The sequence below is a fragment of the Aegilops tauschii genome, chromosome 1 (assembly GCF_002575655.3).
Source record: "Aegilops tauschii subsp. strangulata cultivar AL8/78 chromosome 1, Aet v6.0, whole genome shotgun sequence".
In the NCBI taxonomy this organism is placed as follows: Eukaryota; Viridiplantae; Streptophyta; class Magnoliopsida; order Poales; family Poaceae; genus Aegilops; species Aegilops tauschii.
In genome coordinates, this window is record NC_053035.3 from 43,724,451 (window position 1) to 43,796,342 (window position 71,892).

Genomic DNA, 71,892 nt, shown 5'->3' on the forward strand with positions numbered 1-71,892 from the left:
TCTGCAGTGGTCGGGCATTGAGTCTGACTCAACTTCACACCTAGTAACACAGGCAAGAATCCTTTCTTTGCTTGATCCATTTTGAACTTCTTCAAAACTTTATCAAGGTATGTGCTTTGTGAAAGTCCAATTAAGCGTCTTGATCTATCTCTATAGATCTTGATGCCCAATATATAAGCAGTTTCACCGAGGTCTTTCATTGAAAAACTCTTATTCAAGTATCCTTTTATGCTATCCAGAAATTCTATATCATTTCCAATCAGCAATATGTCATCCACATATAATATTAGAAATGCTACAGAGCTCCCACTCACTTTCTTGTAAATACAGGCTTCTTCAAAAGTCTATATAAAACCATATGCTTTGATCACACTATCAAAACGTTTATTCCAACTCCGAGAGGCTTGCACCAGTCCATAAATGGATCGCTGGAGCTTGCACACTTTGTTAGCTCCCTTTGGATCGACAAAACCTTCCGGTTGAGTTTTGACATCCATTTGCCAAATTTCATAATCATAAAATGCGGCAATTGCTAACATGATTCGGACAGGCTTAAGCATCGCTACGGGTGAGAAAGTCTCATCGTAGTCAACTCCTTGAACTTGTCGAAAACCTTTCGCAACAAGTCGAGCTTTGTAGACAGCAACATTACCATCAGCGTCAGTCTTCTTCTTGAAGATCCATTTATTCTGTATGGCTTGCCGATCATCGGGCAAGTCAACCAAAGTCCACACTTTGTTCTCATACATGGATCCCATCTCAGATTTCATGGCCTCAAGCCATTTTGCGGAATCTGGGCTCACCATCGCATCTTCATAGTTCGTAGGTTCGTCATGGTCTAGTAACATAACCTCCAGAACAGGATTACCGTACCACTCTGGTGCGGATCTTACTCTGGTTGACCTACGAGGCTCGGTAGTAACTTGATCTGAAGATTCATGATCAACATCATTAGCTTCCTCACTAATTGGTGTAGGTGTCACAGAAACCAGTTTCTGTGATGAACTACTTTCCAACAAGGGAGCAGGTACGGTTACCTCATCAAGTTCTACTTTCCTCCCACTCACTTCTTTCGAGAGAAACTCCTTATCTATAAAGGATCCATTTTTAGCAACAAATGTCTTGCCTTCGGATCTGTGATAGAAGGTGTACCCAACAGTTTCCTTTGGGTATCCTATGAAGACACATTTCTCCGATTTGGGTTCGAGCTTATCAGGTTGAAGCTTTTTCACATAAGCATCGCAACCCCAAACTTTAAGAAACGACAACTTTGGTTTCTTGCCAAACCATAGTTCATAAGGCGTCGTCTCAACGGATTTTGATGGTGCCCTATTTAACGTGAATGCAGCCGTCTCTAAAGCATAACCCCAAAACGATAGTGATAAATCAGTAAGAGACATCATAGATCGCACCATATCTAGTAAAGTACGATTATGACGTTCGGGCACACCATTACGTTGTGGTGTTCCGGGTGGCGTGAGTTGCGAAACTATTCCACATTGTTTCAAATGTAGACCAAACTCATAACTCAAATATTCTCCTCCACGATTAGATCGTAGAAACTTTATTTTCTTGCTACGATCATTTTCCACTTCACTCTGAAATTCTTTGAACTTTTCAAATGTTTCAGACTTATGTTTCATTAAGTAGATATACCCATATCTGCTCAAATCATCTGTGAAGGTGAGAAAATAACAATACCCGCCTAGAGCCTCAATATTCATCGGACCACATACATCAGTATGTATGATTTCCAACAAATCTGTTGCTCGCTCCATTGTTCTGGAGAACGGCGTTTTAGTCATCTTACCCATGAGGCATGGTTCGCAAGTACCAAGTGATTCCAAAAGTCCATCAGTATGGAGTTTCTTCATGCGCTTTACACCAATATGACCCAAACGGTAGTGCCACAAATAAGTTGCACTATCATTATCAACTCTGCATCTTTTGTGTTCAACATTATGAATATGTGTATCACTACTATCGAGATTCAACACAAATAGACCACTCTTCAAGGGTGCATGACCATAAAAGATATTACTCATATAAATAGAACAACCATTATTCTTAGATTTAAATGAATAACCGTCTCGCATCAAACAAGATCCAGGTATAATGTTCATGCTTAACGCTGGCACCAAATAACAATTATTAAGGTCTAAAACTAATCCCGAAGGTAGATGTAGACGTAGCGTGCCGACGGCGATCACATCGACTTTGGAACCATTTCCCACGCGCGCATCGTCACCTCGTCCTTAGCCAGTCTTCACTTAATCCGTAGTCCCTGTTTCAAGTTGCAAATATTAGCAACAGAACCAGTATCAAATACCCAGGTGCTACTGCGAGCTCTAGTAAGGTACACATCAATAACATGTATATCACATATACCTTTGTTCACCTTGCCATCCTTCTTATCCGCCAAATACTTGGGGCAGTTCCGCTTCCAGTGACCAGTCTGTTTGTAGTAGAAGCACTCAGTCTCAGGTTTAGGTCCAGCTTGGGTTTCTTCTCCTGAGCAGCAACTTGTTTGCTGTTCTTCTTGAAGTTCCCCTTCTTCTTCCCTTTACCCTTTTTCTTGAAACTGGTGGTCTTGTTGACCATCAACACTTGATGCTCCTTCTTGATTTCTACCTCCGCAACCTTTAGCATTGCGAAGAGCTCGGGAATTGTCTTATCCATCCCTTGCATATTATAGTTCATCACGAAGCTCTTGTAGCTTGGTGGCAGTGATTGAAGAATTCTGTCAATGACACTATCATCCGGAAGATTAACTCCCAGTTGAATCAAGTGATTGTTATACCCAGAAATTTTGAGTATATGTTCACTGACAGAACTATTCTCCTCCATCTTGCAGCTGTAGAACTTATTGGAGACTTCATATCTATCAATCCGGGAATTTGCTTGAAATATTAACTTCAATTCCTGGAACATTTCATATGCTCCATGATGTTCAAAACGTCGTTGAAGTCCCGGTTCTAAGCCGTAAAGCATGGCACACTGAACTATCGAGTAGTCATCAGCTCTGCTCTGCCAGACGTTCTTAACATTGTCAGTTGCATCTGCAGCAGGCCTGGCACCCAACGGTGCTTCCATGACATAATTCTTCTGTGCAGCAATGAGGATAATCCTCAAGTTACAGACCCAGTCCATGTAATTGCTACCATCATCTTTCAACTTTGCTTTTTCAAGGAACGCATTAAAATTCAACGGAACAACAGCACGGGCCATCTATCTACAACATAATAGACAAGCAAGATACTATCAGGTACTAAGTTCATGATAAATTTAAGCTCAATTAATCATATTACTTAAAAACTCCCACTTTGATAGACATCCCTCTAATCATCTAAGTGATCACGTGATCCATATCAACTAAACCATAACCAATCATCACGTGAAATGGAGTAGTTTTCAATGGTGAACATCACTATGTTCATCATATCTACTATATGATTCACGCTCGACCTTTCGGTCTCAGTGTACCGAGGCCATATGTGCATATGCTAGGCTCGTCAAGTTTAACCCGAGTATTCTACGTATGCAAAACTGTCTTACACCCGTTGTAGATGAACGTTGAGCTTATCACACCCGATCGTCACGTGGTGTCTCGGCACGACGAACTTTGGCAACGGTGCATACTCAGGGAGAACACTTTTACCTTGAAATTTAGTGAGAGATCATCTTATAATGCTACCGTTAAACAAAGCAGAATAAGATGCATAAAGGATAAACATCACATGCAATCAATATAAGTGATATGATATGGCCATCATCATCTTATGCCTTTGATCTCCATCTTCAAAGCACCGTCATGATCAACATCGTCCCCGGCGCGACACCTTGATCTCCACCGTAGCATCGTTGTCGTCTCGCCAACTGTTGCTTCTACGACTATCGCTACCGCTTAGTGATAAAGTAAAGCAATTATAGAGCAAGAACCGTTCTTACCTACGCATCAAAACCACAACGATAGTTTGTCAAGTTAGTTCTGTTTTAACCTTCTCAAGGACCGGGCGTAGCCACACTCGGTTCAACTAAAGTTGGATAAACTGATACGCGCCAGCCACCTGTGTGCAAAGCACGTCGGTAATACCAGTCTCGCATAAGCGTACGCGTAATGTCGGTCCGGGCCGCTTCATCCAACAATACCGTCGAACCAAAGTATGACATGCTGGTAAGCAGTATGACTTGTATCGCCCACAATTCACTTGTGTTCTACTCGTGCATATAACATCTACGCATAAAACCAGGCTCTGATGCCACTTTTGGGGAACATAGTAATTTCAAAAAAATTCCTACGCACATGCAAGATCATGGTGATGCATAGCAACGAGTGGAGAGTGTCGTCCACGTACCCTCGTAGATCGTTAAGCGGAAGCGTTATGACAACGCGGTTGATGTAGTCGTACGTCTTCACGATCGACCGATCCTCAGTACCGAACGTACGCACCTCCGCGTTCAGCACACGTTCAACTCGGTGACGTCCCGCGATCTCACGATCCAGTAGAGCTCGAGGGAGAGTTTCGTCGGCACGACGGCGTGGTGATGATTTTGATGAAGCTACCGATGCAGGGCTTCGCCTAAGCACCGCTACGATATGACCGAGGTGGATTATGGTGGAGGGGGGCACCGCACACGGCTAAAAGATCAATGATCAATTGTTGTGTCTCTGGGGTGCCCCCCTGCCCCCGTATATAAAGGAGCTAGAGGGGAGGCGGCCGGTCAAGGAGGAGGACGAGCCAAGGGGGGAGTCCTACTCCCACCGGGAGTAGGACTCCTCCTTTCCTAGTAGGAGTAGGAGAAGGAGGAAGGAGGAGAGAGAGGGGAAGGAAAGGGGGGCGCCCCCCCCCCTCCTTGTCCAATTCGGACTAGAGGGGGAGGGGGCGTGTGGCCAGCCCTGGCCGCCCTCCTCTTCTCCACTAAGGCCCATTAGGCCCAATATACTCCCCGGGGGGTTCCGGTAACCCCCCGATACTCCAGTATATGTCAGAAACCTCCCGAAACACTTCCGGTGTCCGAACATAGTCATCCAATATATCGATCTTTACGTCTCGACCATTTCAAGACTCCTCGTCATGTCCGTGATCATATCCGGGACTCCGAACTACCTTCGGTACATCAAAGCATACAAACTCATAATATCGATCGTCACAGAACTTTAAGCTTGCGGACCGTATGGGTTCGAGAACTATGTAGACATGACCGAGACATATCTCCGGTCAATAACCAATAGCGGAACCTGGATGCTCATATTGGTTCCTACATATTCTACGAAGATCTTTATCGGTTAAACCGCATAACAACATACGTTGTTCCCTTTGTCATCGGTATGTTACTTGCCCGAGATTCAATCGTCGGTATCTCAATACCTAGCTCAATCTCGTTACCGGCAAGTCTCTTTACTCGTTCTGTAATGCATCGTCCCGCAACTAACTCATTAGTCACATTGCTTGCAAGGCTTATAGTGATGTGCATTACCGAGAGGGCCCAGAGATACCTCTCCGACAATCGGAGTGACAAATCCTAATCTCGACCTATGTCAACTCAACAAGTACCATCGGAGACACCTGTAGAGCACCTTTATAATCACCCAGTTACGTTGTGACGTTTGGTATCACACAAAGTGTTCCTCCAGTAATCGGGAGTTGCATAATCTCATAGTCATAGGAACATGTATAAGTCATGAAGAAAGCAATAGCAGTAAACTAAACGATCAAGTGCTAAGCTAACGGAATGGGTCAAGTCAATCACATCATTCTCCTAATGATGTGATCCCATTAATCAAATGACAACTCATGTCTATGGCTAGGAAACTCAACCATCTTTGATCAATGAGCTAGTCAAATAGAGGCATACTAGTGACACTGTGTTTGTCTATGTATTCAGACATGTATTGTGTTTCCGGTTAATACAATTCTAGCATGAATAATAAACATTTATCATGATATGAGGAAATAAATAATAACTTTATTATTGCCTCTAGGGCATATTTCCTTCACCCCCTGCCCCCGTATATAAAGGAGCAAGGGGGGAGGCCGGCCGACCTTGGGGCGCGCCAAGGAGAGGGGGGAGTCCTCCTCCTAGTGCGAGTAGGACTCCCCTTTCCTAGTCCAACTAGGAAGGAGGAAGGGGGAAGGAAGGAGAGGGAGAGAGGGAGGAAAGAGGGGGCGCCGCCCCCCCTCCTTGTCCATATCGGACTCCCAAGGGGGGGCGCGGCCAGCCCTAGGCCCTCTCCTCTCTCTCTCTCTCCCACAAGGCCCATGTTGGCCCATTAGATCCCCCGGGGGTTCCGATAACCCTCCGGCACTCCGATAAATATCTGGTGACCCCCGGAACTCATCCGGTGTACGAATATAGTCGTCCAATATATCAATCTTTATGTCTCGACCATTTCGAGACTCCTCGTCATGTCCGTGATCACATCCGGGACTCCGAACTACCTTCGGTACATCAAAACACATAAACTCATAATACCGATCGTCACCGAACGTTAAGCGTGCGGACCCTACGGGTTCGAGAACTATGTAGACATGACCGAGACACATCTTCGGTCAATAACCAATAGCGGAACCTGGATGCTCATATTGGCTCCTACATATTCTACGAAGATCTTTATGGGTCAAACCGCATAACAACATACGTTGTTCCCTTTGTCAACGGTATGTTACTTGCCCGAGATTCGATCGTCGGTATCTCAATACCTAGTTCAATCTCGTTACCGGCAAGTCTCTTTACTCGTTCCGTAATGCATCATCCCGCAACTAACTCATTAGTTACATTACTGGCAAGGCTTATAGTGATGTGTATTATCGAGAGGGCCTAGAGATACCTCTCCGACAATCAGAGTGACAAATCCTAATCTTGATCTATGCCAACTCAACAAGTACCATCGGAGACACCTGTAGAGCACCTTTATAATCACCCAGTTACGTTGTGACGTTTGGTAGCACACAAAGTGTTCCGCTGGTATTCGGGAGTTGCATAATCTCATAGTCATAGGAACATGTATAAGTCATGAAGAAAGCAATAGCAATATACTAAACGATCAAGTGCTAAGCTAACAGAATGGGTCAAGTCAATCACATCATTCTCTAATTATGTGATCCCGTTAATCAAATGACAACTCATGTCCATGGCTAGGAAACATAACCATCTTTGATTCAACGAGCTAGTCAAGTAGAGGCAAACTAGTGACACTCTGTTTGTCTATGTATTCACACATGTACTAAGTTTCCGGTTAATACAATTCTAGCATGACTAATAAACATTTATCATGATATAAGGAAATATAAATAACAATTTTATTATTGCCTCTAGGGCATATTTCCTTCAATAAGCTCAGCCCATGGATGGTGGACCAACTAGGTTGGTACCCCTTAGTTCAGGACACCGTTAGTAGCCCCTGAACTTGTCTTCGGAGCCGAGGACAACAATCTTCCTTGGACTAATGTCTTCGGCTTGACAGGCGAGTTTCTCCTTCCGAGTAGTTCTTTACAAAAACCGAGATCCTCTTTATCCAAAGGAATTGTCAAGCTCCCCTTTAAGGGAGCCACCTGCCGACCACATTTTTTGAGGGTTCCACTTTGGCACCCGAAGTCTTGAGATAACTTAGCCTCGAAGACCTGCTGCATAGGTGTGAACAGTGTTCTGACAACTTCTAACGAACCGTCACCATCGATAGGGCTTGAGCGAGTTATTGCAGCTCAAATCATGACCCAAGGCGGCACTTTCATTGGCACGTCTCATCAAAGCACAGATCGTGCTCCGTATTTCGGGGGATATCATCAAGGATGCATAACGACACCAGAGATTGGAATGTGACGATTTTTTTGGTGTAGTAAAAGGGACATTTGGCCTTTCACTGACCTAAAAAGGCAAGGAGTCACGACAGGAACGCATTCATAGCTGGCCGCGCCAACTCCGCTCTTTCAGATCCAGAAGTGTAATAGAGTACGACGGCATGATCTCATCTCCTTGGTGCAAACACCCCACCCAGTATCCTCTCATGCGTGTTGAGTATCATGGTTATTTAGGAAATATAGGATAGCGTAGGATTTATTCTATCTCGTCTTGTACTCCAAGAAGGTCAAACACTCTATATACTCCCACAAGGCTCAGCAATAAACAACGATTCCACCAATTTTTTTCTCTAATCTTCTTACATGGTATCATCCTTACCCTGATCCTAAACCCTAGTCGCCGCACTTCCGCACCGGCCGCCCCCGGGGAGATCGATCCCCATGATCTCCACCTGGGGTCGCGCAACCCGTAGCTAGGGTTCGTCCGTCGATCACGTTGATCGGTTGCCCTAGAGAGTCTTTTTCCCAATCCATTAATCATTTTTTTCTCTTGCGATGGCTGATGACCAGCAAGCCACCGAAAGTGGTGTAGCACTTTCGTGTAAGTATCCCAAATAGTTATCACCCAATAAAGAGCAGAGGAGAGTATTTATGAGCAAGGTTTCAGTCACACACAAGTTGTCATAGTTCTTATGTGAAATAACTGCTTGTGATTCGGTAGAAGCAATTAGTGTTCCATGAGTCAAATAAACCAGAGTAGTGGATATGATGAGATGGTTGCAGCGGGAGTAATATTGACTTGGAAGTAAAAAGCATAAAATAAAGACTAAAAATAGAAGTGTTTTTCTGCAGTAAAGTGATTCGGCGCGGAGAAACTTCGGATCATGCTATACCTCAAGTGTGTCAGTTCAGTGGTAATCCCAGTTCCCTGCAAAAAACGGTGACCCCAATTACCTTGTATCGTGAGTTTAGTATTTGATTTGCCTGTTCTGTAGGCGGATCACCCTAGAGTTACGGAACTCCTCCTCGCGGGTATGTTCCACACTATGGTCCCGCTTCAACGTTGCCATAGCATGGGCGTTTCCACAATTGAAGTAATTAAACCGGAACCATGCATTAAGATTATTGGATCACCGTTATCTCATAATATCTTCGGTACTCATAGACGTCTCCACCTATGATGTCAGAGGTAACAGATTCCCTAAAAAAATATGTGTTACCTATGTAGGTCTTTAGATCATGTTGCCTAGGCCCTTAAATTGGACAACACGCATAACGTTCACCATAGTATAACAATTTACTAGACAAATTATAAGACTACAAACATGAATGACGACATAGATTAGGCACAATTGATTCTTGCCAATTTGCTACATCGCCGATGCGTAGGGGGAATTACTCACACATCACAAGAGAATAACCAATCATCATTGAGAATAAAATCCAAGAAAACCATATCAATCATACCATGAAGATCCACAATAAGATGAATGATTCAACAAGTCTCAATCTCTAGATGAGTACTAGTCAATGTGTACGTGCAATGCACGTTAATTTGTAAGTATATTAAGTGCATGCAGATATTAAGTAGGATATTATTTGCGTGTTATTATGTGATAGCACTATATTTGGCATGAAATTAACTGCACGCTTAACGTGTTGAGCGCTCGACATTGAAGCAGTCTAGGTCGTTGGATTGATATGATTTGATGGACGAGATTAATTGGATCTGCCCCTTTGACTCTTTTTATATTGGTATAGATGAATAGATTTTTACAAACTGATTTTCCAACTTGGAATTCCTCTTATAATGATGGTGAAAATGGAATGAGTATGGAGGTGAAAGAACAAAACTAAAAGATCTCCGGTGGTTCCTCTTCTCCGGATCTCTTCTAACTCTATACTGAATGGAGTGGCGGCGGCTAGGTCATACGACCGGCCATATGAGCGCTGACGCTTGTATGGTTGGCCTTCTTGAACTCTGGTGTGCCTGGTGCAGAATCTTCCAATATGGAAGTTGTTCCATCTAGCTCAATTTGGAGTAATGCACCTTGATTTCCTTCCATATATGCCTTTTTCCTGCCAAACAATGGAAATAATAAATATCCGATGAAAACCAAGTTGAAACTCCTCACAAATTGTAGCCATTACCAATTGATACGTCTCAAATATATCTATAATTTTTTATTGTTCCATGCTATTATATTATCACTTGTATATAGTTTTTATATCAATTTATATTATTTTTCTGGACTAGCATATTAATTTATTGCCCAGTGTTAGTTCTTGTTTTCTGCATATTTTTGGTTTTGCAGGGAATCAATATCTACAGAGGTTAAAATTTCTTGTCGATTTAATACGATTTTTTCGGGCAACGAAGGATCCAGGAAGCTTCGGCGGAGATCGAGAGGAGATATAGGGGGCCCACACGACCACCTAGCGCACCCCTAGGCCGTGTGGGGCCCACCTGCACGGCCTTACGTCCATTCCACCGCCATAAATTCCTATAAGCACAAATGGCCTCCATCATATTTTTATCCAAATTTTTCTGCCGCCGCAAGTTCCTGTTCCCAAAGATCCAGTACGGAGGCCTGTTTCGTAGTTCTGCCGGAGGGGGCATCCATTGACGGAGGCCTCTTCATCAACCTTGCCGCATCCATGACCATGTGTGAGTAGTTCCCTTAGGACCTTAGGGTCCATAGTAGTAGTTAAATGGTTCTCTCTCTTTTGGATCTTCCATAAAATGTTCTCGTGAGATACAACACATGAGCGGCATCAATTCAATGTAATCGGTGGTGTGTTTGTTGGGATATGATGAATTGTCACTTTATAATCAGATTGTTCATCGAAATCAATTGGATCTTTTGAATTAAATAGCTTTGCATGCTCTTCGATCTATCTATCTTCTTTGGGAAAGTTCGATGGGTTTATCTTCAGAGGGAGTGGTGCTTTGTAGTGGGTTCAATCTTGCAGTGCTCTAATCCAGTGACAATAAGGGCAAAGACACGTATTGTATTGTTGCCACTAAGGATAAAATGACGGGGTCTCGTCATATTGATTGATGTTTTTATGATTACATTATGTCATCTTGCTTATTGTGATGCTCTGTTTCTTGCAAACTTCATACCTTGAGATGCATACTAGATAGTGGTTTTGAGCTGGTAACCTTGGGAAGATGGTAACAGGGACACAATTGTATTGATTTTGAGGGAGTACAAGTTACAGGTTGGTCTACCACGAGATCTATATGTGTATGAGGTGATCGTCTATGGGCCTCACCCCTCAGTATATATAGATATCGGGGGTGTACTTAGGTCGGTTACATCTAGGTAATTGTTGTGTAGACGGTCTTTAAGTCTTGAAGTAGACGCCAAGTCTTCGGAAGTTTTCATCTTCGCGCTCCTGCGCCCGACGGGCACGACCCACCGGTTAACTACCTTGGGGGTGCTCGGCACAGCCCACATTGCTTGGAGGCGACGTGGCATGCTCCCCCTAGTCCAGGACACCATTACTCGGCACCTCGGTAGAGAACATGGTCGTCTACCACCAGAGTAGAGGTACCCGGGTGTCATACGCTCGTCAATGTTACATGTATGGTGGACTTTTCTCTCTTGCTAGTGGCCTTTTTAAGGCTGATAAATAGCCCTTTCTAGGGGTTTTTACCTGCACATATGCAATTGGCCTTTAAGGCCGATTTGTTTAATGTGAATTGTTTACAGCGCGCTGGTGCAGTGAAGGGTGTGGGTGATAGTATGGACCCGTCGCGCGCGTTTGGGTCACGGTGAGGGGCATCCATGAGCGAACGAAAACGTTCCTTCATTTCTACCTCTAGGGTAATGATTGTTCCCTCAGCGGACCTCCATAAACTTAGCACCTTATATAGGGAGAAAACAATATTTTTTTTCCGAATAGGTAGAGAATGTGGCTCCATGTGAACATAAGATTATTCACGATGACACGATCCTTCTATGCAAGTCCAATTTGGGAGAGTCGACTAGATGCTGGTAAATATTAAGCCTTGCTGAGATGTACGGTCAGCTCACTATTGTGGCCATAATATGCATACATGAAAACAAAACATATAGTCACGGCGACAGAAATGTTCTCCACATTACATCTGAACCAATGAGAGAAGAGGATAATGTATTTAACAGAGAAAATGTCTTACAAGCACATATGTATTTAAAGTTTGCATTGTCTTGTTTCGTATAACAAAGTAACAATCCTCCAATAGCCAGTACAACATAGAGAAAAACACACATGCAATTTAGAGAGTAAATGTAAGAGTCATGAGGATTGTTGCAGATTGGTAATGCTTTTTTTTTTGAAAAAAAACTCAAGAACTAAAGGAAGGTGGTGTGGATCACATTTAGCTTTAGTTGAAGACAACAAATCTGGTAAAGACCGGATTATCAAATACCAACAGGCGCTAGTGAAGTCTGAACACTGAGTTCTAAACAAAGATGGCTATCTTCAGCAACCTCAGAATGAAGGATGACCAATACTTTAGTATGTTTATAGCAAAATCAGAAGGAAATAAAAAACTACTAAAGAAGATATAGTTATTGAAGTAACATTTGGAGCAGAAGAAAATTTTAAACAATGAATCCTTCCTCTGTTAATGTCTTTGTGGAAGAATTGCAAATGATTATCAATTCTTCTGTCTACTTGGAAAGTCAAACAGATGGCAACACCCATTATTAAAGCCCAAAGATATGAGAAAACTAAACTGATAAGAATCTAATATGTCATCTGCAACATTGAGGTGGTACTGGAATTAAAATATAGCAAAGACATGGATGGAGATTTATATTTAGTCTTAACTACCACGAATAAAGATAACTGTGCCAAGACATGGAGCTAAAATCCTTTTGGCAGTAAAATAGTCAACACTACAGAAAATCAATGAGTATCTTGGCGGCATCCCGGGCTTCGGTGGCAGCAGCAGACATCTGGGAGAGGGCGCAAAGGGCGTCAATCAGGCGATCACGTACAGAGGTGAGCGACGACCTCGCATCCTTCATCCAGGTCTTTCGGAGGTCGGTAGGGAAGGTGCGCCAACGCTCGCTGGACACTTTCAGGACAGCCGCGGCACGGTAGCAATACGTGCCAGCTGACACTAGCATACAGCTAGCATGGGCCACAGCCCCCCTGAGCTCATCTGCCCGGACTCTCCACGAAGCCCCCGGCAGCCCCTGCAGCCCGGACGCCCTGGGCTCGAGCCAGCGGTCGATGATGATGATGGCTGCCTCCACGGACATCACCAGCTCAGATACCTCGCGGTACGCCAAGGTCAAGGAGTGGGTTGAGGCAAGTAGGTCCAGGGCATCGTGCGGCAGCTCCTGAAACGCAATGACGGACTCGATATATAGGACGGTGCGGAGAGCATCCTTGATGAGGTCGACAGGGGAGCTTGCGAGGGAGACAATACGAAGCATCGCCACCGCGGTGGTCGCCTGGTTCTTCAGATTGGCCTCCATCTTTTAGTTGATCTTGCAAAAGGAAACACATCACTTGGTCAGTATTATTGTTCATTTCAGGAACTATACATGTCACTACAGACAAATCAAGAATTTTGCTAGCAAAAATGTTAAAAACTAACCATCTGAGCATAGATACAGGAACAAAAAAAAGTAATTATAGTACCGAGTAAGATTTATCGTTCATTTCAGGAACTACATGTCACTGCAGAAGAAAGCACTTGCAAAATTACCATTAGTTTTTTTAAGTTAGTACAAAGTTGTACTAAGCTTGAGACACTTATTTTGAGACGGAGGGAGTATGTCACAAGTTTGTGAGCCTTATCTAAACCCTATCCAACTCCCACTCTTACACCCATGGTTGAATGTTAAGCAAAGATGAGAAGGCTAAAACAGAGACAGGTCAGATATCAGTTGGGAGAGCTGGCAATGAATATCATAGCAGGTCTAATTTCAGACTTGGCTCTGTGAACTAGGAGGGTAAAGTCTTGCCGAAATCTAAGACTCTCAGACTGGAACGTGGCAGCAACCCCTCTGAACAGTTTATGGTTCCTCTCCATCCAGATGCTCCAGGCTGCGGTGATAGAAACCTCCATGAACAAAAGCCCAGACCACGTCTGCCTAGTGCCTACCCTCACTGAGAAGGTGCAGTCTGTTGCCACCAGCAGCCCAGAAATTTTGAGCGATGACGAGCGGCAAATGCTAAAAGAGCAGTGAAATCTGAATGTTGAACAGCTTCCTCTTCAGGCAGAGTACATAGCAGACAGTTGCAGTTGGAGTTAATACGAAGATTCGTCCTCTTCAGCATGTTTTTAGCGTTTATAGATGATCTAAAAGCAGCAGCCATTCAAACACCTTTAGTTTGAGCGTGCATTTGGATTTCCAAAGGCACTTGAGAGCAGGATAAGCTTTGACATCTCTGATCTTAAGTAAAAACCATAGAACCTGCTGGAGGAAAACTTGCATTTGGTCCCATGTTCAGATTTCTTGCTCCACAGGCAGTGGCGGCGAATTTTGTCAAAGTGTTCTATTAGCTTCGGAGGTAGCTTGATGGAACACATGGGATAAATGGCCAACGATGTTCAGAAGGGTTAGCTTGCTGGCATAGGAAAGCATAGTGAGGTTCTACTCTCTCAACCATAGGCATAAGATCCGAGATAGTGGAACGGGTGGTGCCCGTGGGAAGCCTGAAGTACATGAAGGGCATCGATCCAATGGAACATCCAAGACAGCGGCAATATCAACAGCAGACCGATAATACAAGTTGATAGGTGCCATAGTTGATTTCTGAATAAAATTTACCCAGTCCTATAGAGGCAGCATAGTCCAGAAGGATGTTCTTCATACGGGAGGCTTGGGCTAAAGAAGCGAGCATGGCTAGAATGGTATATCTTATCTGTGTTGGATCACTGGGTACGTAGTCTTGCGGAGACGGAGAGGGAATTGGCAAAACCATCATTGATGGCACAACGGCCCCCCTGAGGAACTCCACGACGGACCCTATTGAGCAGAAGAGAAGATTTCCCGGAGGCCAGAGCCAAAGGTACATTTGATTCAACCAAACAATCTGTCGTCAAACCACATGTCTCATAATCGGATTTCAGAATAATGATCTCTCGACCCCAGGCCCGGCATTGATGAATACTGCGTATATTGGAACGCCGCCAGGCAATTCAAAGAGAATTGGCATCCATATGAGAAACGAAAGATCGGAGCTCATGATTTACTGGAAATGGCAACACACATACGTACGTACGTGGAGTACATGATACGAAATGAAATGGAACTTACAAGGGTGGCGGCGGCTGGGCCGGGCGTCGTGGCGAGCTTGGGCGGCGACCTGGGCTCCGCGGCGAGGGTCTGGGGCGGCGATGCAGATCGACGACCGGGGGGCTCCGAGGTGGCTGGGGTCGCCGGAGAGGGAGACAGGGGAAGGGAGGGGGCGGTGGCGGCGGCGGCGTAAACCCTAATCCCCGCCTTAATTTGGTCGCCCGCGGTGAGTAGGAGAGAAGGGGGGAGCAGTGGTGGAGGGGTCGAGCTCCTCGCGGCGTCCGGCCGTCGGCGGAATGGGGGCGAGGGGCGAGAGGCGAGAGGGATCGAGAAGGTGCGTGCGATGAGAGTTGATCGGCGACGACGTCACAACTCACAAGTTTTTTTTTTTTTTGAGGAATCACAACTCACAAGTACGTCTCCAGCGTGTGTTACAAGCACAGGCATCAGGGTCCAAGAAAAATTCGTATACACCTTTAAAAAATATTAAATACATGATTAACATTTTTTAAAACTTCTATTTTTATGTCTACTTTTTTTCATACACATTATACCTTTTTTGTATATATCTTGTACATTTTTTAAATACATGTTTAACATTTTTCTAATACAAGATTAAAAAATTTGAATACATGGTCAATATTTTCTTCATACATCTTTTAAAAAAAATAATGCTTGAGTGAAAAAATTCAATATAGGATTAACATTTTTTAATACATGGTAAACATTTTTCTATACACATTTAACATTTTAAAATGCTTGATTAAATAAATTCAAATACAAGATTAACATGTTTCAATACATGGTCAACATTTTTTGTACACATTTAACATTTTTCAAATACAAGATTACTTTTTTTTAATGCTTGATTAACATGAAATGTCCAGACATACTAGTTAATTTCTTCATAAAGAGTGTCAGTTCTTCATATAATGGTTCGTCAGATCCAACGGGCAGGGTGAGTTTGGCGGAAAGGCATAGATGGACTAGATCTTGGTTACCCTTAGGCCTTGTTTGGTAGCCCATGATCCCCCCGGGATCCCTGTGAAAAACGAGGGCGCAAAGACCACGGGGGCAAACCTGCCCGTGGAAAACTATCACATCGTTCTGTTGGTTCACCCATTGGGGATATTGTGACCCATCCACGTCCTTTCCACGGGGGAGAGATCCATGCCTCAAGGAGTCGAGAGAGAAAACCACAGCTTGTGGCAAGGAGAGTAGCGACTGCGTGGAAACGACGACCAAGATCCAGCACTCCACCTCGAGCTTCTCCGTCGGCGACTGGAGCGACGCTGCGGACCCCCTCCTCCAATGATCCGCCTCCATTCTCCGCCCCTTCGACGATATGCACTCGGCCCCCTCCCTCCAAGGCTCCGCCCCTCCCGCGATGATATGTCTCCAATGTATTTATAATTTTTAATTGTTTCATGCTATTATATTATCAATCTTAGATGCTTTATATACATTTACAAGCAACTTTATATCTTTTTTGGGACTAACCTATTAACGTAGTGCCCAGTGCCAGTTGTTGTTTTTTGCTTGCTTTTGGTTCCGCAGAATATCAGTACCAAACGAAGTCCAAATGCCACGAAACTTTTCGAAGATTCTTTTCTGGACAGAAGAGATACTAGAAGCTTCGGGACAAGACCAGGCGTGGGAGCATGGGCCCACCACCCACCAGGGCGCGCCCGGGGGGGACGCGGGCACGCCCTGATGGGTGGTGGGGCCCACATAGCTCCGTTTGACCTAACTCCGCCTCTATAAATACTCTAAAATCAGGAAACCAACAGGGGAGTCCATGAAATACTTTTTCTGCCGCCGCAAGCCTCTGTTCTCGAGAGATCCCATCTAGGGACCTTTTCTGGCACTGCCGGAGAGGTAATCGGTCACGGAGGGGTTCTTCATCAACCTTGCTGCCCCTCCGATGATGCGTGACTAGTTTACTACAGACCTACGGGTCTATAGTTAGTAGTAGATGGCTTCTTCTCTCTCGATGTTTCTCAATACAAAATTCTCCTTGTTGTTCTTGCAGATCTATTTGATGTAATGACTTTTTGCGGTGTGTTTGTTGAGATCTGATGAATTGTGAGTTTATGATCAGATCTATCCACGAATATTATTTGAGTTTTCTCTAAACTCTTTTATGCATGATTAATATAGGTTCATATTTCTTCTCTGATTTATTGGTTTGGTTTGGCCAACTAGATTGATTTATCTTACCATGGGAAGAGGTGCTTTGTAATGGGTTCGATCTTGTGGTGCTCAATCCCAGTGATAGAAAGGGACGTGACACGTATGTATCGTTGCTATTAAGGGTAAAAAGATGGGGTTTATTCATACGTTAGTTTATCTTGCCTATATCATGTCATCTTGCTTAATGCATTACTTCGTTTTTCCATGAACTTAATACACTAGATGCATGCTGGATAGCGGTCGGTGTGTGAAGTAATAGTAGTAGATGCGGAATCGTCTCAGTCTACTAATCTTGAACGTGACGCCTATATGTTTGATCATTGCCTTGGATATCATCATAATTATTTATTTTTCTATCAATTGTTCAACAGTAGTTTGTCTACCCACCGTATACTATTTTCACTAGATTTACTCGAGAGAAGCCTCTAGTGAAAACTATGGCCCCCGGGTCTTACCTTTTATCATATAAAAATCCTTAAAAAATACCTTGCTGCAATTTTCTTTCATTTATTTTATTTTATATTTTTGTCAGATCTATCTATCAAAACATATACAATTTAATCTTGCTCGTAACCACTGAGGGACTGACAACCCCTCTACGCGTTGGGTTGCGAGTATTTGTTGTTTGTGTGCATGTGCTGTTTACATAGTGTTGTTTGGTTCTCCTACTGGATTGATAACTTTGGTTTCATAACTGAGGGAAATACTTATCTCTATTGTACTGCATCATCCCCTCCTCTTCGGGGAAATCCCAACGCAGCTCACAAGTAGCAGGAAGAATTTCTGGCGCCGTTGCCAGAGAGACATCATCAATATATATCAAGTACTTACACATACATTTTCATCTCCTTACAATTACTTTGTTTGTCATTTGCCTCTCGTTTTCATCTTCCTCACTTCTAAAAAGTTTTTACAAAAATCACAAAAAAATTTGTTTGCCTTTTACTCGTTTACTTGCTTTTTGCATTCATGTGTGAACACAAGAAGACAGAAAATGAAAGCAAAAAATTAAGATGACTATGGACCGACTTAAAGTTTCTACTTGGATCATCTTTGATCCATTTGTGCGCGTGCTAAAACCCCAACTAGTTTAGTAGGGAAAATCATTAGATGAGCATGATCATTTTGTGCGTCATCATTTGTCTCAAAAGGGGAGACTTTTATGGAGGCAATTAAATTGTTTGCTATGCTATGCTTGGAATCTATGTGAAATTTATGATTTTACTTGTTGCTTTAAGAACCCTAAAAAATACTTTCCCTACCTATGTGAGTTTAATGATAATGAGATCTTATCTTCTTATGAAAATGGTGTTTATAATTACTATGATATCAAACAAATTGAAGAATTTGTTGATTTTAAGGGTGCTTATGAAGTTGTTTATTTGATTGAAAAATATGATATTACTCTCTACAAATCTGAAAATTTTGCCATACTTAAGTATTGCTATGAAAATTATGCATCCAATGCCTATGTTAAAGAATTTATTGAGAAAATGTCTGCTGCCTTGGAAGAGAATTTATGATATTCATCAATCTATAGATGATTATGATTCCGTTATTCGATTGAATTATCCCCTCTTGATGAATGTGATGCTTGCCATGCTTGTGGCCATGATGCCAATATTCATGATGCTTATGGAGATGAACTTTCTATAGTTCCTTATGTTCAAATTGAAATTATTGCTATTGCACCCACGATTGATAGCTACTTGAATGAAAATCATGATTGCAATGGTGTTATTATAAATTCTATGAATGTCAATTGTGCTAATGATATGCAAAGTGACGAGCTTGGGATGATGATTTTTTCATGTCCACTACTTATTGTAATGATCATGATTGGGGTGATAATGCTTCTTATGATCTTGAAAAACTATTTAAGCTTCATGATGAATATGTTATTGATATTAATATTTTCAATAATATTAAAATGGGTTTGGACGAGTGTCAACTTTAGGTAATCATGATCCCACTACTTTGAAGAATAATCAATCTTGTGATTTTTTTTGATAAAAGTGGGTTTGGAGAGGCCAGACTTTAGTTGATGGTAATCCCACTATTTTGGAAGAGTGTCAACTTTGCATGCATGTGGATCATGTATAGAATATGTTATGTGATTGCTATATTGTTGAATTTCAATATGATCCGACATGTAATTATTATGAGAGAGGAAAATATGGTTGTAGAAATTTTCATGTTACTAAATCACCTCTCTTCATGTTGAGATTGCTATTTTTTGTTTCTTCTTCCTTGCATATGCTAGAAATTGCTTGTCTTGATAATTTGTTTCCCTATAGAACGCATATGCATAGGAAGTATGTTAGACTTAAATATGTTGGTCACATGTTTTATGATGCTCTCTTTGTGCTTCAATTGTCTTTCATGTGAGCATCAATGATGGCTATAAAGAAAGAGCTTGTTGGAAGACAACCCAATAGTTATCATTTTAATTTTCTTGTGTTCACATAATTATGATATTGTTATGATTGTGTTTTTATGTTTTAATTAGTGTTTGTGCCAAGTAAAGCCTTTAGGATTATGTTGGATGATAGTTGACTTGATTCTGTGAAAAAACAAAAACTTTTGCGCCCAGTTCTGGAATTTTGTAAATTCACAGAAACGTGTTTTTACTCTGATTTTTTTCACGTAATTGATATACAAATTGCCCACGCCATCCTAGTTTTTCAGAGTTTTTAGAGTTACAAAAGTATGACCAATATTCAAATCTTTACAGACTGTTTTGTTTTTGAATGATTATGTTTTTGTTGTATTGTGTGCTTATTTGGAAGAAGGTCATTCGTGGCTCCCCTACTCCCCGATTTGAGACAGATTACTGCATATCAGAGTTGTGTGTGGCCACGGTAGCAACTGGACAACTGATGGGATTCAGTTTCCCAAGTCCATAATCAATTGATGGCAAGGACGACATGGGTTTGCTGGAGGGGCCCTTGACATGGGTTTTAGTGGTGCCTAGCAGTCGCGTCGTCACTCGACAGCAAGCTCATACGACCACAGTTTTTGGTCATGTTGACCAACTATGCGTGTGAGGAGAGGTTGGAAAGCCCAACTTTCAGGCTAAAGACATTCTGAGATGTCATGTTTCATGGTCCTCGTCCACGTGATGCATATTCGTTGCCGAGTGGTCTGGTCGACATTGTCAAGGATACAAGGAATGAAGGTGGTGGTCAAGCGGTTGCGACAACACATCGTGGTTGCGTTTTGGTGGTGCTAATTCAGTACTAGAACTGGAGTTTCAGGGTGAAAACCCTTGGTGTGACCTTCGTCGGTCATACCTGGCAATGGCGATGTTTCGACATTGTTACCTTGCTGAGGGCATTGCATGGAATTTTGCCCAGTTATGCTCTCAGGGTGAAAACTCAGGATTTAGTCTTTGACAGAATCCGACTACAGTGACACTTGTGTGTCCTTATCTTCCTGAAGGGGTTGCTTTTGGAGAACCTTTTCGCAGCCTATGTGGTGTCACAATAGTGGTTGATGTTGCTGTTGGTTACTGCGTGCCTCATATCTTGATTTTTTCTTCTATTTTAATTTTTGATTTTTTTTGCTGTGTGCATCCTCGATGCCTCCAGCTGATCGTGACATCATGTCGTTGTAGAGACCGGGTGAACTTGATATCATCCTGATATTAATATATTACCCTTTGTCGAAAATCAACCACCAGTCATCCCACCAAACATATGTCACGTTTAGATGAGGAAACCGGAGACCTTTTTTGTAAAACACTACTTGATTTTCTTTTTTTATTTAAGAACAAAAACACTACTTGATTGGAGACGTTGGATCAACCACAAACAAATCCACTTTCCAAAAAAAAACCCACAGACAATCCGAGGCAAATAAATGCTTGATTGAGCGACTGGAAGACCGGCCTGCGCCAAAAGATTCACGCCAAACACTCCACCGCGCACGAACGAACACGACGGGCCGTCCCCGACGCCGATGTCCCGCCGCATCCGCCTTCGCCGCCGCTCCTCCTCCGGCTGCACCTAGCTGAAGTCCGGCCTGCGCCACTCCTTTACCTCGCCGTTTTCCCGCCTCCGCCGCTATTCCACCGCACCAATGTCTCGCCTCCGCCTCCGCCTCCCCCGCGGCAGCTCCTCCTCCACCACAGTGATCCCCCGCCTCCGACTACTCCGCCGCTGCTCCTCCTCCACCTCCACCTCGCCGCCCTCACGCTCCTGGTCTCCCCGAGACGCCTTTGCCGCGGCCACGCAGCGTGTCCGCGCTGGGACGCTCAGGCCGGAAGACGCACACAACCTGTTCGACGAATTGCTTCGGCAGGCCACCCCGGTCCCCGAGCGCTCCCTGAACGGCTTCCTTGCCGCCCTCGCCCGTGCGCCCGTCTCCGGCGCCTGCATCAGAGATGGCTCCGCCCTTGCAGTGTCTCTCTTCAACCGTGTGTGCAGAGAGGAAGCCGGCGCGCAGGTGGCGGCGCTCACAGGCTGCACCTACAGCATCCTCATGGACTGCTGCTGCCGTGCGCGTCGCCCGGACCTGGGGCTTGCCTTATTCGGCCGCTTCCTCAAGAAAGGCCTGAAGACAGACCAGATTGTCGCCAGCACCTTCCTCAAGTGCCTCTGCTACGCAAAACGGACTGATGAGGCTGTGAACGTGGTACTTCATAGGATGTCCGAGCTCGGCTGTGTGCCTAATGCCTTATCATACTCCATTGTTCTCAAGAGCTTATGCGACAATAGCATGAGTCAGCGGGGGCTCGACCTGCTCCAGATGATGGCGAAAGAAGGAGGTGGTTGCTTCCCCAACGTGGTGGCTTATAACACGGTCATCCATGGCTTCTTTAAGGAGGGCAAAACAGGCAAGGCATGCAATCTCTTCCATGAAATGATGCAGCTAGGGCTTGTGCCCGATGTGGTGACATACAACTCGATCATTGATGCGTTGTGCAAGGCTAGAGCAATGGACAAGGCAGAAGTAGTCCTTCATCAGATGATCGGTAAAGGTGCTCAACCTGATACAGTGACATATAATTGCATGATCCATGGATATTCCACATCTGGGCGGTTGAAAGAGGCTGCTAAAATGTTCAGAGAAATGAAAAGCCGGGGTCTTGCACCAAATATTGTTACTTGCGGCTCGTTAATGACTTCCCTTTGCAAGCATGGAAGAAGCAAAGAAGCTAGAGAAATATTTGATTCCATGACTGCCAAAGGCCACAGAGCTAATGTCGTCTCATACTCTATTTTGCTTCATGGGTATGCCAATGAAGGATGCTTTGCTGATATGATTGATCTCTTTAATTCAATGAAAAGCAACGGTATTGCAGCTGACTGCCGTGTTTTTACCATATTAATTGATGCCTATGCTAAACGTGGAATGATGGATGATGCAATGCACATATTTACGGAAATGTGGGAAAAAGGAGTGAGTCCCGATGTGGTTACCTATTCCACTGTAATAGCTGCACTTTCCAGGATGGGTAGATTGACCGATGCTATGGACAAATTTAATCAGATGATTTCCATGGGGGTTCAACCGAACACAGTTGTTTATCACACCCTAATTCAGGGCTCTTGTATGCATGGTGATTTGATTAAAGCCAAGGAGCTGGTTTCTGAAATGATGAACAAAGGTATTCCTCGTCCTAGCATTGCGTTCTTCGGTTCAATAATAAACAGGTTATGCAAAGATGGAAGGGTTATGGATGCACATGATATCTTTGACTTGGTTATAGACATAGGCGAGAGGCCTAGTGTCATTACATTTAATTCACTGGTTGACGGATATTGCTTAGTCGGCAAGATGGATAAAGCATTTGGAATGCTTAATGCCATGGAATCAGTTGGTGTTGAGCCTGATATTGTTACTTACAGTACACTTCTTGATGGCTATTTTAAAAATGGAAGGATCAATGATGGTTTGACTCTGTTTAGAGAAATGCCGCTTAAGAGAATTAAACCTGACACTGTTACATATGGCATCATGTTGGATGGGTGTTTTCGTGCTGGGAGAACTGTTGCTGCAAGGACAATGTTCCATGAGATGATCGAAAGTGGAATAACAGTGGACATCCCCACATATAATATAGTTCTTAGGGGACTTTGTAGAAATAACTGCACAGATGAAGCAATCGCCCTGTTCCAGAAATTAGGTGCAATGAGTATGAAGTTCAATATTGCAATACTCAATACCATGATCAATGCAATCTACAAGGTTCGGAGAAGAGAAGAAGCTAACAATTTGTTTGCTGCAATATCAGCCAGTGGGTTGGTGCCCAATCAATCTACTTATGCTGTAATGATAATAAATCTTCTAAAAGATGGAGCAGTGGAACATGCTAGCAATATGTTTTCATCAATGGAGAAAAGTGGTATTGTCCCCAGCTCCCGTCTTATAAATGGTATCATCAGATTGTTGTTGGAGAATGGTGAGATTGCCAAGGCTGGAATTTATTTGTCTAAAGTTGATGGGAATAGCATCTCACTTGAAGCTTCAACTACTTCATTGATGTTGTCTCTGCTTTCAAGGAAAGGGAAATATCAGGAGGACATGAAGTTGCTCCCTGCAAAGTATCAATTTTTTGGTGAATTTGGCTGACTAGTTGATATGATGCATACGAGACTAACTCGGAAAGTAGAATTGAGTTTTTGCTTGCATAAAGCCCTCCTGCCAGTATAACTGTATAAGAAATCCAAACTGCCTACCTGTAGAGTTGATTTCGTTTTGTGGTGTTGTGTGAAATCAAAACTAAACCAACTTTGCCATACTAGATACAGTTATATGGAAGTTATACTTTTTTCTCCACCCACTCGACAGATAATACTCTAAAGCCGAGTAAAATCCTTGCATTCGTATTATTCACTTTCAGTATGCAAACTTCCCTTTCCAAGTTGGAGAGAACAAGAAGCCAGCGTCGAGGAAGCCTTGGGGGTGGGGGGTGTGAAAAGCATAGTAACAATATATCTAGGCTGCGACGTATATTTTTATGAAACTTTACTGTACTTACGATTTTCTATTATAGTTCATATGAAGAATTATTTGCTGCTTTTACATTTGCTTATTTAACTTTTGCTGACAAGACAAGAGCTGTAGATTGCAAACAGCAGATGCCTGTATATGCTTTAGACTTTCTAAATCACATCAATGCATGTATTCTATAACCACACACAAATGGTCAGTGTGGCGTCACAAATAGGAAGAATCAATGCCATGGTTCTTCCGCGCAGCAAAGGTGTCTCATCGTCCTTTGTCCCAATGTTGGAATGGGTGGATTGGGCAAGACCACCCTAGCACAACTATCTACAACGACGCTGATATCCAGAAGCATTTCCGACTGCGGAGGTGGGTCTGTGCATCAGAGGATTTTTATGTTTGTGTCCTAACTTGCAAGATCTTCCAAAGCTCTCGAGAGAAGGGAAATGAGAAGGCACTCCAGGAGCTCCGAGTCCGAGGAGAGCTCGGTGGACTTGGGTACCTAACAGTACTGGAAGATGTCTTGTATTATGTAAATCATGGGTACAGTTAGAGCCCATGACATTGCAGTTTTGGACAAGGATCTGTGATGCGCACCAAGACAAGTGCAGAAAAATGGGAGTCTGTACTGTACAAAAGTTGCACAGAGGAGTGGAACTTTTTAGCAAGCTCGTCTACAATAACTTGGCATCACATATGAAGCAGTCGTTTGCTTTCTATGCCATGCTTCCCAAGAATTACGAGATTCATGTTGACAAGCTGATCCAAGACCGCACACGACCTTTTCCCGGAACAAAAGGAAATTCATCTTGAAACCATTGGCAAACAAATTTTCATTGAGGAGTCTTAGGTCGTTCTTTCGGGCCGTGAAGCAGGTCACAGTCAACGAAATTGGGCACATCGAGGGGTGTTATTCTAGATAAACATATAAAACCCAAGATCAGATGTATGACTTTGCACTGTCTCTATGAAAAAATATGTGCCGTAGGAAGAAAATAAGATCATCAAAACTGTTGCAGTGATCCTTTGCCTTATGAACTACTTATTCATCAAGGAGAACTATTTATATGCCTTATGGAAATATACAATTGCGAGTTCAGTGTTCAGTGTTCAGGAAATTCACGAGGATGGCCCTCAGTATGCATAAATGTTAACTGAACTTTGCTTTGTATACAAGAGTAGTCCTTCTGTATAGAGGTTGACTGTGGGAAGTTGGAAGACTTTTGAATATGCTTCCAACTTACAGAACGCGAGTAATCACATGATGAGACCGTGAGAGACTGACTTTCTATAAATTTCCTACCCATCGCTTTTTCCTGTAAGTTGATGTTTCTAATCTTATGGTGCAGTCAAATTGGATTAGACTGAAATTATCTATTGCGAACCCGGCTGCATAAAGACTTTTACTACTGTGGAAATGGAATGCATCGTTGCCCATAACCAATCGTGTCAGCCAGCGATATGTTCAGTGTGACTTATGTGGCACTAAAGAGCTTCAGAAACTTCAAGCGTCATCAGTGAATGTATGAAGGTTCATTTCTTATTGAGAGGATTAAATGCCACATTGAGGACTGCAAGTGCTCATTTTCAAAGGTGTGATTTGCAATCTCACATGTCTGACTCTTTTTCATGGATTTGTTTCTGTCTGCAATAAATTGCAAAACTGCTCTGTTTTTCATTCTCAAAATTTTGAATTTCAGGAATCCAATTTGGACAAGCATATTAAGGCAGTTCGCGAGCGGATAGACCCTTCACATGTGGATTCTCTGTTTCCATACAAGCATAGCATGTAAGGGACAATCATGAGAAATGGACCTAGTGATCACGTGCATGTTGAGGTAATCACTAATCACAGAAGAACCACTCCCATAGTTTACCTCAGTAGTCATGCCTTTGCTATAAGGAACATCTATTTTAACTAGGATAGTCACAGCTTTTCAACAAACCTTTGCAGGTCAATTTCACAGATGCTGATGAGCAACCACGACCTCGTCCAGGCAGGCACAAGAGGATGCCCATTTCCGTCGAGACTTTGATGCGAAAGAGGGTAACCTGCTCCTATTTACGATGATGGAACCGAGTATCTGAGATGGCTTCTGTCAGGTTGATTCTGGAAGGAATTGGAACGATGCTACATTTTTTGGTTGATCAAGCAGGCTGCTGTACTTTGAGATATCCGCAATCTTATTATGCATGTATGTACATTTCAAGGAAATAGATAGGCAAGAGCAGTATGTAACCGTGTCATAGTCTAAGATAGCAATTGTGTAGATAATATGAGATGTGGATGAGTGAAGATGCTATTTCTGCTCAAGTAACAAGGAACCCCAATCCGCAGCTGTATTTTTTTTTCTTTTAGAGATAATGGTTGTATCTTGAAATATTTGATTTAAATGATTTTCATAGAATTATTTCCACTTGGGTTGGTTGATTTGTTGGATTATATCTTGCGGAATTTTGCACCACACATTTTCAAAGAAATTGTCTATGGATGATCTTTTCTTTATGTATCGTGCAATCAAGCAAATTTTTACACAAATTAATTATCTATGATTTCTATGGACATGACAATACAATCATATACCCTTTATGTTTTGATGTTTGATTCTGCAAATTAAAGAGACCCTTTAGGGCAACTCTAGCATGTCTCAAAGTCTCAAAAAAGAAAAAGAAAACTATAGCATGTCTCTAAACATGCCCCCAAATGGTTTTTAGGGTTAAGAGGGGGAAAAATCCAACAGGATCCCCGACTACAACCCTAAAATATGGAGGTCCGTAAAAAACCACAGCCCATAGCATAGCCCCTTCATTCACCTCTAGCATCCCGGCGCCTTAAGTGCCTCCCTGCGCACCTACATGGTGGCATCCACGTCCAGCCTCCCAAACCTAGCTTCCCGATATGAAGCTTTGCTCCACCTGCCTTGTGCTGAAGTGGCGTGACGTGCGTCGTATCCCAGTGTCATCCGGCCTTCCCGCATAACTCTGTGATGTTTCATGTCCGACAACAAGCTAGGGGTTGCAAAATAGGTGAGCAACCGTGCAACGGATTGACGATGTGCTCAGGAATAGAAGGGAAAGAAAAAACAGAAAAAGAAAACAATGAGCTAGTGACTTATGGGTACCATGTGTCGATGCAAAGGCAAAGAGAAATATGGCTATAAATAGGGTCCATTGATAAAGTTGGAAACACTGTTTTAGGCTAAAAAAAATAGGGCGCTCGTATGTCTCGCTTATAGCGAAACCTAGGGAATCCTCACGTAAAGGGGAGCCCCAGATGGGCGGCCCAGGCCACGCGGGGCCACAGCCTCGTTTTATTTTTCATGTTTTCTGTTTTCATTTTTGCTTTAGTTTTTTACGTTTGTTTCTACTTTCTAATATTATAAATATATATATTAAAAACATTCTACATAAAAAATTGAAAAATGTTAAGTGTGGACAAAGAAAATGTTTGTCATGTATACACAAATGTATAGAAAAAATACCATGTGTATGAAAAAAATTGGTCATCTATTAAAAAATGTAATCAAGCATTTGAAAAAAATGTTAAATATGTATATGGAAAATGTTAATCAAACATTTGAAAAAGTTAAATGTGTATAGAAAAAATGTTTACCATGTATGAACAAAATGATGAAATTTTTTGATCATGTGCATAAGAATGTTAATCAAGCATTTTTAAAAAATTAACAAGCATTTGAAAAATCTTAATCCAGCATTTAAAAAATGTTAAATGTGTATAGAAAAAATAATCTGAAATCATGTATTTAAAATGATAAATTAGTATTTAAAAATAAATATGTATAAAAAAATTTGACCATGTATTAAAAAAAGATTAAACTTCTATTTGAAAAATATTAAACATGTATAGAAAAAATGTTGATCATGTATTGAAAAAATGTTAAACTTATATTAAAAAAAAGTTAAGTATGCATAGAAAAAAATGTTGACCATGCAAAAATCTTAAAATTTGTATTTAAGAATGTTAAATATGTATAAAAAATATTGACCATGTATTGAAAATGTTAATCATGTATTAAATTTTTTTATTTAAGAATTTATAAAAATATTAAACATGTATTAAAGTAATGTATTAGACATATTTCTAAATGTGTAAAGAAAGCTAAAGAAACCCGAGAGAAAACAAGGAAAATCGATGAAAAATGAGAAAGAGACAAACAAAACCGAAGTAAAATAAAGAAAAAGGAAACGAAAAGAAAAAAATCTATGAGAACCAGAAAAAGTAATAAATAAAACAGAAGAAAAAAAAGAGAAAGCAAAGATAAAATGGCAAAAATGGAGAAAGAAACGAACAAAAACCGATGAAAGACAAAGGAAAAAACAATAGAAACCGGATCTTTTCAGACGAATGCGACGCTTACTAAATGGCTAGCTTCGCTACACATCGTCGAGAAGACCCGGGATCACCTTTTTTTCTTTTAAAGGTGCCCTAATAGGGCCGATCTGTTACCGTGGACTCTTAATACGAGAGTTGCTCCCGTCTCGCTTGATGCTTGCTATAGCTCCTGCCTAAAAAAATATAGGGGCAACCCATCAAACTTTTCAGGGCTTTAAAGAAATGCTATAATTCGAGGTGCTCTGAAAGCTCGAGCTTGACTCGTTTTTCCGGCTTGTTGATCAATGTCCAGTGATTTGTATGAATTTACCATTTGAGAAAAGAGAAAAAAAGAGCTTTTTCTGAGAACCGATTAGAGAGTGACAGGAATTAGCAAAAGCACACACCAGCTGTGTGACTCCAAAGCTCTTCCCACTGTGTACGAACTCCCCGGCCATTCCCGACGCCGATGCCCCGCCGCATCCGCCGCCGCTGATCTCCACCTCGCCCCTGCATCCGCCACTCCGCCTCCGCTGCTCCTCCGCCACTCCGGTCTCCGCCACTCGCCCCCCTACACCTCTCCGTTGTCCCGTTTCCGCCTCCATCGCTCCTTCACCACGCCGATGTCCAACCTCCGCCTCCTCCGCCGCAGCTCCTCCTCCATGTCCACCACCAGGTCGCCACTCTCACGGGTCTGGTCCCCCCATTCGGCCTTTGCCGCGGCCACAGAGCGCGCACGCGCCGGGACGCTCAGCCAAGACGATGCACACCACCTGTTCGACGAATTGCTGCGGCAGGCCACCCCGGTCCACGAGCGCTCCCTCAACGACTTCCTCGCCACCCTCGCGCGTGCTACGTCCTCTGCCGCCTGCATCAGAGATGGTCGCGCCCTCGCCATCGCCCTCTTCAACCGCGTGTGTCGAGAGCAATCCGGCCCGCGGGTGGTGCCTCTCACAGTCCACACGTACAACATCCTCATGGACTGCTGCTGCCGCGCGTCTCGCCCGGACCTAGGTCTTGCCTTCTTCGCTCGCCTCCTCAGGACAGGCCTGAAGACAAACGAGATCACCGCCAACACCTTCCTCAAGTGCCTCTGCTACGCAAAACGGACGGATGAGGCTCTGAACGTGCTGCTTCATAGGATGTCCGAGCTCGGCTGTGTGCCTGATGCCATCTCATACAACATTGTTCTGAAGAGCTTATGTGAAGATAGCATGAGTCAGCGGGCGCTCGACCTCCTCCAGATGATGGCGAAAGAAGGAGGTGGCTGCTCCCCCAACGTGGTGGCGTATAGCACGGTCATCCATGGCTTTTTTAAGGAAGGTGAAACAGGCAAGGCATGCAATCTGTTCCATGAAATGATGCACCAAGGTGTTGAGCCCAGTGTGTGGACATATAGCTCAATCATTGATGCATTGTGCAAGGCCAGAGCAATGGACAAGGCAGAGCTAGTGCTTCAGCAGATGGTTAACAAAGGTGTTCAACCCAATAATGTGACATATAATTGCATGATCCATGGATATTCCACATCTGGGCAGTGGAAAGAGGCTGCTAAATTGCTTAGAGAAATGAAAAGCCGGGACCTTATACCAGATATTGTCACTCGCAACTCGTTCCTGGCCTCCCTTTGCAAGCATGGGAGAAGCAAGGAAGCTGCAGAATTTCTTGATTCCATGACTGCCAAGGGCCACAAACCAGATATCGTATCATACCGTATTTTGTTTCATGGGTATGCCAGTGAAGGATGCTTCGCTGATATGATTGATCTCTTTAATTCAATGGAAAGCAACGGTATTGCAGCTGACTGCCATGTTTTCAACATATTAATTAATGGATATGCAAAACGTGGAATGACAGAAGAAGTTATGCTGATATTTACTGAAATGCGGGGACAAGGAGTGAGTCCAGATGTAGTCACCTATTCCATTGTAATAGCCGCACTTTCCAGAATGGGTAGGCTGACCGATGCTATTGAGAAATTCAATGAGATGACTGCCTTGGAAGTACAGCCGGACACAACTGTTTATCACTCACTGATTCAGGGTTGTTGCATAGACGGTGATTTGGTTAAAGCTAAGGAGCTGATGCTTGAAATGATGAACGGTGGTATTCTTCGGCCTAACATTGTGTTCTTCAATTCAGTAATAAACAGTCTGTGCAAAGAAGGAAGGGTTATGGATGCACATGATGTCTTAGACTTGGTTATAGGCATAGGTGAGAGGCCTGATACCATTACATTTAGTTCACTGATTGACGGATATTGCTTAGTCGGGAAGACGGATAAAGCATTCAAAATACTTGATGCCATGGAATCAGTTGGTGTTGAGCCTGATATTGTTACTTACAATACACTGCTTGATGGCTATTTTAAAAACAGAAGGATTGATGATGCTTTGACTTTGTTTAGAGAAATGCCGCGTAAGAGAATTAAACCTGGCACTGTTACATATGGCATCATGTTGGATGGGTTGTTTTGTGCTGGGAGAACTGTTGCCGCAAAGAAAATGTTCCATGAGATGAACGAGAGTGGAACAACGGTGGACATTTCCACATACGCTATAATACTTGGAGGTTTTTGTAGAAATAATTGTGCAGACGAAGCTATCACCCTGTTCCACAAATTAGGTGCAATGAATGTGAAGTTCAATATTGCAATAGTCAATACCATGATCAATGCAATGTACAAGGTTGGGAGAAGAGAAGAAGCTAAGGAACTATTTGCTGGAATATTAGCCTGTGGGTTGGTGCCTAATGAATCTACTTACGGAGTAATGATAAAAAATCTTCTAAAAGATGGAGCAGTGGAAGATGCTAACAATGTGTTTTCATCAATGGACAAGAGTGGTATAGTCCCCAGCTCCCGTCTCATCAATGACATCATCAGATTGTTGTTGGAAAAAGGCAACGAAAAAAATAGCGCGCTACAAAATATAGCGAGGCCCTTCTCCAAATGCTACACAAGTTATAGCGCGCTAATAGCATGCTATATTTCGAAATAGGGTTTGCAAAAAAAATCAAATATATCTAGAAATAAAGTATTTAAGTAACTAAATTTTTCCTAGGAGCAAGCAATATATGCATAAGGGCCAAATCTAGGACATAAAAATTGTAAGTCTCAAACAGTTTCAAGATAAAAAGAGTGAGAAAGGTAGTGGTCGTGGGTTGGTTTTGGCCTGCTGGGCCGGCTGGGCTGTGGTTGTTTTAGTTTTGCATGGCCTGCATGTTAAAACGTATAACGCTACAACGTTATAGCGTGTGTAGCGCGCTAATTACTTGATTAGCGCCGTAGCGGCCGATTTTGCCAAAACGTAACGTCTCCCTTCCGAATATGCTATAACCGCGTTATAATGGCGAAATAGCGTGCTATTTTTTTCGTTGGAAAAAGGTGAGATCGCCAAGGCTGGATATTATTTGTCTAAAGTTGATGGGAAGAGCATATCACTTGAAGCTTCAACTACTTCATTGATGTTTTCTCTCTTCTCAAGGAAAGGCAAATATAAGGAGAACATGAAATTGCTCCCTGCCAAGTATCAATTTTTCGATGTGTTGGTTGACTAGTTGATACGTTGCATATGAGACTAATTCCTCAGAAAGCACAGTTTTATTGCTTGTGTAAAGCCCTCCTGCCTGCTTAAGATATCCAATCTTATGCATGACGCTGCACTCTCTATAGGGAAAAGGTATGTGCTGTAGGAACCAAATCAGATTGACTTCGAAATACCTGTCGAAGCTAAGTCTTCTGGAAACAATTTCAGTGATTCTGAAAACCAACAACTATTTTGAAACAAGCAAATAATTTTATGAGATAGTTATATGGAAATTCCATTGCAGCATTTGTCAAAGTACACCTCTTTGCGAGCATTACAGTTCCGTAAGTGGAGCAGCTCATTCCCATTGAAATCAAAGCATTTGCATCACCTGAGGGACAACCTTTCTAACATGGATGGTTGTGCCGCTTTTCGGCTGTGGAAAACGACAATGGTTGTTGACCCACCTGTGACTTTGTAATCTATGTAAAACAGTCCCATTCCTTTATTTGAATGCATTTTTAGCAATGCCACCCTCAGTGGTCTGGTATGTATGGAATGCTGGATTTACTTTTAGTTCTCAGTGCTCATGCCGAAGTCTCCTATATTCTATGCTGCTTCAGTTGTACTGGTGGAGCTTGTTGCGTAATGATGAGAAAAGTTTTTCCAGTATGATTTCTTTCTACTTTACTTCATTTAAGATTCAACTATTTTTCCTCATGATTTAAGTAAAGTTATGGCCAAGAATTTACTGGTGTGAACTTTCACTTTAGTCAACGATTCCCAACTTCCTGTTCTTTATTTTCCTTCACGTGAGTAGTTGCTCTTTATTTTCCCTCCGCATGATTCTATTCTACGAAAACTACTAATTTAATTTGGCAAAGAGGAACTGTAGGAGCAAAACAAGTTATCCTAACATACCGACAAATGTATAAGCTATTTCATGATCACCATGAAACTGGATAACCAACACTCATCATTAATCCAGCATATAATATAGGTTCATTTATGTTTTTCATACTATTGTATTTCTAGTTTAGAATTAACTATTCTTGGGGACCTCTCTTAGTTTCCTTTTCACTTGAGTCCTCATTTTCACTTTCATATCCCCCCTGCACTTTCTATTCATTTCTTTGTTTCTTTTCTTCATCAAAATTCAGAATATACTGTATATATTTCTTGCGTGCATTTTCTGGTCAGTTCAGTAAACTTTGCTGAAGCCTGCAAAACACTTAAAAAAAACATGTGGCCGTCAACACCCAATATTGCAAAAAAAAACTGAATAATGTAGATGTAAGTAAAGTGAAACTATGGCTACTCACTCTTGAATTTAGATAATTCAGCGCATCTTGTGAGTATCCTTCCCCCAACACTTTGTCCAGTTAGTATTTTTGCCTCAGCAGGGAAAGATTCAACCCACACAGTCTCCGACCCCCTTTTATAAGGTCCAGTTAGTATTTTTGCCTCTACATAGTGGAGCTCTTTAAAGCACTGTGCGAACGAAGTTACATTGTTATGCATATATAAAATATTGCACAACCTGTGACTTATCTATCCCTTTGCATCTGTACTTAGTTGGCATGGACAGGAGTGCCTTGCACACCAGACTTCTCTCCATTTCATTGTCCTCCATTTTCCCATTTTTGCTCTGATTTCCCATCAGGTTTTGTCATGCAGTACTTATACCTATAGGTTTCTTTGTTATTTCTTTGTTGTTGGAGGTGCCAGCTTTGCAGAGTGAGAGCTTGCCTGCCTGTTGATGTTGATGTTAATCTTGTCAGTAATCTGAAACGTTTTTCGCTGATGTTGATGTGAATGTTTCTGCTAATCTGAAATATTTTCCTCTCATCTTGCATTATGATGCTTATTTCCGCTAATCTGAAATATTTTACTCTGATCTTGCATAAGATGTTCGAGGTCAGGCTGTCGTAAGGATATGAGTGGGTCCATGGAGGGTCCTTTTTGTGGGCAGATATGCTAAGGTATCATCTGAATAATGCTTTCCTGTCTATTTCTTCTTAATCTGTGTAGCTATTTGAAATTGTAGTCATAGTCGTGTTCGATTCCTGCTAAGTGGCTTTTCGAAGTAATGTTGAGTGTAGACACAAAGAGACAATATAAGTCATTGGATTATTATGTCCTCTATTTCCTTACTCTGCTGCTCTGTAAGATGAGCAGACTGAGGTTCATAAAGTAGCATGCTTGGGAGTATCCCGACCCACTATTTCTACACCCTAAAACGTCTTATATTAGTTTACAGAGGTAGTATTTGGCAGTCTTTCCTTTCATTGAAGCATCAAAACTAAACCAACTTTGCCATACTAGAGCCATATCCGCCAAATTAGTTCTAGGTCGTCTTGTGTATCATACAGATACAGTTATGCTTTTCTCTACCCACTAGGCCTACAGGTGTTCTAGGTCGTCTTGTGGCATGATCACGTGTGGTTTTGAGCACCTGTAGTATTCGATTATGCTAAATCCTTGCGTTGATTTCTTGCAAAGAAAAAGTAATACCCTTTGGAGATATAAGGTTTTTTAGCCCAACTGTGGTACGAGTCTATAGCACACAATGCACACGTGCTCATCGATATGGGACTAAAACACACACGATCCAGAGACAGCGCAGGTGATCAGACATCTCATCCCAAAGGTTCACCGGGAACCATTCCTCTTTCCGCTGCAATTTACACCCGGCTGGATTATTCCTGCAGTAGATGACCGTTGCCTGGACCAAAGGCCCCAAAGACACAAAGGCTCCTATTTACAGAGTAAAGCGCACACACCATTGCAATGAGCCTTTTCCCTTGCAGGGGAGAAAGTTCTGCCTTGATGGACGAAACAAGCAGATCATATATTCCTCCGGTCCACTTCAGTCCATCTCTATGCTTTCCATATAATAAGATCATTTTGGATGCAGTACCTATGCTCTGTGTGGTGTGTGCCCAATCTTTCATTACTTAATAAACGGATGTTAATTAGATTTGTTATGTGGGACTATATAAATGCATCTGTCACTGGAATTTTCAGTACTACCAGGTGTACCTTAACGCGGAGTATTGTTGCGGAAGTGTGGAATATATAAGACCACCTATGTAGTGGATATGTACTACTCTTTAGTTAGGTATCATACATATACAAAAAAGTAAATTATGTACTCATTTATATGTGCAAATACAAACCCATATTTGAGAATTGAGATATATGCTACCACATATTAGTGTACGAGGCATGAATGTATCTACACCCCGGTTGTACGATGTAGTTTTACTTTGTCACTAAAATTTATTTTTTATCTTTGTATTTACAAAGTAGATTTGTTTACATAGAACTGGGAAAAGGAGCATATTGTCAAAACAGATCTTTCAACGAACATATGTACTACCTTTGTACCAAAATATAAGACGTTTTTAGGCTAAACTAGACTACAAAAACGTCTTGTATTTTGATACGGAGGGAGTATTTTACTAGGTTTGTCTCAACTATTGCTTCTAAAATTTGAAGTGCTCTCTGTATTGGAGCCAGCGAGTAACTTGACAATCAATATATGCAACTGACCTTGCATTGCATGATTACTAGGAACCAAAAAGAAGTGTCTGGTTTAATGACACTGACTAACCCATTAGCTCACCACCAATTACAAGACCACATCAACTGAACAACATGGCAGATTGGAGAGAAAGGAGTATACACCTAAGGACAAAATAGTTTTTCCAAGGCAGGCTTCAAGAAACCAGGGGCACCCCCTGACTCCATTTGAGACACCAGAGGCTTCCTTCTTTCCATCCACACATATCCTTCCATGTAAGCACCACTTGGAAGTTGCTCAGAATTAGAATGCTATCATCATCAACAGGACAGCCGCACATGTCCACCAACCCTACCAAGCACAAGAACAAGCACAAACACAAGGAGACACATCAGCAGGTGACCAAAATGGCGCAAAGCCAACATGAAGACAGGTCACTGAGAATTTGTTCTTCTTCGTTTATGATTACAGGTCACTTGACACTGTTCTCCTCCTTTACGGTTTCATAGTTTTGTATTGTATGGCTACCAGAACAAGCAAGTTGTGTGTATCGACGGTCTACGTGTCGGTCCAGTGGCATGTTCTTATAATGTATCATCTCTGTTTCGAATTATGAGAAGTTTTAGATATTTCAATGTGAACTACATACGAACTGAAATGAGTGAACACACTAAAACGCGTCTATGTACATCCGATTCAGAAAAAGTTAGAACATCTTATATACTTTCAAATTACCATGGTTATGATGACTTACTACATCACATAAACAGAGTTTTGGATCAAGCAATGGCATGCTCCTTTATGCCATGATATTATTACCTTGGGGCTATCAAAAGACATCAGCAAGCATGCATGATGCAACCTTTTCAACTTGCCTACACTTTTACCATGAAAACTTTGCAAAGTAGTTCAAAATGGAGCTTTTTCAGTTCAGAAAGGAATCGATGCAAAGCGCGGACAAAGCTTATACTACTGCTAAAAGAGCAAAAAGCGGAGCTCTCACCACGTTTGCCTTTGCGGATGGTGCCGAGATGCTGTAGTAGCCGTTGTTCTGCGGCCCGCCGCCGCTGCCGGCAATGCTTCCCGTGCCGCCGGCGCCAGACGAGGTGGTGGCGTTGTCCTTGGGCAGGCGGTAGGAGAGCTCGTACACCGGCGTGCCGTCGGGCTTGAAGAGGCCGTAGTTGCGCTCCGACAAGGGGCCGGGCTTCATGTTCTCGTTGAAGAGCGCGAACATGTAGACGCGCAGCGCCCCGTCCGGCCGCAGCGGCGTGCCCTTGCCCTCGCCCACCAGCCGCATCACGTTGCCGTTGTACCTCGCGGCGTTCCGCGGCGTCGCTCCGGTCTCGTTGCCGTCGCCGGCCGACGGCCACCCGGTCTCCGACACGCGCACCTCCACCGCGCGCGCCGCCGCGCGGTTGGCCGCCGCGATCGCGTGGTACACGGCGTCCACCTGGGCCACCAGCATGTTGGGGTAGCGCAGCCCGGACGACGGGTCGGGGACGCCGCCGTGGCCGGGCTCGAGCAGGGCGTACTCGAGCTCCACACCGGCGGGGTCCTCGGCGTAGGCGAAGTAGGGGTAGGCGTTGACGAGGAACGGCGAGCCGGTGCGGGCGTGGAAGTCGAGGATCGGGCAGAGCACCGGGAGGACGTCCTTGCGGAAGTAGGCCGACGAGGGCGGGTAGGAGGTGGCGAGCACGCCGAGGTTGTGCGCGGTGGTGACCGCGACCTGCTTGTCGAGGCCGAGCTGCACGAGCGCGTCGTGGATGCACTGCATGGCCGGGAGCAGCGAGGGCGTGAGCGCGGAGCTGTTGGCGCCCGTGAGCACCTCGTTGCCGACGGTGAGGACGGCGATCTTGGTGGCCGGGAGCGCCGGCTGGATGACGGAGCGGACCCAGGAGGAGGCGCCGGAGGGGGTGGAGACGGCGGCGAGGCACTCGTCGGGGACGCCGACGACGAGCTCCACGCCCGTGTTGGCGAAGGAGCGGAGGGTGGCCGGGTCGGCGTCGTAGAGGCGGACGCGGCCGACGCCCAGGCCGGCGAGGAGCTGCAGGGCCGAGGTCGTCGGCGGGAGGTTGTTCCCCACCCGGCCGTAGTTGATGCCCAGCAGCGCCGACGGGGTCGCCTCGGGCGCGGCCGGCAGAAGGAGCGCGAGCAGGAGGAGCAGGAGCGGCATTGTCTTGTCACGGTAATGTGTGCTGCGCGCGAGACGTGGATAAACGATACAGTAGAGCTGGATTGAGTGAGATTGTGTGCAGTGGCTGTGATGAGTGACTGCTACCGGAGTGAGCTGGAGTCAGGGGTTTTCTCTTGGCTTGGAGTGGGCTCGCCTGGTGAGTGCTCTGTTCGTACCGTTGTACAAAGGCGGCTGCTAGAAATCAAACCGGATGATTTCTCGTGTCTAGCCAGCCGTCTGATCTGGCGCTGGTGGCCATTCGATCGCAGCAAATTCAGTCAGTTGTCTATTTTTTTCTCAGGCCTTTCATCCACCACGCGCACCATCGACCATCTACATCGTGGCATCTGCACGCAACAATGTTTTTAATTTGTCACTCCAGTGGTCCACGTGTTTGGCAAAGAGTACTTGAGAGAGCGAAATGCCGTGGGCATAACCAAGCTTTTGCCACTTGAAGAAATAAGAGGGCTTCTCAATATGCTTGATCCCATTGATTGCATGCACTAGGAATTGCAAAACTGTTGGTAGGTTTGCAAGGGCAATACTAAGATCATACAGGAGAGCCAACAATCATGCTAGAAGCAGTGCCATCACATGACCTGTGAATTTGACACTCTTTCTTTGGCATTCCCAGGGTCTCATAATGATATTTACGTGCTTCACCGATCTCCATTATTTGCAAAACTTTGTCATGTGTAGCCTTCAAAGTGCAACTATACCATCAATGGACACAACTACCGATACTGTCTATCCTCATTGGCCGATCACTGACTATCTCCGAGCCAAAAGGTAACATAAATAGTCTCTTTGTCCAAATACAAGAAGATTCTAGGAAGGCTGCGGACAGGGCATTTGGAGTGGTCAAATCTCGTCGGGCTATTGTTCGTGGACCCGCAAATATGTGGGATCCCGATACATTTGTGGGAGGTGATAACTTGTTGTGTGATCATGAAAAATATAATTGTGAAGGATGAGGGTGGTGGTGTCCGTAATGCTGATTTGGAAAACCATGGCCCACATGTCCACCTCCTAGAACAAGAGGCAAACCAGGGTGCGCATTTTCTTGAGATGCATCGGCGACTTCCAGAGTGAGAAGTGCATCAACAACACCTAAATGATCTTGTGGAGCATTTGTGGATACAACATGGAAACCAATAGATTGGTTGTATCCTTTGATTTTTTTTCTTATGTTTGAACTATGTCCCCTAAATAGTATTTAGTAGAAGTGTTGAGCGCGCTTTGATACGCCGTTGGTGTTGTTGAGATTCTTAAAAAAAGTACTCATTTTGTTTTAAAATATAAGGTGTATTACTTTTCTTGAAAAGTCCAACCTCTTTAAGTTTGATCAAATTTATGAAGAAATATATCAAAATTTATAGTATCAAATTGGTGTTATTAGACTCATCATGAAATGAATTTTCATATTTTTTGGCTTAATATTGTGGATGTCGATTTTTTTGGCTCTAAACTTGATCAAAGTTAAAGAAATTTGACTTTTCAAAGAACTAATACCCCTTGTATTTTGGAACCGATGGAATATTTAGTTTGGCGGATGGTGAAGATGATGGAGTGTGTTTTATATTTATTTATAATGTGATTATTTGGTGGGTCTTTCATGGTGTGATTTTGTGTTATGCGCTAATCAACTCATCCTTTTATGGGTAAATTTCTGCGGCGGTGGCTACATGTACTATATAGGTGTTATAATATCATCACACGGTGGTGCTTCTTCTTTTTCAGGTGATAACAGGGTGCACGGGGTGATATGTTTTTTCTAGCCGGTTGGTGTTAATTGATTTGAAGAATCGTTGGCTCGATCAAAATCGTAAACCAAATTCAAAATTGAATATCTTAATCGAATATAAGAGCTTCAAAATTAAGTATTTATGATGAATTAAAATAATTAAATGGGAGAGCTCCTTGAGAAATTATTGACCCGATCAAAATCAGTGACCAAGTGTAAACTGAAAACCTCAATTAATTGTGAGGACTTAAAAATTAGGAAGCATAGTGTATAGTATAAAAGAATAGAATGAGAGCTTTGAGAAATTGTTGACTTGGTCAAAATTGGGTGATCCAATTCCAATTGGACACCTCAATTGGTTGTGAGGCCTTTTACCCCTAGAGAGCTTAGTGATATAGTAGATGTTTTAAGTATGTATGGCTTTCTAAATTTGTACCATGTATTTACATGTTTAAACTATGTCTTTCAAGTGTTCAAGTTTGGTTGAAGAAAAAAGGGCAAAAATGCAAACCAGGCAAATGGGGGAGGCTGAATAGGGGATGCCATTGGGCGTTGGTTTTTCACAGACAAATGAGCCATGTTCGCGGACATGAAATATGGGAAGCTCATTTGATGTTTGGCCTTGGAGATGCCTTTACGTCTTAAACTCGTACCCCACCCATTCTAAAATACAATGTGTATTGTCTTTTATTCTTTCTTTCAGAAGTTAAACTTATTTAAATTTGACCAAGTTTACTAAGAAAAATATCGATCACATCTACAATATCAAATCTAGTATCATTAGATAAAATCATTAAAAGGGATTTTAGATTTTATTGGTGTTATAGATGTTGATATATTTCTTAATAAACTGCGCAAATGGAGAAATATTTAACTTCAAAAAAGTTGATACACCTTATATTTAGTAAAAGAGGGGGGGGGGGGGGGTACTAGGGCTTAGATGGTTTAAAATACATGGAATATCTAAATGGGCATGTTCCCTCATTAGTCTTTCCACTCCTTACCTTCAATTGTGATTTTTTCGCTGCTAAATCTAAAAAGTCAAGATAACTTATTTCTTAAAATTGATGAATCTTTGTTGTTTTTAGATAGCTTATCAGCCGGAGCTTGGTTAAAAATGGATGAATCAATCAATAATCCATCTATCTTTCTTTTTTGTGATGTGATCAGTAATCCATCTTAACCATTAGGTTTTTAAGGGATCTTAACAATTAGTTTCATCTCTATGAGGGCTGCAAAATAAGACCCTTTTTATTGTGTCTCGGTGATTTTCTTTTTTTCATAGTCATCCTTTACTGTGTTGTAATATGACGACTCTCCAACGCATTATCCTTCCCGCTTTCCAGTTGGCTCCCCCCGCCCTCCCCCCTCTACTTTCGTCCTTTTTTTGTTTATTCAAAAAGTAAATAAAAATGAGATTTTAGAAACTTAAGGAAAGTCAAACATAAAAATAATAATTGATGAATGATCTTTCGTATATATTACAAATGAAATTTCAAAAATCATGGACCAATTTCAGAAAATCCAGAGAGAAGCTTTAAGAAAAATAAGGAAACAACCTTTGGAGAAAGAAGTCCATTTTTCATCCTATTTGTTTTCTCAACAAAAGACGAAACTTTGTGAATCATTCGAATACCCGGTTTGCTGATTTTGTCACGTATTAGGAAAACCGTGTCGCTCTGGTTTGGATTCGACCAGGTATAAATCTGGGTTTATTTTTTGCACCCGTGGGTTTTCGGATACGTGAGAAAATCAACCAAAAATGGATGTTTGGACGATTCACGAAGTATTTTTTTTTGAGACAAATTCACGAAGTATATTTTGCAACACACCTTTTTTATGGGCCTATTCAGCGAACACAGTCAAGGACAGAAGCTTTTGATTGTGAAGAAGAGAGCATAGAAATTCACGCCGACTGAAAGAAACCAGCAAAACACAAGAGAGTACACCACTGCGTACCAACTCGACGGCCGCCGCTCCCCCTGCACCTCGTCGACGGTCCGCCGGTGTCCGGTCTCCGCTACCCCTCCTCCTTTACCTCGCCGATTTCCCGCCTCCGCCTCCGCCTCCGGTCCTCCTCCTCCTGCACTGCACCTAGCCGAAGTCTGCTCTCCGCCACCGCTCCTCCTTTACCTCGCCGATGTCACGCCGCTATACCATCACACTGATCTCCCGCCTCCGAGTCCCCCGCCGCTGCTCCTTCTCCACCTCCATCTCGCCGCCCTCACGCTCCTGGTCTCCCCGCGACGCCTTTGCCGCGGCCACAGAGCGCGTGCGCGCCGGCACGCTCAGCCCGGAAGATGCCCACAACCTGTTCGATGAATTGCTGCGGCAGGGCACTCCGGTCCCCGAGCGCTCCCTGAACGGCTTCCTTGCCGCCCTCGCCCGTGCTACGTCCTCCAATGCCTGCATCAAAGATGGCCCCGCCCTCGCCCTTGCTCTCTTCACCCGAGGGTGCAGAGAAGAAGCCGGCCCGCAGGTGGCGGTGCCCACCGTTTGGACCTACAACATCCTCATGGACTGCTGCTGCCGCGCGCGTCGCCCAGACCTAGGGCTCGCCTTATTCGGGTGTATCCTCAGGACGGGGTTGAAGATAGACCAAATCACCGCCAACACCCTCCTCAAGTGCCTCTGCTATGCGAAACGGACAGAAGAGGCTGTGTACGTGCTGCTTCATAGTATGTCCAAGCTCGGATGTGTGCCTGATGCCTTCGCATACAACATAGTTCTTAAGAGCTTATGTGAAGGTAGCAGGAGCCAGCAGGCACTCGACCTGCTCCGGACGATGGCAAAAGATAGAGGTGGCTGCTTCCCTGATGTGGTGGCATATAACACGGTCATCCATGGCTTTTTCAAGGAGGGTGAAACAGGCAAGGCATGCAATCTATTCCATGAAATGATCCATCAAGGGGTTGAGCCCGATGTGGTGACGTACAACTCGGTCGTTGATGCGTTGTGCAAGGCCAGGGCAATGGACAAAGCAGAGCTAGTCCTTCGTCAGATGGTTGCTGATGGTGCTCAACCCAATGCAGTGACATATACTTGCATGATCAATGGATATGCCACATCTGGGCGGTTGAAAGAGGCTGCTAAAATGTTCAGAGAAATGAAAAGCCGGGGCCTTATACCAGATATTTTTACTTGCAACTCCTTAATGACTTACCTTTGCAAGCATGGAAGAAGCAAAGAAGCTGCAGAATTTTTTTATTCGATGACAGCAAAGGGCCACAAACCGGATATCGTCTCATACTGTATTTTGCTTCATGGGTATGCTACTGAAGGATGCTTTCCTGATATGATTGATGTCTTTAATTCAATGGAAAACAATGGTATTGCAGCCGACTGCCATGTTTTCAACATATTAATTGATGCATATGCTAAACGTGGAATGATGGATGAAGCTATGCTGATATCAAGTAAAATGCAGGAACGCAGAGTGAATCCTGATATAGTCACCTATTCCAGCATAATAGCTGGACTTTCCAGATTGGGTAGGCTGACTGAGGCCATGGAAAAATTCAATCAGATGATTGCCTTGGGAGTACAACCGAACAAAGTTGTTTATCACACGCTGATTCAGGGTTTTTGCATAGATGGTGATTTGGCTAAAGCTAAGCAGTTGGTTTCTGAAATGATGAACAGAGGTATTCCTCGTCCTAACATTTCGTTCTTTAGTTCACTAATAAAGAGTCTCTGCCAAGAAGGAAGGGTTATGGATGCCCATGATATCTTTGACTTGGTTATAGACATGGGTGAGAGGCCTGATGACATTTTATTTAATTCACTGATTGACGGATACTGCTTAGTCAGGAAGATGGATAAAGCATTAAAAGTACTTGATGTCATGGAATCAGTTGGTGTTGAGCCTGATGTTATTACATACAATACACTTGTTAATGGCTATTGTAGAAATGGAAGGATCGGTGATGGTTTGACTCTGTTCAGAGAGATGCCGCGTAAGAGAATTAAACCTGACACTATTTCATATTGCGTCATAATGGATGGGTTGTTTCGTTCTGGGAGAACTGTTTCTGGAAGGGAAATGTTCCATGAGATGATCGAAAGTGGAACAACAGTCAGCATTTCCACATACAACGTAATACTAGGAGGTCTTTGTAGAAATAATTGTGCAGACGAAGCGATTGCCCTGTTCCAGAAATTAGGTTCAATGAATGTGAAGTTCAGTATTGCAATAGTCAATACCATGATCGATGCAATGTACAGGGTTGGGAGAAGAGAAGAAGCTAAGGAACTTTTTGCTGGAATATCAGCCAGTGGGTTGGTGCCTAATGAATCTACTTATGGAGTAATGATTATGAATCTTCTAAAAGATGGAGCAGTGGAAGATGCTAACAATGTGTTTTCATCAATGGACAAGAGTGGTATAGTCCCCAGCTCTCGTCTGTTAAATGATATTATCAGAATGTTGTTGGAAAAAGGTGAGATCGCCAAGGCTGGAAATTATTTGTCTAAAGTTGATGGGAAGAGCATCTCCCTAGAAGCTTCAACAACTTCATTAATGTTGTCTCTCTTTTCAAGAGAAGGGAAATATCGGGAGGACATGAAATTGCTTCCTGCAAAGTATCAATTTTTCGATGGATTTTGTTGATTTTGCACAAGACTCTGCTCAGGAAGCTTGAGTTTTTGCTTGCATAAACCCTCCTGCCAGTATGACCGTATAAGAAATCCAAACTGCCTGCTTGTAGCATTGGGGTCATTTAGCGGTGTGTCAAAAATCACAAGAGTGAAATGCAATATCAGCCAGTGGGTTGATGCCTGATGCTTATACTTACAACGTAATGATAAACAATCTTCTAAAAGAAGTATCAGTGGAAGAAGTTGACAATATGTTTTCATTGATGGAGAAGAGTGGTTGTGCTCCCAGCTCTCATCTTGTAAATGATATCATCAGAAGGTTGTTGGAAAAAGGTGAGATTGCCAAGGCTGGAAATTATTTGTCTAAAGTTGATGGGAAGATAATCTCACTTGAAGATTCAACCACTTCATTGTTGTCGTCTCTTTTTTCAAGCAAAGGGAAATATCGGGAGAACATCAAGTTACTTCCTGCAAATTATCACTTTTTAGATGGATTTAGTCGCATTGCACATGAGACTAACTCCTAAGAAAGCACGGTTCAACTCTTTTCTTGCCATAAGGCCCTCCTGCTAGTACAAGATATCTTAGTGGCCTGCTTTGTACCTTCAATAGTTCATTGAGTTCATTTTGTGATGTGTCAAAGTCACAAGAATGTGTAATGTCTATGAATCTTTTGATCTTCGATGGGCAAGGAAAGGTAGACCAAGTAGTCTAATTCCATTGGTGGTATGAGGTAATGACTTCGTAAGAATTTTTGGGGTAATGACTTCTGATGCGATTTGGGAAGGTATACAATCTTTTCTACCAGACACCTGAGGTTTTATCCCTTTGAAACAGTCACTTTCCTTCGTAAGAATGCATTTTTAGCAATGTCATTCTCAGTGGTCTGCTGTGCATGCGAGGGTGGATTTACTCTTAATTTGAAAATTATATTTTCTATGTCAGGACAAACGGGTTCTTGAAGAATGTATGTCTGACGTTGCTGATGCTATGTTGAGTTAGCAGATATACGAGCTCATGCCAGAGTCTCCTGTATTCTATCCTGTCAGTTCCATTGGTGGAGCTTGTGTATTCTATCCAGGTAAAGGTATGGCCAAGAATTCACCGGTGTGTGCTTCTGATTCAATCTGCAGGATGCCAACACCACCTCAGGTCCTGCACTTTCATGGGGATGAGGTGCCACTGCCAGCCTTGCATTGATGCACTGCACTTACTTCCCCTCTTCAGGTACGCACTCACAGCAAGTTCTACCTCCAGTTCCTCCACCATACCCATCCTTCTTCAGGCCCCTCCTCTTCTTTGGATCTCAGTTTTTTTTTTACCTTGTGCTACCGGAAAATAGTTGGAGGCGAACCGTTCTTATGTTCTTGCCCAATCTTGGATGAACATCGTCACTTAGATGTAAACTGAGAGTGCATGGAATTGTGGTGGATTAGAGGGCCCTGGAAAAGGCTTCATTCTTGCATGTTACTCAAAGTTTGGTTGCACAGACAACTGGGTTCAGTCGCATAGTTGTATGCAGCCTATACAAGTTTGGATTCAGCCATTATGTAGCAGAATTTTAGTTTATCAATCATTTAGTTCTGCCCATGGTTATGCAAGAAACGTTTTTATGCTGTTATCTGTTGCTACCATTCATAGTGTTCAGCTTTAAGCTGCATTAAAACAGTAGTAATCCCACAATGCTCAGAAATAGCTGCTGAAGAAATACGATAACAGCCAGGTTTCTGTTGCTAACTAACTCGTATTTAGCAACTAATTGTACATCTGCCATGTTTGCCAGTTTTAGAGGTGTACATAGTAGTAATTCAAATTGTCGAGTGCAATGAGGTAGCTAACTGAATGCTTGGATTCACTTCATGGCGTCAATGGAGTGGGGAGAGAGGTGAGGGTGGAAGAAAAGGAGCAAGGTTGGCAAGGAAGACATTTTGAAATGGGTATATATTCGTTGAGAACATAAACCTCTCAGGGTATTTATATGAACTGTAATCAAAGATATTTTGCATGCACTTCAAGTTATTTCTTACACTTTCTGAGCTAAATACTAACTGTGGAATATTGCCAGCAGGAATTGCCAGGATAAGACCTTCCCTAGCCACCAGAACGTTTGTAGAAGACATGTTTTTAGCTGTAGTTGAACAGCAGCTGAATCACCAAAGCTTGGCGCATTAGAGATGTGAACGCGAGGAAGAGTGTTGCAGTGGGTGGCTAGACATATGGCTTTGTTGACCAGTCTGAAACTGTACAACCTTGAAGAGGGTACATGCAAACAGCCTCGTGTTGGAATGCGAGTGAAGTGGTGGACATCATGAATTCACTCTACCAGACTGGTATCGAGCTATATGGCCCAAGGTGGGCTATGTGCATGTTTTGCACAGCTTGTTTAACTGGATATCGTAAGATGAGATGCGCTCGTCCACTGGCCATAGAAAAGATTTCCCAAGCTTGGTATGGCTTTTTCCATGGACTTGTTTCTCTGCACTAAATTGCAAAACTTCTTTGTTTTCTCATTCTTAATAAGCTTGAACTTCAGAAATAGTTAGGCAACAATAGTATCTACCTTCTGTAGTATGAGATATCCGCGGTGTTGTATGCATAGCTAAATGAAAAAGATAGGCAAAGAACAGTATGCACCTTCAGGCCTCATTTGGCAGGCAAATATTGACATGCTTTGCAGAGTATTTTACCGCCAGGGCTCAGTTTCCCCAAAAAATTCCCTGTAGGACCATTTGGTGTGCTGGTATTGAACCGAGCAAACTCCAGAATTAAACCTGACACTATTTCATATTGCGTCATAATGGATGGGTTGTTTCGTTCTGGGAGAACTGTTTCTGGAAGGGAAATGTTCCATGAGATGATCGAAAGTGGAACAACAGTCAGCATTTCCACATACAACGTAATACTAGGAGGTCTTTGTAGAAATAATTGTGCAGACGAAGCGATTGCCCTGTTCCAGAAATTAGGTTCAATGAATGTGAAGTTCAGTATTGCAATAGTCAATACCATGATCGATGCAATGTACAGGGTTGGGAGAAGAGAAGAAGCTAAGGAACTTTTTGCTGGAATATCAGCTCGTGGGTTGGTGCCTAATGTATCTACTTATGGAGTAATGATTATGAATCTTCTAAAAGATGGAGCAGTGGAAGATGCTAACAATGTGTTTTCATCAATGGACAAGAGTGGTATAGTCCCCAGCTCCCGTCTCATGAATGACATCATCAGATTGTTGTTGGAAAAAGGTGAGATCGCCAAGGCAGGATATTATTTGTCTAAAGTTGATGGGAAGAGCATATCATTTGAAGCTTCAACTACTTCATTGAATTTGCTCCCTGCAAAGTATCAATTTTTCGATTGAGTTGGTTGACATTACTTATGATACTAACTCCTGAGGAAGCACATTTGAGTTTTTTGCTTGGCTAAACCCTCCTGCCAGTATAACTGTATAAGAAATCCAAACTGCCTGCTTGCAGCATTGAGGTCATTTTGCGGTGTGTCAAAATCACAAGAACGTGAAATGTCTATGTATCTTTTAATCTTCAATGGGCGAGGAAAGGTAGACCAAGTAGTCTAACACAGACAAGTTGGAACTTTAGGGGTAAGACTTCTGATGGCGACTGGGAAGGCATACAATCTTTTTCTAGTAGCCACCTGACATTTTGTAATCTCTCTAAAACAATCACTTTGTATGAATGCATTTTTAGAAATGTCTTGGTGCTCTGGTCCGTATGAAAGGGTTGGTTTACTTTTAATTTTCATGCTCATGCTGTCAGTTGCACTGGTGGAGCTTGTTGCACTGAGAAAAGTATTTCCAGCTTCATTTCTTTCTGCTTAATTCATCAAAGATTCAATATTTTCCCTCCTGGTGTAGGTAAAGGTATGACCAAGAATTTGCCGGTTCCAGCTTTCGTTTGAGCCTGCAGGTCGGTTGACAGAGAAGAAAAAATAAAAAATATTTGCTTAACGAAAACTTTTTGCTCTCATGAACTTCGGTGTTCATACCTCTCTAGATCTGCCCCCCTCAGTTTTCCATACTGCTCTGCAGCAGCAAGGGTTCCAAGAATCCAAGCTGCAAAAGTTCAGGATCAAGGGATTAGTACCTCGAGTTCCTCCACCATGCCCATCCTTCTTCCACCTCCCCCTCTTCTTCAGATCTCAGCTTCTTTTTACCTTATGCTATCCAAAAAAGTTGAAGGTGAACCATTCTTATGTCTTGCATGAACGTCAGTTATGTGTCAACTAAGTTTGCAAGGAATTGGGGTGGATTAGAAGGCTCTGAAAAAGGCTTCGTCCTTGTATGTTACTGAAGCTTTGGTTACAAAGAAAGCTCGGTTTAGTCGCATAGCTAAACTAAACATCCGACCAAATTCCTGTTTGTATGCAGCATGTACAAGTTTGGATTTAGCGATTATGTAGTAGAAGTATATGCATCATTCATTTATCAATCATTTAGTTCTGCCCATGGTTATGCAAGAAACGTTTTTATGCTTTTATTTGTCGTTACTGCCTGTAGTGTTCAAGCTCCATTAAAATAGCAGTAGTCCCACAACATTTGCATAGGAATAGTTGCAGAAGAAGCATGATATCATCCAGATTTTTATTGCTAACAGGAATTTAGTAATTAACTGTACATAAGCTTTACAGGTGTTATTTGCAATCGTACATGTTTGCTTTTTTCATTGATTTGTTTCTCTCTAATAAATTGCAAAAATGCTCTGTTTTCCGTTCACAATACTGAGTTTCAGGAATGCAATTTGGACAAGCATATTAAGGCAGTTCATGAGCAGAGTAGGCCCTTCGTCTGTGGATTCTCTTGGTGTGTGATTTTGCAGAGGCCGATGAGCATCCAGGTAGGTACATGAGGAAGCCCATCTGCGTCGAGAATTTGATGTGAAAGAGGGTAGCTGCTCCTGCTTACGATGATGCAACCGAGTATCTGTGACGGCTTCTGTTAGGTCGATGAAGGAATTGGAACACGGTATGTTTTTTGGTTGATCGAGTACGCTTCTGTAGTATGAGGTACATAAGCCTGCTTGTATCTGCAGGCAAGAACATCTCACTTGAAGCTTCAACTACTTCATTGATGTTGTCTCTTTTTTGAAGGAAAGGGAAACATTGGGAGAACATCGAATTGCTTCCTGCAAAGTATAATTTTTTTGGTGGATTTGGTTGAGTAGCTGATGCACTGCCTATGAGACCAACTTCTCGGAAAGCACAACTGAACCTTTTGCTTACCATAAGGCCCTCCTGCCTGCTTTAGATAACCAATCTTATGCATGACGTGGTACTTTATGGAAAAAGTATGTGCTGTTGAAACCAAATCAAATCAAGCAGCATCGAAATACCTGTCAACACTTATTTCAGTAATGCAAAAAACCAACAACTATTTTGGAACCAGTAAACAGTTATACGAGATAGTCATACGTAATATCCATTGCAGGCTTGCAGCATTTACCAAAGTACGCCTATTTGCAAGCATTACAACTCTGTAAGTGGAGCAGCTCACCTCAGGGACCACCTTTGCAGCATAGAAAACTGAAATGGTTGTTGTGGCGTTCATACATCCTTCAGTTTTACATATCTGAAGGAGTTTAAGCGAAAAGGTCTTGTTTGTTTTGGTAGGTGGTGGGAAATAAAATAATGGTATGGGTAAAAGAAATAATGGTTTCTAAGCTTGAACTTGTTTGCTATTAACTGTGGACAATACCTTCTCTAGCCACCAGAACGTGCGTAGCGAGACAGATTTTTAGCTGTAGTTGAACAACAGCTAAGTCACCAAAGGTCTACACATTGGAGATGCAGACATGAGGAAGAGTGTTGCAGTTGGTGGCTAGACATACGACTTGATTGACCAATCTGAAACTGCACAACCTTGAAGATAGCACACACAAACAACCTCAGTGTTTGAGTTTGAGTGAAATTGTGGAATGTAAGGAAAAAATGGAATCATCATGAATTCCCTCTAGCAGACTTATATGGAGCTATGTGGCTTAAGGTCAGGTGTAACCGAGCTATGTGCATGTTTTGCACAGCTTCAGTAGTTGGATATCGTAAGATGAGATGAGCTCGTCCATTGGCGAGAGAAAGAGTTCCAAAGCTTGGTATGACTTTTTTCATGGACTTGTTTCTCTGCAATAATTGCAAAACTTCTTTGTTTCTCGTTCTCAATAAGTTTGAACTTAAGAAATTCAATTTGGGCAAGCATACTAAGGCAGAGTTCATGAGCAAAGTAGACCCTTCACATGTGGATTCTCTGGCTGTGGCAAGGAGTTTCCATACAGGCGTGTAAGGGATAATCATGAGAAATCTAGTTTTCACATGCTCGTCGGGGTAAACAGACAACCAAACCATATCACCTAGTTTACCTCATCTACACATGCCTTTCTAGCTAGGAAATTCTTTTTGCACTAGGATGCTCACAGCTTCCCTTCAAATCTTTGCAGGGTGATTTCTTGGAGGCTGATGAGCAACTAAGACCTCATCCAGGCAGGCACAAGAGGACGCCTATTTCCGTCGACACTTCGATGCGGAAGAGGGTAGCTGCTTCTGATGATGCGCCCGCTTACGATGCAACTGGGCATTTGAGATGGCGTGTGTCGGGATGATTTGTGCTGAACTCGAAGGACTAACACAAGATGATATGTTCTCTTCGACGACTGAATATGCTTCTGTAGTATGGGATATCCACAATGTTATTATGTATGTGTATGTATAGAAAATGCAAGAAATAGGGTAGAACAGTATGTACCTGCCGAGATAAGATAGCAATTTCTGATAGAGGCAATGTAAAGCTTCATTTGTATTATAAGTCAATGAAGATGGTATTTTCACAGTCATGCTGCCACAGGTCTAGTATATGTTTGATGGTTGTATCCTTAAGGCATTACAAGTGTCAGTACTCACAAGCTGAAGGTAAAACTTTGTTCTTGGAGGCTACCCATACCCAAGCTGTTTTTTTTGCTGGATCAGTTAATGTCTATGTGACCAGTACGAATCCATCATTCAGTACAGCGTGGGTGCCGCCGCAGCAGGTTGAGGTGTGGCGCAGGCAGACACCGTTGCGCGAGGTTGCTGTTTTGTTGAACCTTGTTGATTACTTCCATCTTGCATAAAAGGAGACATGCATGGATCTACTACATCCAGAAACAAATATGACATATTGGGTCTGCACTCTATGGTGCTGTTTATCTACCTGTCGAGGAAATTTGTCAGTCACGTGAGGTTCGTGTTTAGTCTGCACTCTTCAGTACAGTATTTTTCAGTATCAATCAAGTGAACATGGTCACGTTTGTTATCCAAAATGGAGCCTCAGTTCCTTCACTGCGGTTAAAAGATCTGGCAGTTCAGTTGTTCATCAGGAACTTTAGCCCGTGATCACTGATTAGCTGTCCAGTTGTTTCATTTCTTCTCTTTTATATGACTGAATGGAAAGTTTAGAATATTTGTATTGTTGTTCATTGGCGTTTGCTTCAGTTAAATGGGTATCGTTATCAGGTTTTATTTACCTTCTTTTTGAGAAAATTAATTGAAGCTGCACAAGTGTTGATGCACCTTCTCCTGTGAGTTGTGAGGTTGTCTTGCCTCTGATTGTATCTATTGAACTAAGTAATGCTTCTCTTTTTTTTTTTGGGGCAAACCAGTAATGCTTCTCCTACAAACTTTCTTGCCATACATGCTCATGGTCTAAACAACCCATACACACATTTTGTGATATCCTGATTCTTGTTTAGATGAGCTTATGTATCACTTTCCATACATTGACTCTATGGATTATGTTTTGTGCATCTTTTTAAATAAAATAGTTGTATGTCCCTCACAAAAAAAGATTTTTTTAATATTTAGTTACTAGTAAGAAAACTGTCAAGCCTATAAATTTCATGCCATGGCCTAGGAATTATGTTCTAATCATATTGCCATACATAGAGTTCTCGTGTATATGAATACACAAAGGTAACTGTATGCCGTTTGCCAAATCCACTTTCTTTGTCACTTTGACGGTGCATCTCTTAGACCCTATTGTTAGTGATTAATCACAAAACAATTGATGATGATGCCTTTCTGTGTAATATTGTTTGTGTATGTTGGGTGAGGCACATGCCCCTGAGAACAAAAAAAAAACACTGAAACACAATAGTATACATATTTAGGTTGTTTCTATTTCTTTGTAATGCTTTTAAGTACCTTTGATCATATGATGACGTTGACTTCCCGTGTAGAGGTGTATTTGTTTGTTTTCTCGTCATTAACCCCCTCTTAATGACCGCTTGGAATAAGCGGGTAGCTATCTAAAAAACAATCAATAACTCAAAAAAGAAGAACCTCTTAATGACTTCTTGGGTTCATTGTACTACTTTTTTCTCTTTAGATAACGCAAAGACTTCGAGTTTCTTTTCATTGCACAGAAAGAGGGTTCGACAGTACAGTTCTCTGAGCAGGAGGAATGTAGGGTTAGAATGAAAGAAATCAGTGGACGTCCCATGTCGTCGGGAGTATCAATCCTAGGCCGGTGGGCGGTGGCGCATGCCTTGACCCAGAGGGTCGCCTCATCTCTAATTCTCGCCGTGAGCTGGGAAATGGAGGGCTGCGGGTCGTCGAACACATAGGCGTTCCGTTGCTTCTAGATCATGCAGGTCGTCAGGTGAGTCACCGAGGCAGGCCTTTTTGCATTGGCCGTGGCGTCTCTTGCTTGGCCTGCAACCACCAGTCTTTGAGGCTGAAGTTCTGGACCGATTTGGGCGACCGGCAGGTCAGGCGAAGCCAGGAGAGAGTATTGTGCCAAATTTGCCGAGTAAAAGGGCAGGTGACCAGCAGGTGGTGCATTGTTTCCGGCTCCTGGTCACACTGGACGCAATGTGGGTTGTGCTGGAGTCCACGGCGATGCAGCCTGTCGGTAGCCCAGCATTTGTCCTGGTTAGCAAGCCACATGAAAAACTTGACTCGCAGCGGTGCCCAGCTTTTTTCGATCAATTTCCACGCGTCGTAGCTGGATGAGCCCTGGAAGGAAGCCAAGTAGCTGTAGCGCGCGGATTAGACACCGTCCGGGCACCACTTCCAGATAAGCTGGTCGGGGCGGCTGTAGAGGATAGTGCTTTCGTTGTCCTGCCACAGCATCAGGTACTGCCCAATTTCGTGGATGCCGAGGTTGCCAGCGATGTCTCGTGCCCAGTTGTGGTTGCCTTCCGCGATGGATCAAAGCTTTCGCCAGCGCTTGGGGATGCAGGCGTGCAACTGGGGTCCAATCTCACGAACGAAACTGTCATTGATCCAGCGGTCCTCCCAGAATTTCCTCGTCCTTCCATCGCCAACGATCATCCATGTGGAGGCGAAGAACAGGGCCTGCTCCTTCGTGGAAAACTGGAGGTTAAGGCCTTGTTGTACCAAAGCCAGCGGAGCCACAAGGCAAGGCCTGTGCGCTCAATGTCCTGGACGTCGAGATCCTAGCGATGGTGCCCGGCTAAGATAAGCCATGTGGCATGGTCGTTTGCAGTTGACGGCTTTGGTGACCTCACAACAATGTTCAAATTTGCCACTCTAGTGGTCCACATGTTTGGCAAAGAGTACTTCAGAGAGCTGAATGTCGTGGACACAACCAAGCTTTTGGCACTTGAAGAATTAAGAGGGTTTCTTAGTATGCTCAATTGCATGAGCTAGGAATTGCAGAACTGTTGGTAGGTTTGCAAGGGCAATACTAAGATCATGCCGGAGAGCCCATGATCATGCTAGAAGCAGTGCCATCACATGACCCGTGGATTTGCTACTCTTTCTTTGGCATGTTAGGGTCTCACAACGATATATCTTCGTTATTTGCAAAACTTTGTCATGGGTAGCCTTCAGAGTGCAACTATACCATCAATGGGCATAACTACACCAAGGGGTCATACTTGCCGATAGTATCTATCCTCAGCGGGTGATGACTGTGAAGACTACCTCCGAGCCACAAGGTAATACGAAAATTCACTTTGCCCAAATGCAAGAAGGTTCTAGGAAGACTATGGAGAGGTCATTCGAAGTGCTCCAATCTTGTTGGGCTATTGTTCGTGGACCTGCAAATATGTGGGATCCCGATACATGGTCAGTGCGTGATCATGGAAAATATAATTGTGGAGGATGAGGTTGATGGTTTCTGTAATGTTAATTTTGAAAACCATGGCCCACACGATCCACTTCCTAGAACAAGAGGCAAACTAGGTTGCACATTTTCTTGAGATGCATCGGCAGTTTCCAGATTGAGAAGTGCATCAAAAACACCTAAATGATCTTGTGGAGCATTTGTGGATACAACATGGAAACCAATAGATTGGTTTTATCCTTTGAATTTTTTATGTTTGAACTATGTCCTCTAAATAGTATTTATGTTTTTAAGTATGTATGCATTTCTAAATTTGTACTATGTATTTACATGTTTAAACTATGTGTTTCAAGTGTTCAAGTTTGGTTGAAAAAAAAATTGTGCAAAAATGCAGACCAGACAAATGGAGGAGGCTGGACGGGGATGCCATTCGGCGTTGGTTTTTCACGGACAAATGAGCCGTGTCTGCGGACATGAAATATGCGGATGTCATTTGATGTTTGCCCTTGGAGGTTCCCTTATCTCTTAAACTCATACTCCAATACATTGTTTAGTGTCTTCTTTCTTTCTTTCGAAAGTTAAACTTATCTATATTTGACCAAGTTTGTTGAGAAAAATATTGATTACATCTACAATACAAAATCTTGTATAATCAGATAAATCATTCAATGAGATTTCATATTTTATTGGTGTTATAGGTATTTTTTGATATATTTATTAATAAACTTGGACAATAGAGAAACATTTAACTCCAAAAAAAGTTGATACACCTTATTGAAAGGACGTGAATGTCGTCTAGAGGGGAGGGGGTGAATAGGCGGTTTGAAAACAATTACGGTTTAGGCTAGAACAAATGCGGAACAAAACTAGTGTTTAATTTGTCAAGCACAAAACCTAAATATATTAGGCTCAACTATGTGCACCTGCAACTTATGCGAAGCAAGATTAACAACTATGTGATAGCAAGATATATAACATGAATCACTATGGCTATCACAAAGTAAGAGCATAAGTAAAGGGCCCGGGTAAGAGATAACCGAGGCACTCGGAGACGGTGATGTATCCCGAATTTCACACCCTAGCAGATGCTAATCTCCATATTAGAGAGGTGTGGAGGTACAATGCTCCCCCAAATGCCACTAGAGCCACCATATTATCCTCACACCCTCGCATAATGCAAGGTGTCGTGAATCCACTAAACCCTTGAGGGCGGCCACCGTACCCGTACAATTGGCGACCCTTGGGGGCGGTCGTCAAACCCGTACAAATCGCTCGGGGCTATCTCCACAACACCTGAAGTTTTACACCACAATGATTGAGCTTTGTGACACCACCAACCGTCTAGGGCGCCGAAGCATCCAAGAGGCACAAGCTCTAGGGTGCCAAACATCGAAGAGTAATAAGCTCCTCAACTTTCACTTCCACGTATCACTGTAGAGAACTCAAACCGATGAAATAAATCAATGGCAAAAACACACGAAGTGCTCAAGTCCCTCACTCTCAAATCCCACCAAAGCAATGAAAGCTATGGAGGAATATGAGAGAAGAACAAGGATAACACAAAAGAACTCTAACAACTACATCCACAAGGTTCCCCTCACTAAGAGGAGATATGGATTGGTGGAGAATGTAGATCTAGATCTCCTCTCTCTTTTCTCTCAAAAATATGCAAGAATCGTGGGAGGAATAGAGTGAAAGCAAGCTCTAAGTGGTCAATAATGGTGGGGAAAAACTTGCTCAAAATTCATTGGGGCTATTGGGGAAGAAGACCCCCTTAAATAGTGGGAAGAGAATCCAACCATTATGTTCTGGAAATGCTCAAGCGGTACTACCACTAAATATGGGAGTGTCATATACCACGGAGGGCCAACATGGAACTGGCGCGAGAGTACTACCGACACAAATACGCGGTACTACCGCAAATTCGCCAGTGGGTAACAGAGACTCCCACGGTAGTACATGCGACACAACGACGGAAGTACCGCTAGGAGCAAGCGGTACTACCGCGAATTACCAGAGGTCAATAAAGACCCTCATGGTAGTACTCACGGCACACCATCGGAACTGCCGCACGAGCGGTACTACCGCGAAATACCAGAGGGCAACAGAGAACCTCCTTAGCAGACGCGGTACAACTACGAAATATCGCACAAGCGGTACTACCGCCACTACAAAAAAAGACATATCCGTGACATTTTGGGCCGAACAAATTTTTTTTCTATCATACTTATGACACTTCTATGACGATAATTGTGACAAAACCCGATATCATCATAGTTGTGGTGGGATCCTACTTTTATGACAAAAAATCATGACAGAAAATGGGCTTTTCATCCTGGGTGGGCCGGAGACGCAGCTGCATGACATTCTTTGGGCCGTCCATGACGGAAAAAACCGTGGTAGAAGTGAGGGCGAGGAAAATATCGGGGTGTTCCCGGTTATGGTGGGTGGTCAGGGGCGAGCGATGCACGGAGGTTTGCGCGTTTCTCTCGTACACGCACGCGCATGGGTGCGAGGCGTTGGGCTCTAACTGAACCCGAGCGAGGCGTTCGCCTACTGAACCCGAGCGATTGCACTGCAGGCTACGCGTTACTGAACCCGAACGGTCGATCGATGGCTGTTAACTGAACCCGATCGAGCGATTCCTTCGCTACTGCTGCTAACTGAAGCCGATCGATGCTGCCTCAGGATGAACAGTGAGTGTTGTTGGGGGGCGGGGGTGGATGAATAGTTCTTGATGGGGGCTTGGATGAACAGGACCCCGTGGTAGTAGAGGCCGTTGCCGCTGGATGAACAGGACCCCGATCGAGCCGGTTGGGGGTGGATGAACAGGACCCCATGGAGGGCTGGATGAAGAGGACCCCGTGGAGGGCTGGTTGAACAGTAGCCGGCGGAGGGCTGGATGAACAGTAGCCCGTGGAGGGGTGTTTGAACAGGACCCCGAGGAGAGGGCTGGTTGAACAGTAGCCGGCGGAGGAGCGCGCGGTGGAGGCTGGATGAACAGGAGCCCGTGGATGAACAGTCGCAGGTGGAGGCTGGAGGAGGTCGACGGTGGATGAACAGTAGCCCGTGGAGGCTAGAGGAGGTTGACGGTGGAGATGAACAGTATCCCGTGGAGTCCCGTTTTGCGGTACGTCACACCCCTCCCGATGAACAGGACCCCCGTTTCGACCGTAGCGCTCCAACACAAGTCCGTTTCCTCCGTTTTGCGGTACGCCATACCCCTCCCGATCAACAGGACCCCGTCGACCGTAGGAGGTCCAACAGAAGTCTGTTTCCTCCGTTTTGCGATACGCCAGACCCCTCCGATGAACAGGATCCCGTTTCGACCATGGCCGGTCGAACACAAGGTCGTTTCCTCCGTTCTGCGGTACGCCATGCCTCGTTTTCATCGGCTGTTCCGTCCAAGCCAGTTGACTCCCATGCGTTTCGTTGCCTCTCGATGAACACGACGCATTCCGTTGCCTCCCCATGAACATGACGACGACGCAGTTTCTCCATTCCGACCCAGCCATGTACACGAGCCCTGGCCGTACGTATGCGCGACTAGGCGTTCGAGACCCCGCTGTACGTACGTGGTCATATTTTCTTTCTTGCACCTTGGTCGTTGTACATACGTGTACATGCGACGTGCGCACCTCTACTACGACACGTGTGTGCCTCTACTACGACATGTGCGCACCTCTACATCGACTACGTACATGTTCGCGACCAGAATGACAACGCTACGTACGCTTCGACCAGGCGGGTCCCGACTGTCGGGTACTTCCTTGCGTGCGAAGATGTAGCTGGTGGGTCCCAGCAGTCAGAGGGGCGAATCGTTTTTTTGCCCGGACGCACTTCCATGCGTGCGAATATGTAGCTGGTGGGTCCCAGCAGTCAGGGGGAAACATGTTTTTCACGAAATACGGTGGCACGTCCGGTGGGTCCCTGCTGTCAGGTGGAGTAATAATTAGGACAACACTAACGCCCACACGTGTGGTGGGAGCCAAACCCGTCCACACGCCCTATAACACACAGACTATGCCATGTCACCGCATGCATGCATGTGGGAATCTTTTTTGATTTTCAATTTACAAAATGTTTTATCTCTTAAATGAAAAATCTGATTGAAGATCCGTTTTCACCATTAAATCCCTCGCGACGAGATCTTCGAAACTAGATGTCATATCAATATATTTCGACGAATTTTTTTTGGGTTAAAAGTTGCCATGTCTATTGCACATGAATTGCCATGATGTTTACACTGAAGTTGCCATGATATGTTTCAACTATTTTCTTCTACATTTAAAAGTAAATTTTAACATATTATAAAACGGAGAATTAAGAAACTAGACTTGCCATGCACCATTAAACAAAATTGCCATGATACATGCACTTAAAATTGTCATGGTTCATAAAAAAATATTTTTATGGTCAAAGTACTGGAATTGCCATCATCAAAAAACTAAAATTGCCATGCTCTACAAACTAAAATTGTCACATGGCAACTTTAGTTTAAGCACTATGGCAACTACAGTGTAAATATCATGGCAACTTTTGGGCAAAAAATATTTCGTCGAAACATATCAACATGGGGTCTAGTTTTGAAGATCTCGTCGAGACGGATTTAATGGTGAAAACGGATTTTTAATTAGGAGATAAAATATTTTTAAGCCAAAAACCAAAAAGATTTCTGCTGAAGTCATCTGTTCATACGTGGCAAAATGAGTGGTGATGGAGGCGTGTGGGCGATGTGCAAACGCCCACACGTGTGGGCGTTAGTTTTTCTGAATAATTATTGTGCGCGTAATAAGGAGGCACTTCCTTGCGGCTGCCGTGGACCCAACTATCAGCCTCTCCACGTACAGTACTCTTTCGATGGAAGTTGGTCGTTGACCACATTGACCACGCCGTGCCGAGAGCACCACGGCGATGGACGACAGCGAGGCCTAGGAAGGGGACGACGCGGAGCCGGGGAAGACATGGCAGTGGATGCCCACGCGGAGAGGAGTACGAGGGTTCACTGGTTCGGCTGCGGTGTGAGGCTGCCATCGCCGCAGAATAACAGGGGGTGCGGGTGAGTGGAGGGATGGCCTGGCCAGCGGTGGGAGTAGTAGGGGGCGGTGAGGCCTCCGCGGCAGCACAGCCGGCCACGGGAGGCAGGAGCAGGCGGCACGACCGGCGCTGCTTTGGGCGGCTGGAGCAAGAAGACCAGAGGTTGAAGAAACACTACGGTCGTTGGATGGACATCGTACGATCACTGGAGTCGTTCATATTGACTAAGTTGACAAAGCCCTCCGTCCCCGTCAACTTAGTAGGCCCACAGTCAGCCTCCCACTATACTAGGTCCCAGCTAGCAGGGGGAGTATTCATTTTTGTGTGCGTAATAAGGAGGCACTTCCTTGTGTGCGAAGATATAGCTGGTGGGTCCGACCTGTCAGCGGGGGGGGGGGGGGGGGGGGACATTTTTTCACAAAATACAGAGGCCCTTCCGGTGGGTCCTAGATGTCAGGTGGAGGAATAATTATTTTACGCGTAATAAGGAGGCATTTCCTTGCGTGCGGCCGTGGACCCAGCTGTTAGCCTCTTCACGCACAGTCTACTTCCGATGGTGTCGTTCGTTGACCATGTTGACCACTCCGCGCCGAGCGCATCCAAGGTGGTGGACGACGGCGAGGCCCCGGACAACAACGAGCCGGAGATGGGAAGACGCGGGAGTAGAGTCGCAGACGGAGAGGTGTACGAGGGTTAACTGGTTCTGGTGCGGTGTGGTTCGACAGTCGGTGGAGAAGAACATGAGGTGTAGAGGGATGGAGGGATGGCCTGGCCAACGGTGGAGTAGCACTTCACAGCGAAGCGTGCTAAGCAGAGCTGCTAGCAGCAGGAGGCGGGAGCAGGTGGTCCCGGCGGCGCTGGAGGAAGAAGACGAGAGATTGAAGATGGATGCTGGTCGTTGGATGTAAATCCAACGACTAACGATATCAGAATCATTTGTTGACTAAGTTAACAATGACTTGCGTTGGCTTCGACCTATTGGCCCACATTTCAGCCTCCAAAAATGTGGCACGTATTCAACCCATTTTTTCAGAATTTACAGTCTTTTTTTGCGGGGTAGAATTTACAGTCAATTTGATCTTTTTTTAGAATTATAGTCCATTAGCTGGGCTGGATGAACAAATAATGTAGCGTTCATGCAGTCCATTTATTTTTTTCCTAAAAAATTACAGGCGATTTGCACTTTCTCGAAATACACGATTTGCTGGGCTGATTTTAATTATAATGTTGGGTTGGGCGCAACAATGTTATCACAAAATAAACAGGGGCTGAGCATTTTGTTATAAATATATTTAAATAATAAGTGATTTATTATTACATTGGTCCTTAAATCTTACCGAGCTTTTGTACACAATCACCAGGATTTTCGTTGCCAAAAAAATCCAGGATTTTATTGTTAAGAAATTATTTTTATAAGTTAATAAGATGTGAGATATTGTTTTCTTACATATGTGAGTATCTGTTAAATATATGATGACAATAACAATAATATATAATAACATATAAGATAATTTAAATATATATAATATAGTTAGAAGGGAAACATAAGTTGGACCAGGCGTTCCTATTCTTATATAGAAAAATAGAACATACCTCTGCGTTTCTTCAAAAAAGTACATAAATTGGGCTGTCGATGTTTCAGGAAAAATAAAACCTCGGATGGGAGGTCCATAGGCCGGTTGATACATGACGGCCCTCAAAAAATACAAACCGGCATGTCGTGGGATGCGCCTGTTAAAAAAGAAAGCCTAGACGGGGCAACCTAAAACCCACTGATACTTGCTGCCCCAGTGATAATAAATTATACCTGCCAGCTCCCTGGCTTTGTTGTGAATTTATCTCCTATAGAAACTACGTTGAAGCACCTAAAAAATGTAACTATGTTGACAAACCCATGGGCCCCAACATCAGTATAGCATTAGGAGGAAGTATTTTTTCGATGAGGCACTTGCTTGCGTACGGCCATAGACTTGGTGGGTCCCGACTGTCCACCTCTCCACGCACAGTCCTCTCCAAATTCCTCTCGTTTGTTCAGCATGTTCACAACGGCAGACAGCGGCGCCGCGGCGAGCGCATAAAGGCGCAGCAGGAGATCCGACCACCTGAGGAAGTGCCTTATTAGTAACGAAAGTACTGAACTAGCCTAGTGGCCAAGTGACACTACCCGACAGTTGTTCCGCCCGGGTTCGATTCCACCTGATGCAGGGAAAATATCTCCAATTTTTTTGCCTCTGCCTTTATTGACATGTGGGTCCCCATTGTCATCTACGCACACCACGTCCAACACTTTCCAAAACTTCATCCCTCGTTTTCTCTGTTTTTCGCACACTCGATATTGTGTGGGCATTTTGAAAATAGCATATCTTTTTGACTGTGCATCATATGAAGAAGTGCTATGCATGAATGTTGATCGGCATGATCTTAACTGGCTGGTAGTTCCATTTTTGACCATGAATAAAACTTCCAACATGATGTTAACACTGTTTGAAAAGGCCGTGTTAATATAAATGCTCTGCCTCTCAAAGTTGCAGTTTCTTATCTGAAACAGAACTTGCAGTTTCTTATCTGAAACTGAAACTTGCAGTTTCTTCTCTGAGAATCACATTGTCTGCACTTTTATACTCCTATGAAACTACATTTTTTTAAGTGCTAAAGATAGATCTCTAGAATTCATTAAATACTTCATATGCTCAATACTGCAAATCTGAAATTCAAAAGACATTCATATCTAAAAGTACTCTCAAAATACACAACACAAAACACAATTCACAACCTGCAAATACTGACAACCCTAAGCTCCTCCTGACAATTCACAACCTGCCCGACTATTGGGCTGGGGAGGGGCAGTCCCCTCCTATTCTTTGGCGGTAGACAGCCACCCTGTGAGACGATGTGAACGATGAGGGAGAGGATGGCGGGGAAGCGTCGTTGGGCCAACTGCTTTTCTCCTCTTGCAGTTGGGTTCGGTCGACGAAGACTCCACCGGCTCGCTCTGGCATGACACCCTCACAAACGGTACCCCGTAGATGCTTGATCCTTCAATCTCTGGTGGATGCTCCATCTGGGATCGATACTCCCACCACCGCTCCCTCATGATCGGATTCGGTGAATCTGTTTGGTCCATGGCCCAGAGGAGCAGCTCTATGTACTCCCGCGCGACTCCCTCCGGGAGTATCGCCGCCTTTTCGCTCTGTTGCAGATATTTGGCCATGGATGTCGCCGTCGCCGCTAGTTGGTCCTTGTTGTCAAACCAAGACTGTATCTCCAACATCCTAGCTAGCTTCACAGGGTCGCCGTTTGCGATCCTCACGTATCGGTTATACTCCTCCGTCGATCTACTTCTCCACAGCACCTTCACTCGCCAGCGGTGGTTTTTGAATGGAAGAGGAGAGGAGCAGCACTGGTTTTGGATTAGAACGGGAGAGGAGCGACGCTGGTTTTGGATTGCAACAGGAGAGGAGGGGCGGTGGTTTTGAAATGGAAGAGGAGAGGAGCAGCGCTGGATTTAGATTGGAACAGGAGAGGAGCGGCAGTGGTTTAACAGGAGAAGAGCGGAAGAGCGGCGCTGGTCTTGGAAGTATTTTTTTGTTTTGCGTATTTTGGGTCAAAGTTTGACCACGTACTGTATTTGACAAGCAAAATGTCAATGCATGTCACCAAAAATTGTATCGTTTGGTTCGTATCTGAATGTACTTTCAAATTATATTATTTTTGCAACGTATAAAGTATATTTTATTTGCGAAAATCATGGTCAATTATGACCCAGAATAAAAGGGAGACTAGTTAATGTGGGGTCGCTTTCTTAATTGAAGGGTAAATTGATTTTGATTTTGATCCGGTCATAGCGCGCCGGCCCTCTCGTCCAATCCTAAATCGCTGCCGCACGCTCCTCTCCCTCTTCTCCATTGCAAAACCACATCCCCTCCTCTCCATCATCTCCATTCCAAAACCACCATCTCGCCTCTCCCTCTTCTCCATTATAAAACCACCTCCTCTCCTCTCCATCATCTTCATTCCAAAACCACCGTCTCGCCTCTCCCTCTTCTCTATCGCAAGACCACCATCTCTCCTCCCATCTTCCAAAGCTAGCAATGGACCACTCAGAAGGACATCTATGGAGAGGATGCAGCAGCGAATCAGGAAGATCGCCGGCGGCGACCAGGCAAAGTTAGCCAGGTTGAAGGAGATCCTTACTTGGTTTGACAATGAGTGGGAGATTTCGAGGACGGTGAGGGCTATGTGGCAATGTATGCGAAAGAGCGAGACGACGGCGATGAGGGTGACGATGTACTCCTCGGCAGCAGTCACGCCGCAGTCCTTCGAGTTCATCGAGTATCTCCTCTGGGTGACGGAGCCACATGAGTATTCGTTCTCCCACCGCAAGAGGAGGCCGGATGGCGCGACGTTGCTTCCCCGCCATTCTCCACGGTTCCCTCGACGCTTGCCTCGTTTCAACGGCGGCGGTAGGGTGTAAGGTAAGCTTCGCACTAACCTAATCTTCCATCTGCTCATGCTTACAATCAGTGTGACAGCTAATGAAAATCATGCTTACAATCAGTCTCCGAGTACTACGCCAATCACCCTAAAATAGCTCTGGACCTTTGGGTCAAAGTTTTGACACTGTGTAGAAATAAAGAAAAACAGATTGGTGCTTCTTTCAGAAAAGAGTACTCCCTAGAAAACTGCCAATATAAGCTACTAGTATTTGGTTAGAGGATTTGCTGCCGAGAAAGATCCATCCACAGAGAGCGCCACACACCCACTGGTGGTGGTGGATACCAATGCATGCATCGAGCATGGTTCGTGTCGGTAATTTTTACTTGGCACACCTTGCACTCTACATATATGCCGATTCCATCCATACATTTGTGCAGTTCCACCAAAATGTAGCTGAATAACCCTGTTTGCACAGATAATGAAAAAGCGTGATTACATTATAGTGGCACTAGTTGATGAAACATACACTAATAAATAGAAGAAAATATTGCGATAGTATCATAGTATGCCATGCTGTGAGGGCGAGATGGGCCCTGCGACGCTTCATACGGTATGCCTCATACTGGAAATCGTCCCAAGTCTCCCCGATACACCTTTTGCCAGTGATGAACATCAGTGTATAGCGGTAGTACAAGGAGGGGCCTTGAGACATTCAAATCTCTATTTTTGTGCAGATCAACTAAAATTAAGCACCCAGTTTGTAGAAACGCTTAAACATTAACAATGGGACTAGTTGATGAAACATACACTAACAAAGAGAAGCACTTTCTTTATCTACATTGGAAATGAAATGATAGAGAGGACACCCGCTCTATTTTAACTATATTATGACTTCATTTTATCAGTGACACTAGGGTCGAGCAGGTGGCAAACAAGGTGTACCGTGCATCGCAAGGATGGAGGCCGGGGGTGCTTAGACTGGGATGCTGAAGCTGGCTCTTTCAGTCCCTATCTTCCCCCCTGATGTTTCTGTGGTAGCATTTATGTTGTAATCCAAACTTGGTCGAGCTGGTGCTGCGTCTCCCTACCTGCCTAGCTAGCTTATGTGGCAAACTTGTCTCCTGCTAGTACTCAGTCCGTTCTAGTAGTAGTTGCATAACTGCCCATTTACACCGAGATGTTGTCGGATAATGGTTCTCTATGGTTGGGTTTCTTTAATGAAATTGGAGGAAACCCTGTGACGCCCCCGATTTGACCGTACACTAATCATGCACACAAATGTGTACGATCAAGACCAGGGACTCACGGGAAGATATCACAACACAACTCTAAAACATAAATAAGTCATACAAGCATCATAATACAAGCCAGGGGCCTCGAGGGCTCGAATACAAGTGCTCGATCATAGACGAGTCAGCGGAAGCAATAATATCTGGGTACAGACATAAGTTAAACAAGTTTGCCTTAAGAAGGCTAGCACAAAAGTAGCAACGATCGAAGAGGCAAGGCCTCCTGCCTGGGACCTCCTAACTACTCCTCGAAGCCGAACTCCATGTAGCATCATCCTCGGGATCTCTAGCTCCTGAACTCCAGCATCTGGTTGCGACAATCAGGTATAGAAAGGGGAAAAGAGGGAGAAAAGCAACCATGAGTACTCATCCAAAGTACTCGCAAGCAAGGAGCTACACTACATATGCATGGGTATATGTGTAAAGGGCCATATCAGTGGACTAAACTGCAGAATGCCAGAATATGAGGGGGATAGCTAGTCCTGTCGAAGACTACGCTTCTGGCCATCTCCATCTTGCAGCATGTAGAAGAGAGTAGATTGAAGTCCTCCAAGTAGTATCGCATAGCATAATCCTACCCGGCGATCCCCTCCTCGTCGCCCTGTTAGAGAGCGATCACCGGGTTGTATCTGGCACTTGGAAGGGTGTATTTTATTCAGTATCCAGTTCTAGTTGTCATAAGGTCAAGGTACAACTCCGGGTCGTCCTTTTACCGAGGGACACGGCTATTCGAATAGATAAACTTCCCTGCAGGGGTGCACCACATAACCCAACACGCTCGATCCCATTTGGCCGGACACACTTTCCTGGGTCATGCCCGGCCTCGTAAGATCAACACGTCGCAGCCCCACCTAGGCTCAACAGAGAGGTCAGCACGCCGGTCTAACCCTATGCGCGCAGGGGTCTGGGCCCATCGCCCTATGCACACCTGCACGTTGCGTACGCGGCCGGAAGCAGACCTAGCCCCCTTAATACAAGCGCGAGCTTACGGTCCAATGCGGCGCGCGCCACTCAGTCGCTGACGTCAAAAGAGCTTCGCCTGATACCACGACGCCGGGATACCCATAACTACTCCCACGTAGATGGTTAGTGCGTATAGACCAAATGGCCAGACTCAGATCAAATACCTAGAACTCGTTAAGCGTGTTGTTTATCCGCGAACGCCGACCAGGGCCAGGCCCACCTCTCACCTAGGCGGTCTCAACCTGCCTTGTCGCTCCGCCATAAAGTAACAGTCGGGGGCTGTCAAGAACCCAGGCCCACCTCTACCGGGGTGGAGCCACCTGTCCTCTCAACCCCCTCATCAGAATCACTTGCGGGTACTCAACGAGCCGACCCGACTTTAGTCACCACACGTGTCATGTATATAAGGTATATAATATATACCCGTGATCACCTCCCGAAGTGATCACGGCCCAGTAGTATAGCATGGCAGACGGACAAGAGTGTAGGGCCACTGATGGAACACTAGCATCCTATACTAAGCAGTAGGATAGCAGGTAAGGGTAACAACTATAGTAACAATGACAGGCTATGCATCAGGATAGGATTAACGGAAAGCAGTAACATGCTATACTACTCTAATGCAAGCAGTATAGAGAAGAATAGGCGATATCTGGTGATCAAGGGGGGGGGGGCTTGCCTGGTTGCTCTGGCAAGTAGGAGGGGTCGTCAACTCCGTAGTCGAACTGGGCAGCAGCAGTGTCGGTCTCGTAGTCTACCGGAGAGAAGAGGGGGAAGAAACAGTAAATACAATGCAAACATAAGCATGACGATGCGTGACATGACAATGAGCAGTGCTAGGTGTGTCCTAACGCGACGGTAGCTGGTACCGGCGAAGGGGGGAAACATCCGGGAGGTATTCCCGATGTTTTGCGTTTTCGGACAGACGGACCGGAGGGGGAAAGTTGCTAGTTCGATAGGTTAGGGAGGTGTGGTGAACGAACGGACTGCGTATTCGGATTCGTCTCGTCGTTCTGAGCAACTTTCATGTAGAAAACATTTTCATCCGAGTTACAGTTTAAAAGATATGAATTTTCGAAGATTATTTGAATTTCTGGAATTATTTGAATTTAGCAAAAATGAATTATGACGTCAGCATGAGGTAATGCTGACGACAGCAGGTCAACAGGTCCGCTGGCCAATCAAACCAGACAGGTGGGTCTAGTGGGACCCACATGTCAGCCTCTGTTAGTCTAACAGTAATTTAAACTAAACTAACAGTCTAATTAGAGGGGTGGGCCCCATATGTCAGTGAGTGATTAGTTAATCTAATTATTTTTATTTATAAAACAATTGTTAGACTAATTAACAGAAGGGGGGGCCAGCATGTCAGTGGCTGGGGGCCGCCCAGTCAGCTCGTTGACCACGGTCAACAAGTCAAGGGGGGGACCTGGGTCCACCAGTCAGTGGCCCAGACGGTGCCACGCGGGTGCCACGTCGGTGACGTCGCCGGAATCACGCCGGCGACCATTCCAGCGGCGGAAGTTCGCCGGAGTTGCTCGGATTTCCAGCACAGGGCACCATTCCGTGCGTTTTCGGAGGCGTTCGAACGAGTAGATCGTCCCGCGTCGATCTAGAGTGATCCCAGGAGCGGGGGTGGCCGGAGTGGAGCTCAACGACGACCGCGGGCGCCGCCGGACTACGGGCATCTCCGAAACCATGCCACGGGCTGCGTTCTAGCTAACAAACGACGCTAGCGGGCTCTACGGACCTCCGGCAACTCGACGGAGGCCACCGCTTGGCTCGGAGATGGACGGGGTGAGCGCAACGAGCTCGCGGACGAGGCCGCCTGCGGCAATGGCGACGGCGGCACCGCGAGCCTTCTACGGTGTATGAGGAGGAACCAGAGGAAGGAGGAGGGGGTGGAGGCTTACGGCGCGGCACACGGAGGCCCTCGAGTGAACGGGAGCGCAGAGGGGAGGCGGGATGAATCGCGGCGGGCGGCGGCGACCGAGGTTGGGGAAAAGCTTGACCCGGCCGCTGCAGGGCACCCCAGCTCGTCCTGAAGCGCGGGGTCGACGAGGACGACGTAGAGGGAGCTCGGGGACATCGGCGGCTTGACGAACGGTGGTCGGGGCCACGCCTACGAGGCTTCGGCGGCGATCTCGCTCGGGCGAGGGGAGGGCCAGAGAGAGAGAGAGCGGCCGAGATGGAGAGGGGAGTTGGTGGAGGTAGGTGGGGAGGAGGCCGAGGCGTCGAGGGGAGGGGTCAGTGGAGGCGGGGGCGCTGGTGATCTTATCCCCTCCTCGACGCCGGCGAGGGGGGTCCGGCGGGGACGCGCGCCTGTTCCGACCCTGGTCGGGGGAACAGGGAAGGGGAGAGAGCGACCGGGGGGAACGGGCCGGTTCGGCGGATGGGCCAGGTGGGCTGGCCTGGCTGCGAGCTGGGCCGTCTGGTCCAGGGGGGGTCATTTTCTTTTCCTTTTGTTTTACTTTGTCTTATTTTTCCTTTTCTGTTTTGGCTAATTGTCTTGGCACCAAGTGAGTTTTGTAAAATATGATAGCTGGCCCACAAATCACAGCACAATATACCTTACCACTAAAAACTAGTTTGGGGTAAATATCATTTCATATTTATTTTGTATTAATAAAAAGGTTATTAATTAATGTTTTCAGCCACTGTTTGAGGATGTTTAAGTCACCTATCAAATTTCAATAATGTTCTTTACTATTTTATCATAGCCTCTGATTTATCTACTATTTATTGAACATTTTAGTTTTAGTATTTGAAAACTTTTATTGTTTGCTTGATTTTGAACTTTGAATTTTGATCCGGTTTTGAACTAACGCGAGATTATCAACACTAACAGAGGTGACGTGTCATCACTAGCGTAGGTTTACTGTAGTATAATTATCCGGGCGTCACAATTCTCCTCCACTACAAGAAATCTCGTCCCGAGATTTAAGAGGGAAGTAAGGGGGAAGGTTCGGGTTACGAGATTCTAGGGAGTGTTCTTGGTCTTGGTTGTCCTTCTCGAAGAGGTTGATCCATTACATTGATGTCTTCATTCTGCTGTTTCAGGTCATCATGATAAAGTTGTCGTCCTTTCTTCGGGAACTCCCTCGTACTTATGACAGAGTAAGGGGGGTATTCCAGAAGAACGGACCTCTGCAAGGTTTACTATCTGGTCAATATCATCGGGGAAGGTGGCGGAAAGTAACTCTCGAACTAAATCTTAAGAAAAGCCGAGAGCAAGTAAGGAAGTACCATGAGAAGTTTCAAACGGGTAGGCAATCGTTCGAAGCCTGAAACAAAGTGTGAAAGGGATTCAAAGCAATCGGAATAAGCATTATGTCTGATGCCAGTATAGATCAGTAGGTCGGTGGTCCGTGAATTACATACGAGGCCACGCGCGATGAATAAATTTGGGAACAGGGGGTACACAGGAGAGTCAGGTTTCGATCCTGTGGAACTGTGGGTTATGGGCCCACCATGTGGGTTAAAAGTAGGACGGGCGGTGACATCTTGCACGATCATGATAGCAAGGCATGGCAGAGGGTAGCCTGTCAGTTATATGTCAGCAACATCGTCGGTACCAAGGGCGAGGGACGAAGAGAACCATTTTCCTGCTCGTTGAAACGAGGCGGACCATTAGGCAAAGTTCTCGTCCATCGGTGGTTACCGAAATGTCACCAACAATAATAACAGGGTCTTACTGACAGAGTTGTACACCGAGGTGTTTACATAAGCAGGAGAATATTACTGCTTAGATCATATAGTTCACCAGAAAGGTTAAACCACACAATGGAAAGGAAAATATGATTATCAAATTAAACAGAAGAATGGAAAGGAAAATGTGTTTAAACACATATTTCAAGGTTATATCCTCCCCAAGGACAAGCTGAGCATGATATTCATGACAGGATATAATGTAGAAAACTCTTTAGGTAGGGGAGAGAAATTTCATGACATTACCCATACAACGGTGTTTGGATAATTGAGCAGGAAACATTTAGCATTGGGCTTCAAATGTTCCTGTTGAAAATCGGAGTACCATAGACATGCTTCGAGATAGCATTGACATGGTCAACAGGGGAAGATCAGACCTTGGAAACAAAAAGGATCCATCAGGAACAACTTATAGAATAAGTCTTACAATTTCCTCATGGAAGAATAGCTAACCTTGCTAAAAGGGAAAACTTATAACAATAGGTCCTCCCGCCAGGTGTGCTGGGTATCATCACCTTACCGGGTCATAAATAGGCCAATGTTATAACTCTTGGAAATATGTTCCAACCATCATATCTGACCGAGATTCAGATCTGATTGGTGTCAGGATAACTCAGACTCAGGATGCCTGAGAAGAAAGGTGCAACACAAATTGTCGAAACGACATCGGAGATTCTCGGGAGATGAACTATGGAAGCGAGTTCCGGACAAGGGTTCATCATTACATCAAGGAGAGGTGAGGAGGTGACTGATTGACTCAGCGACAATCCATTGAGATTTCCAAAAGATGGATTTCCATCCCTATGTGAACAAGGAGATAACATTAGCTAGATCGAATGACTTAATGATGTATGCTCGAGGAAAACATACACAGTTAAACATTGGTTGAAATGTGCACCCGAAATATGGGCTAGGTAGCACAATCAATGTCCGAATGATGATTCATTAAGCCATAGGCGTAGAATGAAACTATAGACCAATAACTTCAAAGCAATAGGGTTGCTAGAAGTTTAGAATTTACACATCACAGACCATTGGTCGGTATTCCTTTTAGAAACAACACGGGGACCAAGAAAGAATGGTGATGGGGAGAAGTATCACTGTACCAAGATGTCATACGAGGTGGTGAAATTCTTACGACATACTTGACATAAAAGATGGTAATACTCCAAGGTAGAACATATCATAAGCTAGATAGCAAGGAAATCAAGGTACAACACAAAACACGAACAAGTTTGTGTTGAATGGAAGGCGATAAAATGGTCGATGATAAAACAAATCATCGAGGGCAAGGATGGTATTTCTCATCCAGAACTCGATAGATATTTGGAAGAGCTCAGAATGTTGATGATGTTGACGACACATTTGTAGCGAGAATTTATGAAGAGGTAATCGATCGGCGATGACATCAAGTCAAAGGAATGATGAAGCGAAAAGTTATTGGAACCAGGGGTACGACACAAACTCGAAATCAAGCTTGCTGTTCAAGGCGAAATGATATGACGAGGAAAATCGACGTAAGCTTAGCTCAGCGTCGAAGGTGGTGCTCCGGGAATAAAGACCAGGTAGCACAGTTAAAGTCGGCACGATAATAACATAGCTGAGCAGGCTAGGGATGACGTGATCAAGTACGAACTCGTAAACAAAGGAGATTATTAAGAGTTGTTTAATCATGATGCGGACTCGATTCAGTTATCGATGTCCTTGAGTGTTTAATAACTCGGAGCCCGTGAAAAATTGGAATCCATGAGAATGTAATACTTGATGGAGAACTCATAAGAAGTTATGCAGTTCCGTGATAATCTCGAGATACCAGGGGGTAATACTCGACGACAAACCAAAGTAGAGGTTGGACTGGGGTATTGCTCTTACAGAAGACAAGTGCTTAAACTTGTACGAGAAATGGTATTTAAAGGAGAACATGGTCGGAACGACGTCCACGGATACCAGATGAACTTATTACAAGGGGACAATTATTTTAAGAGAAGCTTCCATGATAAGGTATACATCGTGTCCATGGGCATGAACACAAAGTTCAAGGTCGACTCCCACTTCTTCAATGCATAACCTTTCATTCACTGCTCTATTAAAATAATTTTGAGTGCGAAGACCTACCTGGTGAATTACCAGAGGAGTATGAACCTTGGGAAACTTTCGGGTTCACACAGATTAAGGAAGACATAGGTTCAATCCATCGGGGCATCTTAGGAACATATACCACAAACTTCGGAGTAAATATTACAAGCTCGAAAGAAGAGCATTGTTCAAAATCAGATAATACAATTTACCAAAGGCATTAT

The 71,892-nt window shown here is 44.0% G+C and overlaps 4 protein-coding genes and 1 long non-coding RNA gene across 9 annotated transcripts; 3 read left to right on the forward strand and 2 right to left on the reverse strand.

Annotated features, from left to right (window-relative positions):
* Nucleotides 1-12,496: 12,496 nt before the first annotated feature.
* On the reverse strand, nt 12,497-15,420 carry LOC109738976 (uncharacterized). Its single transcript, XR_012201529.1, has 2 exons — nt 15,071-15,420; nt 12,497-13,291 (listed from the first exon to the last, which is right to left on the reverse strand). It is a non-coding gene; the product is annotated as an uncharacterized lncRNA (long non-coding RNA).
* Nucleotides 15,421-19,740: 4,320 nt separating this feature from the next.
* LOC109738977 (uncharacterized) lies at nt 19,741-24,025 on the forward strand. Its single transcript, XM_045231487.2, has one exon. It carries the CDS (start codon nt 21,323-21,325, stop codon nt 23,816-23,818), a length of 2,496 nt encoding a protein of 831 aa, XP_045087422.1. The 5' UTR covers nt 19,741-21,322; the 3' UTR covers nt 23,819-24,025.
* Nucleotides 24,026-28,971: 4,946 nt separating this feature from the next.
* LOC120968310 (uncharacterized) lies at nt 28,972-35,082 on the forward strand. Its single transcript, XM_040394974.2, has 2 exons — nt 28,972-31,370; nt 33,962-35,082. The coding sequence occupies exons 1-2, from the start codon at nt 29,150-29,152 to the stop codon at nt 33,991-33,993; spliced, it is 2,253 nt and encodes a 750-aa protein (XP_040250908.1). The 5' UTR covers nt 28,972-29,149; the 3' UTR covers nt 33,994-35,082.
* Nucleotides 35,083-35,535: 453 nt separating this feature from the next.
* LOC109738979 (glucan endo-1,3-beta-glucosidase 11) lies at nt 35,536-37,915 on the reverse strand. Of its 2 annotated transcripts, XM_020298067.4 has the most exons (3): nt 36,583-37,915; nt 36,399-36,405; nt 35,536-35,930 (listed from the first exon to the last, which is right to left on the reverse strand). In XM_020298067.4, exons 1-3 carry the CDS (start codon nt 37,750-37,752, stop codon nt 35,776-35,778), a joined length of 1,332 nt encoding a protein of 443 aa, XP_020153656.1. In that variant the 5' UTR covers nt 37,753-37,915; the 3' UTR covers nt 35,536-35,775. The 2 variants fall into 2 exon arrangements, with proteins under 2 accessions (XP_020153656.1, XP_020153655.1); XM_020298066.4 differs by lacking the exon at nt 36,399-36,405 and having other exon boundaries at nt 36,583-37,904.
* Nucleotides 37,916-41,269: 3,354 nt separating this feature from the next.
* Nucleotides 41,270-50,961, forward strand: LOC120968379 (uncharacterized). Of its 4 annotated transcripts, none has more exons than XM_073507374.1 (4): nt 41,270-44,879; nt 45,038-45,319; nt 46,161-50,419; nt 50,533-50,961. In XM_073507374.1, the coding sequence occupies exon 1, from the start codon at nt 41,637-41,639 to the stop codon at nt 44,103-44,105; it is 2,469 nt and encodes an 822-aa protein (XP_073363475.1). In that variant the 5' UTR covers nt 41,270-41,636; the 3' UTR covers nt 44,106-44,879; nt 45,038-45,319; nt 46,161-50,419; nt 50,533-50,961. The 4 variants fall into 4 exon arrangements, with proteins under 4 accessions (XP_073363475.1, XP_073363474.1, XP_073363477.1 ...); XM_073507373.1 differs by having other exon boundaries at nt 46,161-49,067; nt 49,193-50,961; XM_073507376.1 differs by having other exon boundaries at nt 41,270-45,136; nt 45,226-45,319; nt 46,161-50,961.
* The last annotated feature ends 20,931 nt before the right edge of the window (nt 50,962-71,892 follow it).

What these genes read in the sequence shown, in the direction of transcription:
- LOC109738977 (XM_045231487.2), top strand. Translation starts at nt 21,323, where the DNA reads ATGTCTCGCCTCCGCCTCCGCCTCCCCCGCGGCAGCTCCTCCTCCACC.
- LOC120968310 (XM_040394974.2), top strand. Translation starts at nt 29,150, where the DNA reads ATGTCCAACCTCCGCCTCCTCCGCCGCAGCTCCTCCTCCATGTCCACC. An exon ending in TTCATCAATGGACAAGAGTG is followed by an intron (nt 31,371 to 33,961) that starts GTATAGTCCCCA and finishes ATCTTGCATAAG; the next exon opens with ATGTTCGAGGTCAGGCTGTC.
- LOC109738979 (XM_020298067.4), bottom strand. Translation starts at nt 37,752, where the DNA reads ATGCCGCTCCTGCTCCTCCTGCTCGCGCTCCTTCTGCCGGCCGCGCCC.
- LOC120968379 (XM_073507376.1), top strand. Translation starts at nt 41,637, where the DNA reads ATGTCACGCCGCTATACCATCACACTGATCTCCCGCCTCCGAGTCCCC.